Genomic DNA, 72,089 nt, shown 5'->3' with positions numbered 1-72,089 from the left:
CTTTGGATAAATAAAAGTGCGGTGGCGACTCGATTCCTTGTATGCTTTGCTTTTGGTTTAATCAATAAATCATAAAGTGACGAATACACCGCTACAGAAAAGTCGCGACTCTGCTGGGGACAATTCCTTGGTGGTATTGCCTACTTTTCACCCTTGTTGTGTGATATTGTTTATTTGTTATATGACATATTTTTGTACAATTTGGGATTACTGTATTGATTGTAATGCTTGAATTGCTTGATATACAATTGTTGTTTGCTTGGTGATCTCTGTGAGATGAGTTCTATACCCGAACTCGAGTGCACCTTAGGATAGGAGAATGGCATAGTCTTGTCGAATTGTGTGGAGTATTCCTTAGCAAGTTGACTTGCGTGTCCATTCACTTGGTGGAGGTCATGTTGGACTAATAATGTCACACAAGTTATTTGTGGTTAGGCATTATTCTTTCAATCACGTGCCTTAGAAGCCAAGGACCTTAGTTTACCAAGCCCATCTTGGCCTATTTTAGGACGTAGTGCGGAGGTCGTTCAGATGTCAGATCTGATGCGATTGTTACGCGATACTACACTCATAAGAGTCTCTCTTGAGAATATTTTTGGAATACGAGTATTCGTTTCTCCGATAATATCCCAAAGATGGGATGATGACTATGGGAACCTCTGGTAGAACATGTTCGGTAGGTTTAAACCCTAGTACACTCCCTTTGGGTGGTTCTTAACCGAGACTCCATGCTCGTGACTCTCAGCAAACCCGTGATTCATGGTTGAGTCGTTCAGACAACCTTAATATCAATGGAACCTGGGTGTCGATAAGGTGTAAATCCTAATCCACCAAAACGGATGATTGATATTAAGGATGATTGAGCCGGTTCATGTACCGTTAATATCAATGGAACTTGGGTGTTGATAAGGTGAAAACCACAATCCACCAAAATGGATGATTGATATTAAGGATACTATGAGCTTTCCCATGACCTTTGTCTGGTGTGATTTGCTTGATCCTTGAGTGTGATTGCTACATTCATGCATTCATGCATTCATCTGCATTCATGTCATCAGAATCAGAAAATTTTCAAGGAACTTAAAGGGTTTACTTGCAAAATTTTCAGACATGGAAAGACCAAAAAGGCATACAAAGAAGTACATCTTTAGACAGCCCGATGTGAAAGAGTTAAGGAATCTGACATCTTATGTATTAGATCCCTTGGGTTTCAAAGCTCGTTATGGGAAGCTTTTGCCTTTGTTGACTACTCAAGTTGATGAAGGGTTGATGAGTACTTTGGCGCAGTTCTATGATCCTCTGTATCACTACTTCTCTTTCCCGGATTTCCAGTTGTTGCCTACCTTGGAGGAGTATGCTCATCTTGTGGGTATTCCTATTCTGGATCAGGTGTCGTTCAGTGGCTTAGAGAGTATTCCAACTGCTCGAGAGATCGCAAACTTGTTGCACATAGACGAATCCCTGATTAAAGCTCATATGACTACCAAAGGTGGAATTCAGGGTCTTCCTTCTGAGTTCCTCATCGCTCAAGCTACCATGTATGGGAAGGCCAAGAGTGAGGATACCTTTGAGGCTTTATTTGTGCTGCTCATCTATGGGTTGGTATTGTTCCCCATCGACAAATTTGTGGATGTGAACGCCATTAGGATATTCTCTGTTCTTAATCTCGTTCCGACTCTGTTGGGTGATGCCTATGTCTCTTTGCATCTGAGGAACGCAAAGGGTGGAGGAGTTATTGTGTGCTGTTTGCCTCTGTTGTATAAGTGGTTTATTTCTCACTTACCGCAGACGGTCACTTTCAAGGAGAACAAGGGATGTCTACGGTGGTCCACGAGGCTCATGTCTCTCACTAATGATGATATCTCTTGGTATGATCGCGTGTATGATACCGTTCAGATCATCGATTATTGTGGTGAATTCCCTAATGTGCCTCTTCTTGGTACATGTGGTGGGATCAGCTACAATCCTATCTTAGCATGTCGTCAGCTTGGGTTCCCCCTAAAGGATAAACCTCATAACATTCTGTTAGAAGGTGTGTTCTTTCAGGAGGGTAAAGATCCCCAAGGCTTGAAAGCCAGGATGGTCCGCGCTTGGCGCAATATTCACAAGAAGGGTAGAAATGAGTTGGGTCCGAAGAATTGCATTGCTTTGGAGCCGTATACTTCTTGGGTCAGACAGAGAGCATCTGAGTATCTTATGCCATATGATTATCCGAGACCTACACCGTTGGATGTGGCTGGGCCTTCAGCCCTCCTTAACCAAGGCGTAGAGGAGTTGAGAGAAGAAGACCTTTCACGTGCCTGGATCCGTGAAAGAGAAGAGTTGCTTCATCAGCTTAAGGAGAAGGACGCTCTGATTGAGTTTCTCGAGCATCAAGTGATAGATGATCCGAATGATACTTGGAATTCTCTACTTCCTCAGTCTTCTAAATTCTGGAAGAGGAAGTATGATTGACTTGCTAAAGAGAAAGCGGATATGGAGGCAGCATATGAGAGAGAAATCAAGAGGCTTTGTACATCTCGTCTTCCAGCATCCTGAGCTTCTAGGGATCCATAGGATGTTTATTTTCCTTTTCCCTTGTAATAATCAACAATGCTGTACTTCTTTGTTTCAAATATATTTGATGAGATATTTTCCATATGCGATCAAATGATTAAAAATTTAAAAATTGCAAATAATACCCTAAAAGTTCCTTGAAACAAAAACAAAGCATATGCACGAGCATTACATGCATCATTTTGCATAAGCATGTGTCGTTCTGGTCTTCTTGTTTGTGGCCTAACTCTGTGCTCTTCATTTATTTTGAAGACAAGCTGACTCATCGGTACTACACCAGAGCCAACTCTGCAAGAGTGATGGATCAACTTGAACAAGAGAATCACGAGCTGAAACTCCTCCCCAGAGGACTGTTATATCAGAGGTTGTGTCTTCGACTGTGCCAGCCGTCAGTGCCCATTTCATGCCAGCCATGCCAGCCGGGTTTCCGTGGGGTATGCCTCCAGGTTTCATGCCTGATATTCCAGCTCCTACCTTTGCTTCCATGCCGGCATCTAGCCCGGTCCTTGCTGCTCCTCCTCCTGTCGTGCATACCATTCCCAGGGTAGACGACACCATCTATCATTCTGAGCCGTGTGAGGGCCCAGATGTTAATGAGAAGATGGAAGCTATGAATGACCAATTCCTCGAGCTCCGAAAGGAATTGAAGACCCTCCGAGGGAAAGATCTATTCGGCAAGTCTGCTGCTGAATTATGCTTGGTTCCCGGTGTGAAGATTCCGGTCAAATTCAAGGTCCCTGACTTTGAAAAGTATAAGGGGAACACCTTCCCTCTCAGTCACCTGGTCATGTATGCCAGGAAAATGTCTACTCAGACTGATAATGATCAACTGTTGATTCATTACTTTCAGGATAGTTTGTCCGGTGCAGCTCTTCGTTGGTATATGAGCCTTGATAGTGCAAACATCCGTTCCTTCAACGATCTTGGCGAAGCCTTCGTCAAGCAGTACAATTACAATGTTGATATGGCTCCTGATCGTGATCAACTCAGAGCCATGTCTCAGAAGGATAAAGAGACACTCAAGGAATACGCCCAGAGGTGGCGAGAGCTGGAAGCTCAGATTACTCCTCCGCTGGAAGAGAAGGAGATGACTAAGATCTTTCTGAAGACTCTTAGTTCATTTTATTATGAGCGGATGGTCGCTAGTGCTCCCTCTGATTTCACTGAAATGGTGAACATGGGGATGCGATTGGAGGAAGGAGTCCAAGAAGGACGGTTATCTAAGGATGAAGGCTCTTCTAAACGATATGGGGCATTTAAGAAGAAAGATGGGGAGGCACATGCTGTGCAATCCCATGTTAAACCAAGAAGACCCTCTGCTAAGAGGAAGCCTGCGCGTCACACCGGCAATCAGCACCAGGTGGCTCATATAGCACCTATTTTCAGAGATAATTCTCAGCAATATCAGCAGCCCAATAAGCATAATCAGCAACAACCTCAGTATCAACAGCAACATCGTCCACACCAACAAGCTTACCAGCCTCGTGGCACCAGTAATCAGGCCAATTTGAATTATGATAGGATGAAGATCACTTTCGATCCTATTCCTATGTCATATGCTGAGCTATATCCCTCTTTAATAAAGCGGAAACTGATTACTCCTAGGGATCCTTCGGTTGTACCTGCTAACCCGCAGTGGTGGTACAAGCCCGATCAACATTGTGTTTATCATTCCGGTGCTCCGGGTCACAACTTTGAAAACTGCTATCCATTGAAGACCAAGGTTCAAGACCTTATGCGATGCGGCATTCTGAGCTTTGAGGACTCTGGCCCGAATGTTACAAAGAACCCATTGCCCGAGCATGGGAAGTCGGTTAACATGGTCCAGGGGTGCCCTGGTAAGTATAAAGTCAAATATGTCAGCCATATTCGACAGTCATTGGTCGAGTTGCATCGTCTGCTGTGTGAGTACAGTTATATGGAGCATGACCATGACAAATGCCGCATTTGCTCTGTCAATAGATTGGGTTGCCGCCAGGTGCGAAGAGAGTTGCAAGAGCTGTTGGATGAAGGTACCATAGAGATTCTTCAAAACAGAAATGTTGATGAAGATGAACCAGAAGTAAATGTGATTTCTTCTGTGTTCAAATTGCCCGAGCCTGTTGTCATCTGTTATGATGGTAGCAAGCCGAAAGTCTCTCCTTCTCTGGTGATCAAACCTGCAGGCCCTGTGCCCTATGCTTCAGATAGAGCAATTCCTTTCCGATATAATCCCGTTGCTGTGGAAGATGGGAAAGAAGTGTCGTTGCCTTCAACCTCTGTGGTTAATATTGCTGATGTGAGCGGGTTGACCCGTAGTGGTCGTGTGTTTTCTGCACCCCCGAAGCCTCACGTTGTTTCTGATTGTGCTGAGCGTCCGGTTGGGACTGCGGTGAATGTTCCGAATCCGGCACCTATTGCCAAACCCTCCTCCGTACAAAAGACACCTGTTTCTTCTGTTGGCCCTAGTGGCATTGTGAATGAAGATTGTGATGAGATGCTGAGGCTCATCAAGAAGAGTGAGTACAATGTTGTAGACCAGCTTCTACAAACGCCGTCCAAGATCTCCGTGTTATCTTTGCTGCTGAATTCAGAACCCCATAGGGAGGCTCTGCAGAAAGTATTGGACCTGGCCTATGTTGATCATGATGTCACTATAGAACAGTTTGACAATATCGTTGCAAACATCACTGCTTGCAACATGTTGAGTTTCTGTGACGCTGATCTCCCTGAGGAGGGAAGAGACCACAACATGGCTTTACATATTTCTATGAAGTGCAAGAATGACGCCATGTCCAACGTGCTGGTGGACATTGGGTCATCTCTAAATGTACTGCCAAAGACCATTCTTTCGAGATTGTCATATCAGGGGCCTCCCATGAGGCAGAGTGGTGTTGTTGTGAATGCTTTTGATGGGTCACGTAAGACTGTGATTGGGGAAGTTGATCTCCCAATCAAGATTGGACCAAGTGATTTCCAGATTACCTTCCAGGTTATGGATATCCACCCATCTTATAGCTGTCTCCTTGGTAGACCATGGATTCACGAGGCTGGCGCCGTGACATCCACCCTACACCAGAAGCTGAAATTCGTCAAGAATAAGAAACTGGTTGTGGTAGGGGGAGAAAAGGCTCTCCTGGTTAGCCACTTGTCTTCTTTCTCATATATTGATGCTGAGGATGAAGTTGGAACTCCTTTCCAAGCTTTGTCTATTGATGAGCCGATTGAGAAGAAGTCTCATTCATTTGCTTCCTATCGTGATGCGAAACTGGCCATTGAATATGGTGCAGTTGCTGGTTTAGGGAAGATGATTGAGCTTGAAGACAATAAATCCCGGGCTGGCATTGGCTATTCTTTTGGGGCATTCAACGAGAAAGGACTGTTCAAGAGTGGAGGTTTCATCCATGCTGATTAAGCTGAAGAAGTTGCTGCTATTCTGGAAGAGGATGCAGAGGACTTTAGCAACTTTGTCGTACCTGGTGGTGTCTGCCATAATTGGATCGCTGTGGATGTTCCTACGGTCATTCATAAGTCAGCGTAATATGTTCACTTTGTTCAAAACCCTTCTCCCATGCCAAAAGGAGAAGTGATGACATTGTTGGCAGCATTTATACAATGATATTTCATTCAATTAATGCATTGTTAAACATTTGTTTTCACTTTTTGCTTTTTTTGCATGAAATCAGTGATCACAAAAAACCCGAAAAACAAGAATAAAAGCAACCTTTTTCATCTGCATAATGGTTTGCTTGTTTAAATTCTAAAGTTTTATTATCCAAAATCATTATGCAGGTTGATTCTAAAACCCATTGAACATAATGATCCAACGCCATCTACCAATTTTGAATTCCCTGTATTCGAGGCAGAGGAAGATGATGTTGAAGAGATTCCTGATGAGATTACCCGTCTCCTTGAGCACGAGAAGAAGATCATTCAGTCGCATCTCGAAGATTTGGAAATAGTCAACTTGGGGTCTGAAGATTATGTTCGTATGGTGAAGATTGGGGCACACCTTGAAGAGTCTGTTAAGAAGGGGTTGATCAGTCTGCTACGAGAATATTCAGATATCTTTGCTTGGTCGTATGAAGACATGCCAGGTCTAGATACAGATATTGTGCAACATTTCCTGGCTTTGAAGCCTGAGTGCGTGCCTGTGAAGCAGAAGCTCAGAAGAACTCATCCAGATATGGCAGTGAAGAACAAAGAGGAAGTTCATAAGCAAATTGATGCGGGGTTTCTGGTGACTTCTACATATCCTCAATGGGTGGCCAATATTGTGCCTGTGCCTAAGAAAGACGGAAAAGTCCGTATGTGTGTTGATTACAGAGATTTGAATAAAGCTAGTCTGAAAGATGATTTCCCTCTACCACACATTGATATGTTGGTAGACAATACAGCTAAATTCAAAGTCTTTTTGTTTATGGACGGATTTTCCGGATATAATCAAATCAAGATGGCACCCGAAGATATGGAGAAGACAACATTCATCACACCTTGGGGAACATTCTGTTATCGAGTGATGCCCTTCGTTTTGAAGAACGCCGGAGCCACGTATCAACGAGCTATGACTACCTTGTTTCATGATATGATGCACAAGGAGATAGAGGTCTATGTTGATGATATGATTGCTAAGTCCCGAACAGAGGTTGAACATGTTGAGCATTTGTTGAAGCTTTTTCAGCGTTTGAGGAAGTTTAGACTTCGCCTGAATCCGAACAAATGTACATTTGGAGTCCGTTCCGGCAAGTTATTGGGTTTCATTGTCAGCGAGAGAGGTATTGAGGTTGATCCTGCAAAGGTCAAAGCAATACAAGAGATGCCTGCACCCAAAACTGAGAAGCAAGTTTAAGGTTTTCTTGGCCGCTTGAACTACATTTCCAGATTTATATCCCATATGACTGCCACATGTGCGCCGATATTCAAGCTCCTCTGGAAAGATCAGTCTCATGATTGGACCGAGGATTGCCAGAAAGCTTTCAACAGTATTAAAGAGTATCTGTCTGAACCTCCGATCTTGTCTCCGCCTGTAGAAGGAAGACCTCTGATCATGTATTTGACTGTTCTTGAAGACTCGATGGGTTGTGTACTCGGTCAACAAGATGAATCAGGGAAGAAAGAATCTTCTATCTACTACCTCAGTAAGAAGTTTACTGATTGTGAGTCTCGGTACTCTATGCTTGAGAAGACGTGTTGTGCTTTGGCTTGGGCTGCTAAGCGTTTGTGCCAGTACATGATAAATCATACAACTTGGTTGATATCCAGAATGGATCCAATCAAGTATATCTTTGAGAAGCCTGCTTTAACTGGGAGGATTGCCCGTTGGCAGATGTTGTTGTCTGAGTATGATATCGAGTATCGAGCTCAGAAAGCTATCAAAGGTAGTATCTTGGCTGACCATTTAGCGCACCAGCCGATTGAAGATCATCAGTCTGTTCAGTACGACTTCCTAGATGAGGAGATTCTGTATTTGAAAATGAAAGATTGTGATGAGCCTACACTTGATGAGGGTCCGGAACCTAGTTCCAGATGGACGGTGGTGTTTGATGGCGCTGTGAATCAGTATGGAAATGGAATTGGGGCAGTAATCATTACTCCTCATGGCACTCATATTCCGTTTACAGCAAGGCTAACTTTCAAATGCACGAATAATATGGCTGAGTACGAAGCCTGTATTATGGGATTGGAAGAATGTATTGATTTGAGAATCAAGCATCTTGATGTGTATGGTGATTCAGCCCTAGTTGTTAATCAGATCAAGGGTTAATGGGAGACAAATCAGCCAGGTCTCATTCCGTATAGAGATTATGCGAGAAGGATTTCAACGTTCTTTATAGAAGTTGACTTTCATCATATTCCTCGAGAGGATAATCGGATGGCAGATGCTCTTGCTACGCTTGCTTCCATGATTATGGTCAAATATTGGAATGAAGTCCCCAATATTACCGTGATGCGCTTGGATAGACCAGCTCACGTATTTGCAGTTGAAGAAGTGAAAGATGACAAGCCTTGGTACTTTGATATCAAGAATTTCCTCCAGAACCAGGTCAACCCGCCTGGGGCATCTGTGAAAGATAGGAAAACTTTGAGAAGGTTGTCAGGCAGTTTCTACCTCAGTGGTGAAGTGTTGTATAAGAGAAATTTTGATATGGTTTTGCTCAGATGCGTGGATAGACACGAAGCAAACCTGTTGATGACTGAGGTCCATGATGGTTCATTTGGTACTCATTCCAATGGACATGCCATGGCTAGAAAGATGTTGGGAGCAGGCTACTATTGGCTGACAATGGAGTCTGACTGCTGCAAATATGTGAAGAAATGCCACAAGTGTCAGATTTACGCGGATAAGATTCATATTCCGCCGACACTCCTGAATGTGATTTCATCACCATGGCCTTTTTCCATGTGGGGAATTGACATGATTGGCATGATTGAGCCAAAAGCGTCGAACGGACACAGGTTTATTCTCGTAGCAATTGATTACTTCACCAAATGGGTTGAAGCCGCATCGTATGCGAATGTGACCAGGCAGGTGGTTGTGAAGTTTATCAAGAATCAGCTAATTTGCCGTTATGGTGTGCCAGATAAGATCATTACTGATAATGGATCTAATCTGAATAATAAGATGATGGATGAGTTGTGCGTTGAGTTCAGGATTGCACACCATAATTCCTCTCCCTACAGACCTAAGATGAATGTGGTTGTTGAAGCTGCTAATAAGAATATCAAGAAGATTATCCAGAAGATGACAGTCACGTACAAAGATTGGCATGAGATGCTGCCATTTTCTTTGCATGGATATCGTACATCTGTACGCACTTCAACACGGGCAACCCCTTTTCCTCTTGTTTACGGCATGGAGGCTATTCTCCCAGTAGAGGTGGAGATCCCATCAATGAGAGTCTTGATGGAAGCCAAGTTGACTGATGCTGAATGGATTCAGAGTCGTTACGACCAGTTGAATTTGATTGAGGAGAAGCGATTGACGGCCATGTGTCATGGGCAGTTATATCAGCAGAGAATGAAGAAAGCATTCGATAAGAAGGTCAAACCTCGTGTGTTCCGAGAGGGTGACCTCGTGCTCAAGAAAGTCTTGTCTTTCGCACCCGATTCCAGGGGCAAGTGGACTCCAAACTACGAGGGTCCATATGTTGTTAAGAGAGCCTTTTCAGGCGGTGCTTTGATGCTTACAACAATGGATGGGGAGGATTTCACTCGTCCTGTGAATTCAGATGCAGTCAAGAAATACTTTGCCTAAAAAAAAGTATATAAAATAAAAACAGAATAGCTCGCTAAGTTGAAAACCCGAAAGGGCGGCTTAGGCAAAAATGAGCGTCTCGGTGGAGAACCCGAAAGGGCGATCCAGGCAAAAGTTAGAGACATGAAAAAAAAAGTATATTTGCATCCCGCTAGATTGAGTACCTCACCCTGGGGCAATCTAGGCAAAAATTAGGGATTTGGCAAGTAACTGCATCCTGACAAGACTTCCTGTTCCGCAGCTGTCATTTCGTCAGAGGATTCTTGATTCGTCGTCAACTGAAGCTTCGAATACATCAAGATTCAAATTGGTAGAGAAAGGATCATTATGTTCAATGTAGCCCTCTTCCAATATATATCACTGATTTCAAATTTGTACAGATCTATGGAGTCTTGCCATTTGCAGGCTACCATTCCATCAAATAAATTTGAGCTTTTATCCAATTATTTACACTCTTATTTGTTTCAATTCAACAAATGTTTTGCATGTTTTAATTGATAAAATGTCATTGTTTTAAACAATAAAAATCTTTTTCAAATTGTTGTTTTAAACAAAGTGAACATTCACAATGATGAAAGGATACTCAAAGAATTTCTCAGTGCTCTCCCAAGGGTGGCATGATTTCCAACAGGGTAAGACATTTGTCCATATTCCTGGCATGGTTGTATCCTCTTTCTCCAGATTTTGTTGTTGGGGTTGTTCCCCAAGCAGAGCTTCTGTTGAGATTTTGTTCTGTAAGCAGAGTATTTGTTGAAGACTTCATGGTCCCCTTCAACAGTATTCTATCCTCAGCATGGGTGCTTTCCCTTGGAAGATTCAGTGGTTGGTGGGTTGACATCCCGTACTTTATCACTTTCCTCAGCACAGTCGTTAGCAGAGTTATTGATATGATATACTGCATTTATGCTATATCTCCCCATCAGAGTGCTTGTTGAGGCTTTCACCTCTTATTCCTTCAGCAGAGCAGTGACTATTTCCAGCATTTGTTGGTTTCCTCTTGGAAGGTTCAGTATTTGGTGGTTGATCCCCAGTCTCCTTCTCTTCCTCAGATTCATCCCCCGCCAGAGTTGGTATCCTCAGTAGAGTTGGTTTGGGTTGACTTCCTGATACTTTTGATCCCTAGTAGAGTGGCTTGTGGCAGAATCTACCTGTGTGATCTATTTTCCCTCAGTAGGTTTATCCCCAATGGAGTGGCTGACAGTTTTCCCAGTGGAGTTGCTTGTGCGGCTAGATTCTACTTGTGTGTTCGGTTCTCTTCAGCAGTTCTTGCTTGTGCAGGGAATTTTTGTTTCCCAGTTGATACTGAGGATTCCCCTGCAGAAATCTCGGGATTTTTCCATTTCCCCAACAGATTTGTCTTTGTGGCAGTTCTTGCCTGTTGAGATATTCTGTTCCCCAGTTGGGTTGATTGATGATCCATCACTCAGAGATTTTGTGTTGTCTTTGATATCTCAGATCTTTGCTTTTTAGCATGTAGATCTTCAGCAGATTGACTCTCCAGTTGGATTTCTTTGGTTTTTTCCTCTGGAAGTGTAGTACCGGGTGTTTGATTCCTAGGCCTGTTTGTGTTAGAAATGTCTGTTTTGTCAGCATTCATCAAACATAAATTACACATAATCATGCATACTCATAAACATTCAGATATTCATGTTGCATTTTTGCCATATATCTTTTGTTTGTTGTCTCCTGCTAATGGTGGTATAGATCTCTCCAGTAGATCTCCCCCAAGCAGATGTCGGGTGTCTCATCTCAATATAGAGTCAGCCCCGAAAGCAGAAAGTGTATGTCTTTCCTTCTGCAATTCCCCACTGAGATATATCCTCGTGGATGACGGTTGTTTCCGTTTCCTCCCAACATATATATTGGGATGGATCTTCCTATTGAGTTATATCCTCATTAGGATGAGTCTTGATTCAGTCTGTCTTTTCGGTTCGATCCTGAATTGGCTATTTGTCAACTGTTTCTTGTGCTTCCCTGTGGAATAAATGAATGAATTGCCCAGTAACCGGCAATAATTCTTTTTATCCCTAGTGGAGTTTAGGCCTCTACCCAGTAACCGGTAGTTGTAAGTCCTATGTTCCTTTTCCTCTTGGCTGAATTTGTGGTTATATACCTTTTATTCCTCAACAAGAGTCGTTGGTTGTCTACCCAGTATTCGGTAGTCGTAAATCCTAGTTTTTCTTGCTCCTCAGCAGTTGGTGGTTTGTTATAAACCCTATGTTGTTTCCCGGGAGGATTTGTGATTCTTCCATTCCCCATGCAGAGAGGTTTTTTTTGGTTTTCTACCCTGTATTCGGTAGTTGTAATCCCTAATTCTTTTATCCTCATCAGAGTTGTGGCTACTACCCGATATTCGGTAGTTGTAAGTCCTATCTCTTTTATCCCCTAGCAGAGGTAACCTTTATGGTTCATTCTGGTTGATGGTGGATTTTGTGGTCTTCTACCCAGTATTCGGTAGTTGTAAATCCTATGTTGTTGTTGTATCCCTAGCGGAGTCTTTGCTTTCTTGTGGATAATTGCCGTATGTTAGCAATTTTATCCTTAGCCAGAGTTTTGTGGTTTTCTACCCCGTATTCGGTAGTTGTAAACCCTAATTTTTCCCTTTTGCAGAGTTAACCTTGTTGTTCATCCTAACCGATGATGGTTACTCTTTATGGTTATCTCCATCCAGTATTCGATGTTGATATTCCCTCCTTGCTTCTGGGTAATTGCTCTGAGTAAGCAATTGTATCCCCAGCAAGTCTTGTGGATAATTGTCGGATGCTAGCAATTCTGTCCTCAGTGGGTCCTTTCACCGTTTGCCAGTGATTTGTTCCCAGGATCATTGATGTTTATCAATGCATCTCTTGTGAGTCTTCTTTCATTTACCCTTTTGTTGGTAATGTTGTTGCTCCCTTTGATCGGTCATCTTTATATACCTAGTTTGGTATCCCGATGCCTTTCTTTTCGGTTGATTTATCCTTTATTAACCCAGTAACCGGTTGTGGATAATCTTCCATACGAGTATGTTATCCATGTTCTGACGGTAATGGATAATATATCTCATGCACTCTTCAGTTGAATCCTGTTGTGTTTCCCCAGTCAAGTAAGATTCGTGTTCCTTTTGCGGAATCGAATATTCCTTGTTTCTTGGATAATTGTCGGATGCTTGCAATTTATCCCTTGTGAGTTATCTTTCGTTTACCCTGTTGTTGGTAACGATTGTCTCTCCTTTCGGTAGGTCACCTATTATATACCCAGTAACCGGTATCCCTGGTGTTTCCTTCCATGCGAGTATATTGTCTACGTTCTGACGGTAATAGATAATATATCTCATGCGAGTATACTATCCACGTTCTGACGGTAATGGATATTATATCTCATGCGCTCTTTGGGTTTGTTTTCCCAGGTGAGTAAGATTCGTTTTCCTGTTGTGGAGTCGAATGTCCATCCTGTAAGTCGATTTGCTTTTTCAAGCCCTCCTTTCGGATGATGAGTGTTTTGGCATATATACCAATTCACGTTTTGGTCGATCACCTATTATATACCCAGTAATCGGTATCCCTGGTGTTCCTTCCTTTTTGCTCCCTATTATGACCTTGGTCCCCTGTGGAGTCAGATTTTCCTGAGTTGATGTACCTTTTTCAGGTCTTCCTCAGATGTTTGGTTGATTGATATCTCTCACCCTTATACCGATCTTAGATATTCATTCTTCCTGAGCTTGTTACCCTTATACCGGTAACACCTCATTTCTTTGTTGCTTCCCCAAGAGAGTCTCTTTGTTAGACATTCCCTAGTGGAATTTTTCCGTTGTGATTTTACCCTTTTGCTGTATTGGTGTTTTCCCCAATATATGCAATTTTCCCCGGTAGGGAGGTTCTGTGTGAATCTTTTCCTAGTCCGAGTCCGGATTTTTATCCGAAGTATCCTTTGTGGATAGTTTGAGTCAGCTTGAGTCTTTCCAATGGAGGTGTCTTTCTTTGGAATTCCCTTTTTCCCAGTTTGAGTCCTTCACTCCCCAGTGAGGTCTCTAGTCCGGTTGTGTCTCGCCACGTAGTGTCTAATTCTTGTTTCCCCTAGTTCAGAGTCGTGTCCTGCTCACGCTTTCTTTTCTTATCCCCATGAGAGTCCTGTTAGAGTCTTTGTTCCTGGTGAGTGTATTACTCCGATGGATCGTCTTTTCTTTCTTTGTGGACCCGTATTCCCCACAGAGTTTGTTTTTCTTTTGCATGCATACATTTGCATCATGAGGTCTCTTAGGGACCAAAATTTGTCTCATTACTGTTATTTAAGCCCATTCTACCGCGTCGAGCTGAAGATTTTAACCTTCACTTCTCCGGCTAGAATGACCTTAAATAGGGGCATCTGTAAGACCCCAATTTTGTCCCTAAGATCCCTCATGGCATCATATCATATCATTGCATTGCCTCAAGGATCGTTGTGCACCTTGCCTCCTTCCCTATGGTTGGGGATCTTTTTTGAGAGTGTTTCTTGATCACCAAGCATGTTTTGCATTTGTATATCATTGCTAATCTTTTTAATCACTAACCAAAAGTACAAAAATATGTCATCTAACCTTTGTCTTGCAGATGAAGCAATCACATGTCAAAGCCGTTAAAAGCAGTCATTGAGCAATAGATGGTGGTCATTCTTGAGATTTGGACCCCACAATCATTCACAAGAGCTTATATGAGCTATGATGTCATTTTGAAGCAAAATCACAAGTGGTAGAGGCTTGAATTTCATCAGAACATTCTCAAATCATCTGAAGACCTAGAAAGTCAACTACAAAGTCAACTGTGGATTTGGAGGTGGGAAGTGACTAGAAATACTTCATTCATGTTCAAACAAGTCTCATTTGACATTTCAAACATCAACATTGAAGAATTTAAAGTCAGGTCAAAACTTTCCAAAAATAGAAAGTGACCTATAATTTGAATTTGCCAAAAATGGAAAGATTTTGAACCAACTTCAACTTCATCTTACATCATCAAGAAAGCTTCAAATGAAATTTTGTTGAACATGAACGTTGTAGATCTTTCTCTCCCATTTCCAAAAAGTCCAAGATCAAGAATTTCTCATGTGTGGTTAAGGAGATATGATCAAATCATGGCAAAGTATGCATGGGACTTCAAATGGACATAACTTTTCAACCAAAGCTCCAAAATGAGTGGTTCTTTTTGCAATATTCTCCTCTTGACCTCTAATTTCCAAATCATGCATCACATTACATGAATTGTCATCACATGATCACTTGGTAATCCATGATATTTTTGGAGGGAAATTATAAAATTCAAATTTGGTGCATGGTTTGAACTTTTGGCCATCACCATTGGTTTTAAAATGTGATTTTAAGTGAAAATGAAGGGAATTTGTGTACTGTTCACACATGCATTCCATGCATAGAGGTGAAAAACTAATTTGTGCATACACTCCCAAACTTAATTAATCTCATTAGCATTTGGCTTAAGCTTGATTAAAGAGTGATTAGTAGGAGGTATATAAGCATAATCATAATTGTTTTCAGAGGAAGAACACTCATTTTTCAGATCTAGATCCAAATTCTTCAAACTTTTCTCTCAAACTTTTTTGCAATTTCTTCAAACAAAAGCATATTCCATTGCTTGATTCATGATCCTGGAGTGTTCTTGAGAAGAATTGGACGTGGAATAGAGAGAAACCGTGCCATATTGAAGCATACACAAAGCTTGAAGCATCCATGGAATTTTCAAGATCTGTTGGATTCGTGTGCAATTAAGCTTCAATTTCTCCTTCAATCATCTATACAAGCATCATAAAGGAACATTGGAGCTATCACAAGCCTTGAATCAAGTCAAATCCAAATCTGCACTTCAAGAGGTCACAATTCGATTCTCTCAATTTTAAAATCTATTATGATGTTGTTGTAGATCTTGATGTGCTGGTTATTCTGAGCTTTGAATCATGAATTTTCATGCAATATTGACTGAGTTAGGTTGAATTAAAGTTTCATGAATGATTTTTCCATTGCTCGATTCTCTTTGATTTGGTTGATTCGTGCTTAGTTGTTGTATGATCCATAATCTATGATGAAAATGCTGCAAAATGATGTGCGTAATTGTGAATTCTGGAACATTTTTTCTGGAAATGGTATGAACATGCTACTGTTCATCTTCTTCCCGAGGAAGAAGATGAAGATCCACATATGGCAACGTTTTTCTGGATAGGCCACGCTTTTCTGTTCTTGCCACGCTAGACTAGGGTTTGATTGTTACTGGTCCACGTTTTGCTTCGCTTGCACTTCCATTGGTTCACGTTTGTTTGACTGGCACACTCAGCGCTTTGACCTGCCACATCACTTTAATGAAACGCCGCGTTTCATTACTTGGCGCCACACATTTGAATTCGTCCCTGGTTCGAATCCAGGCGACAGCGCTTTTTCAAATGCTTCCATATTTTCTCCTTTTCCCTCCTTTGCCATATGCCATGCTTCTCATGTTTTTTTTGTTTTTTTTCTCAACTTGCAAAATTCATATCAATTTGAATATTAATCCAAAAATTACCAGGTTTTTTGCATTATGATCCTTGTTCTCTCTAGTTTTTTATCATCATAGTTTCCAAAGTTGTGCTTGCCTGGATATTATTTTGTGCTAGAATTATTGAAAATGTGTCCATATTTGACCTTGCCTTGTTTATCATGTGTGAAATGCTTATCTTTGATCCAATGATTCTGAAATTTTGCATGATGAAACTAGACACATTGCTTGACATTTTGGTGTTGGTTTGGCATTTTTCTCAATTATCAATTATGTTTTATGATCGTGCTAATTTGGTGTGACAATTGGTGTCACACCTTTTGATGTTCAATTTGTATGATGTGTTTGCCATGTCAAATGATGTCCAATGCTTCTGATTTTTTATGTGATGCATGTTATGAATGTTGTGATTGCTCATGAATTTTCTCAGAATTATTTGAACTATTTCTGATTTGATTTGCATTTCTCATTCTGGTTGATCACATTTGAGCTTTGAAATTGCCTTGAAATTCAATTGATCATGAAATGCTTTTGGTTAATGATATTGATATGAGACCTTTTGGAATGTGTCAAGAAGTGTTTGAAGTTGATTCATGTTAAATTTCAGCTTCTGTTTTGAATTTTTTCTTCATCTTTGACCCTAGGCTTTGACCTAGTGGTTTGTTGCTTACATTTGAGCTTTGATTTCAGGTTGAACATCCAAGTTCCATGGTTAATGATGCTTCATCATTTGTGCATTGATGTTTGCCTTTGATTACTAACCTTTGTATGTTTTGTAGGTTGATGTTAACTCATTTGAGTTTGACTTTTGGCTTACACATTTTGTACATTGGGATTGTTTGTTGCTTATTGACTGTTTGTCTATTTGTCTGAGTATTGTACTGATTTGTTAGTTGTTTCCACAGGTACATAAGTTGCTTTAAGTTCATTTTGAACTTTGCTTTGCTTGGTTGCTTAACCACTTAGGTATAATCTCTAATCTTCATGTAGTCTGGAAGACCTGTCCTGTTATGTGGGCAGGCACCTGTCTGAAGTCCTCCTTAAGAGGCAATGTTTGTGCTTGTTTAATATTTGTGCCAAGCAGGAAAAGTCCTCTTATGAGGCAATTGGCAGATAAAAGAGATGTGTAATCCATCTCCTGCTATTCAGTTGTGTCATTCACTTTGCTCACACCATGTGTTGATGCATTGTGAATAATAACCCAAGATCTTATAGAGTCAATCATTTGTGGAGAAGAGTTCCAACTTTCTGAACTCCCACACTTTCTATTGCTTAAAGCTCTCCCAGGCTAGGGATAAGAGCTATGAGGCACACCCCTCATCTCCATTTCATCTGCTTCACCCTAACTCTCAATGTTAGGGTTAAGAGCTCAAAATACCCCATTCCAGTTGGCTGTAAAGCCTAACCTTGCTTGAGCCTCATTGATTGTATATAGTGTGTGCTAATTGACTTGGTTGTTGCTTACTTGATTCATCTGTGCATATCTGCTTATGTGTGCCTTTGTGCATTTACCATCATTAATTGTACATCACTTCATGATCATTATTCATATCTTTGTGACATCTTTGTTTGTCCATTGAGGAGTCAATTGTAAGTCCATTTATTGGCAGTTGTTTCCTATGATCTGGAAGGAGTTGGGACTAAGACCATTGATTGGCATCCTATTTCCTTGGAGTCAATTGTAAGTCCATTTATTGGTAGTTGTTTCCTATGATCTGGAGGGAGTTGGGACTAAGACCATTGATTGACATCCTATTTCCTTGGAGTCGAGTGTAAGACCATTTATTGGCAACTTGTTTCCTCTTGCTTATTGCATTTGTTTTGTTTGTTGTATGTGAGGAGTCAATTGTAAGTCCATTTATTGGCAATTGTTTCCTATGATCATTCTTTGGAGATTGGAGTAAGTCCATAGATTGACATTTGGTATCCTTGTTTGTTTTTGTTTTAGGAGATTAGTGTAAGTCCATTGATTGGCATCTGATATCCATGTTTTGTTTTGCTTTAGGAGATTGGTGTGAATCCATTGATTGGTATCCGGTATCCATCTTTGTTTTGTGATATTGGTGTAAGTCCATTGATTGGCATCCGGTATCCATTTATGTTGCTTATTTGTTATTTGCTTGGTGCCTATTCCAAAGGAATCACTTGGATCATCTACATATGATCTCAAGATGTGAACATCTAAGAAGTTTTACTTCCTGACCCTCCATTCTTTTGTTCTTTAAAATCTCCATTTGCATGCTAACCCAAACTTGAACTATTGTGCAAACATTTTCATTTCTTTTCAAATTAGAAACCTAGGCCTTAAGCCTTTGATTTTCAAACTTCTTTTTCATAATACTTCTTCTGAATTGAATTCTAATCATACTTTGACCATCTTTTGTGAATAAATTCTAATTGATTAATTCCACTCATTCAATTGTTTTGTGGCTTTGTCCATTCTTGATAAGTTTTCATACATTAGCCATAGGTTTGATTTATCCTAGTTGGTTGATGTTAATCTCACCTTTTGTCCTTAGTGATTGAATTGTAAGACTTCCTTGCTTAATATATGGGTTAACCCCTTACTAGCAAGTTGAAGCTTTTCTCACATGGTGGACTTATGGTTGTATAGGTTGAGTTTTCTCTCGTGGATAACGAAAGACCTTAGTGATTTTGTTTAAAATGAATTCACCCATATTTTTGGAAATCTTTTAGCCAAACTACGGCGTTTTGATCCTTACCTTCCATGGAAAGGTACGTAGGCAACGGGTTCATCCGTTCAAACACAAAAATAATAACTTGTATATTCTTTTCTCATCCCTTCAATCCATGTTTGCACAATAAATATTTCATAAACAAATAACATTTCATACAACAAGTTGTGAAAAGGGTTCCCTAGGAGTACCTAGGATGTTTTGGGTGCCTAACACCTTCCCATTGCGTAATTTACCCCTTACCCCGATCTCTGATCTTTTCATTAGTTTTCTATGTGTAAAACTTCTTAGGCTTTTGTTCGCTTTTTAGTCATTCCTTTGGATAAATAAAAGTGCGGTGGCGACTCGATTCCTTGTATGCTTTGCTTTTGGTTTAATCAATAAATCATAAAGTGACGAATACACCGCTACACCACCCAATAGAGAAACAGATACACAGCCAACACAATGGTAATATGATGCATGCAAACACATAATGCACATATATACAATCACAACATAATAATAAATGCAATAAATAAAGCAGTAAAAGCAACCAACATTATCCTAAAGAGCGCTAGGATTGACTCGCTTAGGGAAGATGGACCAGCCAGAGGTGAACTTCTCTTTTATCCCCAGCAGAGTCGCCAGCTGTCCCATACGCGAAAAACAACCGGCGGGAAAAGACACAGAGCCGCCACCGTGCGTTATTTATCCCAAAGGAGGGAAAGGAAACGCTCGAAGTAAACCTGGAAAGAAAATGGTCTTACGACCAGAGATTGCTAGGATCGGGAGTCGGTTATGCGAAGGGAAGGTAATAGCACCCCTACACATCCGTCGTACTCGACGGGATCCACGCTAAAAAAGAATAGAAGAAAGGTTGCTAAAAAGAAAATGCTTAAAACTGCACGCACTGGAAGGAAACACAGATGAAGGACGTAGGAAACGGAACTCGGCAGGATATCGCACCCTGGGCCTACGTAGTTTGTCAGACACAAACATCAGAGTCGACGTAGTTCGGGGAAATGGGAACGTGCTCGCTAGGATATCGCATCCTATGCATACGTATCTTCTCTAACAAGAGTAAGAATCAAAGCACTCGTAGCTCGGCTAACGCACGCCAAACAAAACGCTAAACAGAGACGCTGAGACGTCAAAGCAAACTGGAAATGGAATGCCAATCGCTGGTCTTACATCCAACTCCAGACAAACAAACACAAACGGGAAACCGAATGCCAATCGTTGGACTTACATCAGACTCCGAACAAACAACAAACCAACGGGAAACCGAATGCCAATCGCTGGACTTACATCAGACTCCAAACACACAAGAGGGTTGAAAAAGAAAAAAGGGCGCCCGGAGAGATCAGCTCAATCTCCTGCCTACGTACCTCATCTGGTATTAGGATCAGGGCGACGTAGTTCCCCTTAACAGGGAAAGAACTGTCCTAACCAGAGACTAGGGGGATAACAACTAAAAGGGAGACTACGACTCGAGCCTAGAAGTTGTCATGCAAACGATCCCTATGTTGAGGTCTCTAATCAGAACCTAACTCGCACAGGAAGCAAGCTAGCCTAAACAGCGAATAAGCAATCACAGGAGAGCAAGTATCACACGCTATATGCAAACAAGTGGCTCATACAAGGTTGGGCTTTAGTCAAGGGGTCATATCAACCTCGACAAACAAGCCAACTGGAAGGGTATCTGAGGGCTCTTAACCTCTGACATTGACCGTCAGGGTGAGCAGATGAAAAGGTAATAAGGATAAGACCTCATAGCTCTTAACCCGGGCCTGGGTGAGCTTTGAATCAATATAAACGTGGGAGTCCAGAATGGGGGACTCTACTCCACTTGACTGACTCTATATACAAGGATCTTGGGTGTTTATTGAAAATGCATCAGCACGTAGTGCGAGCAAGATGAAAGACTCAACTGAATAGCAGGGGATTGATTGCAAATCCCTTCTATCTGCCAATTGCCTCTTCACTTAGGAGGACTTGAAGTACATGGCACAAAAGTAAACAAACACATTCATTGCCTCTTAAGGAGGACTTCAGCCAAATGCCTGCCAAACATAAACGACAGGGCTTCCAGACTACATGGAGAACAAGAATGTTTACCTAGGTGGTATGCCAACCACAAGCAAAGCAACTCAAGCAATGAGTTAGAGCGACTAAAGTACCTATAAGAAAGTCAAAACAATCAGTACTATGTTCACACAAACAACCAACAGTCAACAGCGTTACAACTCAATATGCACACAAGTCAAGCTTTATGACTCAAGAATTCAAGTGATTCCACCACACTCCATGAACCTACAACATAAAGGATTAGTGCACAAAGTATTTTGCATCTCATGAAGTGAGATTACATCAATCATTAGGATTAGAAGCTTGAACCTGAAATACAAAGCTTAAAAAGTGAGTACAAACCACTAGCACCAAGGCTAGGGTCAAAGGTAAGGCAAAAAGTCAAAACATCAAAGGTAAGGCAAAAAGTCAAAACAGCAACCAATATTCAACATGTAGCACTTTTAATCTATCATGAAATTGTCCTAAAAAGGACCAAGTCAAAAGCATTAAGCAAGGTCATCACATGAGCAAAGTATGGCAAAGGCAATTTCAAGGCACACAATTGGTCATCAAGAATCAAAATTCCATATTAAAACAGAAATGACTCAAATAATTATGAAAATTTTTATGAGCATACAACATGTCAAGCACAATCATCATGCCAAAAATTATAATTAGAGAAGCTCAATTGGCAAGGCAATGAAAATGAATAAGATCAACATCAAATTGTGTGACACACATTGTCACACCATACATCCATGTGTATAAAACAGTGAGGAAAATGCTAAAAATGCACAACCAAGCCTCAAAAATCATGCAACATGTTGGGAATCAGCATACCAAATTTCAAATCAATTGGCCAATGTATGAGCATTTCACAATAGAATTAATGAAGCATGTCACATTTTGCACTAAGATCAAATAAGCCCTCACCATTAAAATTCCAGAAATGACAAAATTAGAAAATCCATACCACAAAATACTAGACATCTCAAGGATCATGTAGAAAAAAATTAGAATTGATTTGGATTTGTTTTCAACTTTTTAGGATTTTTTGAATTGGAAGAAAATATGATGAATAACATGAAAAATAAATGTGAAGATATTTTAATGTAAAAAAAGGAATGGAATTGGAAATAGCAATCTGCCAGACTCGAACCTATGACATGAGGCATGTGAGAAGCGCTGGAAAATGAAACAAATGGAAATGTTAAGCATGAGGATCGAACACAGTCCAGCACGGTTGCAAGCGCTCCATTCAAAACACAGTCGTTTTGGCTTATGGAGAGAAATTAAAATGAATTTCAAAGTGCTTCCAGCAGGGATCGAACCCGTGCCTGGCATGTTCAAAGGCGTGCCTAGCAAACCCTAGCCTCATCAATTGCAGACGGCGGAGGGGACTATTCCCAGCGGTGGTTTCCACCGTCTTCTTCATGAAGACGGTGGCTGAACAGTAGCTCCATTATTTTTTTTCCAGAATTTAGTCAATCGTACATGGTTCGAAAGCTCATTCAACAAGGAACACGGATCAAGCATTAGTTAAGCCTAATTCATCATGTATCAAGAGAAACGAACGAAAACATTTTTCACCAACAAACTTTAAATCGACATAACTCCATGAATATTGCACCATTTTTCAAGATCTTTATATCAGGAGAATCAGCATTCAAAGATCTACAACTCTATGTGCAAAAAAAGGTGAATTAAGAGGTTCGAAATTCACACCTCTTGAAGAGCAGAATGAGGAAACAAGCGATTCAAGCTTCTACAACGTCCAGTTCCACTCCTGAGATGATAACTTGAAGTTTGATGCAATAATTGGAGCTTGAGATGGCTTGGATCTAGCTCAAATTTCAGTTTCCATCTTCATGTTCTTGAGCTTGCACACCTTGATTCTAGCTCAAATTTGGAAATTTGGAGGGAAATTTGGAAATTCAAATTTGGTGCATCATATGAATAAAATACCATTGCCATTATGCTTATGAATTGATTTTGAGTGAAAATACACCTCCACATGCTACTGTTCACATCCAAATTTGCATTGCACCTCACATTTTCCAATTTTGGTCATGCACCTCATTTTCACTAATCATAATTAACTCATGCCTAATTCTGATTTGGATGTGATTAAGAGACCATATATAAATCAAATCATAACAAAATTTCAGAGTTTTGAACATTCTAGATCTAAAATTTCTTTTCCCTCCAAATTTTTCTCTCAATTGAAAACTTCAAATTTTTCCACATAGCACAAGAATTTGATGGCATAATCGTGTTCAGCAAGCATTGTTGATGAAGGATCAAGCTCTGGATTGAAGGTTTTGGTGAAGAATCAAGCAAATCGTGCATGAACACATGAACATGGAGTTTTGAGTTTCAGCTAGATCCAGACCAATTCAAGCATCAATTCGTGTACCAGACTTCATAGCAAGGTTGAGGAAGGAAATCTGCAGCTGGAGAGCACTTGAATCCATTGAATCAGTTCACTGTTCTTTAAAGAGGTTGGATTTCGCATCTCTTAATTCTTTGATTCCTTGCCATGTTTAGATAGATCTCTTCATGCTGATAATCCTGATGCTTTTAGAATTTGAAATGGTTGAGTATTGATTGAGTTATGCTGAGTAGAAGTTTTGAATGCATTTATGTTTCTCTTTGATTTGCACTGGTTATGAGGAATTAATGTGAATTGAGCCTGGATTCGTGTTGTACATGGAATAATCTTTCGAATGATATAATTTTTGCACGTTTCTGGAAAATTTTGTGATGAAGCTACTGTAGCGCCACCGTCTCCATGAAGAAGACGGTGGAAACCACCGCGCCTGCACAGTGTTAGGGTTTCTCTGGTTCAGCTTTTCAATGGTACTGTGCGCGCGCTATTAACCAATGCTTCGCCTGTTCGATCCCGTGTGAATTCATTTGATTTTCCAATTGTGATTTACTTCAGTTAAATGAAACGACTGTGTTTTGGTATGCCAGGCCTGGGACTTGATGAACCTCTGTTCGAGTCTGGCTGATTGTTGTTTCCATTTCCAATTCATATTTTCATTTTATTTCATGATTCATATTATTTCCTTTCATTTTCATTCAAATTCAAAAAATCATAAAAAACTAGAATATGCATCCAAATAATTCCAAATTTTTTCCTACATAATCATGTGAGTGTCTATTATTTTGTGGTATTGATTTTCTGATTTTATCATTTCTGGATTTTCAATTGTGTTGGATTATTTGAACATGTATGCAAATGTACCATGCTCCATTCAATCTTTTGTGAAATGCTCAATAATTGTCCAATTGCCATGAAATTTAATATGCTGTTCCCAACATGTTGCATGATTTGTGACATTTTGTTTGACATTTTTAGCATTTTCCATCTCTGTTTTGGATACATGGAAGTATGGTGTGACAATGTGTGTCACACAAATTGATGTTGATCTTGTTCATTTTCTTATACATGTCAATTGAGCTTTTCTGTTTCCAATTTTTTGCACGATGCTTGTGTTTGACATGTTGTATGCACATAAAAAATTTCATGATAGTTTGATTCATTTCTGTTTTAATATGGAATTTTGATTCTTGATGTCCAATTGTGTGCTTTGAAATTGCCTTTGCCATATCTTGCTCATATGATGACTTTGCTTAATGCTTTAGACTTGGTCCTTTTTAGGACATGTTCTTGCTTGATTAAAGATGCTTCATATTGAGTATTAGCTTTTGTTTTGACTTTTTTATTGACCTTTGACCCTAGGCTTTGCACTAGGGGTTTGTTCTCACAATTTGAGCTTTGTATTTCAGGTTCAAGCATTTAGCTCTATGGTTGATGTGGCCTCATCATTTGAATTTGCCATTTGCTTTGTTTGCTAACTTTGGTTATGTTGTAGGTCCTTTGGTGGATAATTCACTTGAGTGTTTGCCTTTTATGGCTTACATGTTGTACATATTGGGAATATCTGACTGTTATAAACTGTTGGTTGTTTGTCTGAATACTATACTGATTATTTAGCTTTTCATACAGGTACCTTAGCTGCTTTAAGCTCATTATTTAAGCTTTGCTTTGCTTGTGGTTGGTATACCACTTAGGTAACCTCTCTTTTCTCCATGTAGTCTGGAAGCCCTGTCGTTTCTTTTGGCAGACATTTGGCTGAAGTCCTCCTTAAGAGGCAATGTCTGTGATTGTCTATATTTGTGCAATATACTTCAAGTCCTCCTAAGTGAATAGGCAATTGGCAGATAGAAGGGATTTGCAATCAATCCCATGCTAATCGTTTGAGTCGTTCACTATGCTCGCACTACGTGCTGAAGCTCTTGAACCTAACCCAAGATCTTTGTATATAGAGTCAGTCATGTGGAGTAGAGTTCCCCTTTCTGGACTCTCACACATTCTTTGATTCAAGCTCACCCAGGCAAGGGTTAAGAGCTATGAGGTCTAATCCTCATTTCCCATTTCATCTGCTTCACCCTAACTCTCAATGTTAGGGTTAAGAGCTCAAAAACACCCATACATTTGGCTTGTTTGTCGAGGTTGATATGACCCCTTGACTAAAGCCCGACTTGTTTGTCGAGGTTGATATGACCCCTTGACTAAAGCCCAACCTTGTCTGAGCCTCTTGATTGTGTATAGAGTGTGCTAATTGATTGATGTGATTGCTTGTGTTTGCTTTTGCAGATTGTTTTTGCATATTGCTTTTGCATTTGTTATTTGCTTTGTTTGAGGAGTCAGATGTAAGACCATTGATTGGCTATTTGTTTCATGTTCCTTTTGGGGAGCTGGATATAAGACCATTTATTGGCACTCCATTTCCTTTCCTGTTTTCTTTTGTGGAGTCAGATGTAAGACCATTGATTGGCTATCTGTTTCCTATTTTGTTTCTTTTTGTGGAGCTAGATGTAAGACCATTAATTGGCTATCTGTTTCCCATTTTGCTTTGTGGAGTTGGACGTAAGACCATTTATTGGCACTCCGTTTCCCGTTCCGTTTTCAGAGTTGGATGTAAGACCATTTATTGGCAATCCGTTTCCAGCTTTTATTCTTTTTTGAACCCTGTTTATTTGCTTATTGCTTTGTGTTTCCCAATTCCAAAGGATGGTACTTGCTTGGATCATCTACATATGATCTCAAGAGAGGAACTCCTATGAAGTTTTGTTCCTCATCCTCCCACCTTTTTGTTCTTTAAACCTCCATTTGCATGTTAACCCAAACCAGAAAACTATTGTGCAAACATTTTCACTTGTTTTCAAAACTAGAAACCTAGGCCTTAGGCCTTTGATTTTCAAAACTTGCTTTCATAATACTCATTGTGAATTGAACTCTTAATCATACTTTGACTTCATTTTGTGAATACTTCTAATTGGTTAATTCAACCCACTCAATTGTTTTTGTGGCCCTTGTCCACTTCTTAATCAAGTTTTCATGCATTAGCCATAGATCTCAATTATCTTAGTGGTTGATGTGAATCTCACCTTTTGTCCTTAGTGATTGAATGGTAAGACTTCCATGCTTATTATAGGGCATAGTCCCTCACTAGCATGTCGAAGTTGTTCTCACATGGTGGACTTGTGGTTGTTCAGGTTGAGTTTTCTCCCGTGGATAATGAAAGACCTTAAGGCTTTTGTTTAAAATCAATCCACTCATTTTTTTGAAATCTTTTAGGCGAACTACGAGGTTTTGATCCTGTAAAGGTACGTAGGCAATGGGTTCATCCATCCAAACACAAAAATAACTAACTTGTACATTCTTTTCTCATCCCTTCAATCATGTTTGCACAATAAATATTTCATAAACAATAACTTTTTGCAACAAGTTGTGAAAAGGGTTCCCTAGGAGTACCTAGGATGTTGTGGGTGCCTAACACCTTCCCATAGCATAATTACCCCCTTACCCAGATCTCTGTTTCTTTTATTAGTTTTCTCTTGCAAAACTTCTTAGGCTTTTGTTCGCTTTCTAGTCATTCCTTTGGATAAATAGAAGTGTCGTGGCGACTCTATCTTTGTATGATTTACCTTGGATCTAACTAATATTTCCAATGGTGACGATTACACCGCTACATGCACCATAAGGATACGTAGGCAGGAGATTGCTGTATCTTCGCGAGCACACTAATAAAAAACCTCCCATTTCCCCCTCCTGAGGTCTTCATCCATATCTATCATCAATTCTAATCACTCGAAGCAAGCAAATAACAGTCAATTAACAATCAAATAGCAAAATCAGACTTATAGGTTCCCGTTGAGTACAACGGACGTGAGGGGTGCTAATACCTTCCCCTTGCGTAATTGACTCCCGAACCCGAATATGGTTGCGACGACCATTATTCTTTTTTTTTAGAGGTTTTCTCGATATTTTCCTATTCCTTCATATGAATGAATAAAGTTCGGTGGCGAATCTGTTTCGAACAACATTTTTTCCCCGTTCCATCACGAGGGATCGCATTATCATTTTTGAGGTGCGACAGGCAGCCATGAATGACTCCATCAGGGCAGTCAATCTGGCTACTTCTTCCTTAAGCTCACGATTCTCTTGTTCCAAATGATCCATCAGTCTTGATGCGTTGGCTCAGGTGTAGTACCAGTGAGTCAACTTGTCTTCAAAATAAATGAAGAACACAGAGTTAGACCATAGAACAAGCCTGGAGAAAAACCTGCTGATGCATGCAATGCTTCTGCTTATGATTTGTTTTTATTTATCAAAAGAACTTTTAGAGTTTTATTTGCAAATATTGGAACATTTATCACATATGGAAATACTATATCAATAACATTTGGAAATATTTTTACACCAAAGAAGTACAATATTGGTAACCAAATACAATACAAGAGAAAAGGAAAATGAATATCCTATGGATCCCTAGAAGCAATCATCTAAAGCTCTGGAGACTGGAAGATAAGATGCACAAAGCCTCTTCACCTCCCTCTCGTAGGCTACCTCCATGTCCGCCTTCTCTTTGGCGAATCGATCATACATCCTCTTCCAAAACTTGGAAGACTGAGGAAGTAGATAAGTCCATGCATCATCAGGATCATCAATAACCTGGTGTTCAAGGAACTTTATCAAAGCATCCTTCTCTTTGATTTGTTGAAGCAACTCCTCTCATTCACGGATCCAAGCACGCGAACGGTCTTCGTCTCTCAACTCCTCTACTCCTTGGTCAGGGAGGGTTGAAGGCCCAACCTCAACCAAAGGTGTAGGTCTTGGGTACTCATAAGGCATGAGGTACTCGGAAGCTCTCCTCCTAACCCAAGAAGTATAAGGCTCCAAAGCGATACAATTCTTCGGACCTAGCTCCTTCCTTCCTTTCCTATGGATCTTGCGCCAAGCGCGAACCATCCTGCCCTTCAAGTCTTGGGGATCTTTACCCTCCTGGAAGAATACTCCCTCTAACAGAATGTTATTGGGTTTATCCTTTAAGGGGAACCCAAGCTGACGACGTGCCAAAACAAGGTTGTAGTTAATCCCACCACATGTAACAAGAAGAGGCACATTGGAGAATTCACCACAAGAGTCAATAATCTGCACACCATCACATACACGGTTGTACCAAGAGATATCATCATTGGTGAGAGACATAAGTCTCGTGGACCACCGTAGACATCCTTTGTTCTCCTTGAAGGAGACCGTCTGTGGCAAGTGCAAAATAAACCACTTGTACAACAGAGGAAAACAACACACAATGGTACCACCACCCTTTGCATTCCTCGTATGCAAAGAAAAGTAAGTGTCACCCAACAGAGTCGGAACGAGATTAAGAGTAGCGGAAATCCTAATAGCATTTACATCCATAAACTTGTCGATATTGGGGAATAACACTAGCCCATAGATGAGAAGTACAAATATGGCCTCAAAGGCGTCCTCACTCATGGCCTTCCCATACATAGTAGCTTGAGGAATGAGGAACTCATAAGGGAGACATTGAATCCACCTTTGGTAGTCATATGAGCACCAACCAGAGATTCATCTATATGCAACATATCAGTTATCTCTTGAGAAGTAGGAACACTCTCTAAGCCACTGAACGGCAACTGGTCTAGAATAGGTATACCCACAAGGTAGGCATACTCCTCAAGCGTGGGCAAAAGCTGAAAATCCGGAAATGTGAAGCAACGGTACAAGGGATCATAAAACTGCACCAATACACTCATCAATCTTTCGTCCACTTAAGTAGTCAGAACAGATAGAAGCTTCCCAAAACGAGCCTTGAAACCCAAGGGATCTAATACATAGGATGTCAAATTCCTTAGCTCTTTTAAGTCGGGTTGTCTGAAACTGTACTTATTTGTATCCGTTCTTTGTCTTTCCATGTCTGAAAATTTACAAATAGACCTCTTAAGTTCCTTGAAGATTTTCATTGTTGTTGATGATATGGATGCAAATGGGTGCATGAATGCAACAATCACACTCAAGGATCAAGCAAATCACACCAAACAACGGTCATGGGATGGATCATGTCATCCTTAATATCAATCATCCATTTTGGTGGATTATGGTTTACACCTTATCAACACCCAAGTTCCATTGATATTAAGGATACATGAACGGATCAACCATGAATCAAGGGTTTGTTGCAAGTCACGAGCATGGAGTCTCGGTTAAGAACCACCCAAAGGGAGTGTACTAGGGTTTAAACCTGCCAAACATGTTCTACAAGAGGTTCCCATAGTCATCATCCCATCTTTCGGATATTATCGGATAAACGACTACTCGTATTCCAAAAATATTCTCAAGAGAGACTCTTATGAGCGTAGTATCGTGTAACAATTGTATAAAATCTTACACTTGAACGACCTTCGCACTACATCCTAAGAATAGGCCAAGATGGGCTTGGTAAACTAAGGTCCTTGGCTTCTAAGGTCTATATTATAAAGAGTAATGTCTAACCACAACTACTTGTGTGACATTATTGATCCCAACATGACCTCCACCAAGTGAATGGGCTTGCAAGTTAACTTGCTAAGGAATAACTCCACACAAGTCAACAAGACTATGCCATTCTCCTATCATAAGTGCACTCGTGTTCGGGTATAAAACTCATCTCACAATGATCACCAAGCATACAAGAAATTAATATTCAAGCAATTCAATCATTACATACAATACAGTAATCCCAAATTACACAAAAATATGTCACAAAATAATATACACAACAATACAACAAATATGAAAAGTAGGTAAAACCCACTAGGCAAATTTCCCCAGCAGAGTCGCCACTTTTCTGTAGCGGGGTATTCGTTACCATTAGAGATATTGACTAAATCTAAGGTAAACCATACAAGTCGAGTCGCCACCGCACTTCTATTTATCCAAAGGAATGGTTAGAAAGCGAACAAAAACCTAAAAGTTTTATCGAATCAAAAACTAGTAAAAATGTCAGAGATCGGGGTAAGGGGGTTGGTTATGCAATGGGAAGGTTTTAAGCACCCAAAACATCCTAGGTACTCCTAAGGGAGCCCTTTTCACATTTGTTGTAAGGTTGGTATTTTGTGAAAATTTGTTTGTGCAAACATGATTGAAGAGATGAGAAGAGAATATACAAGTTATTTACATTTTGTGTTTGGATGGATAAACCCATTGCCTACGTACCATCTTAAAAAAGATTAGGATCTAAACCTCGTAGTTCGGGGTATAAATCTCAAAATGAGTTGGTGAATTGATTGGTCCAAAAGCCTTAAGGTCTTTTGTTATCCAAGGGAGAAAACTCAACCTAAAACCACAAATCCACCATGTGAGGATAGCTTCAACATGCTAGTGAGGGGTTAACCCTATAATAAGTATGGAAGACTTATTGTCCATCACTAAGGATATAGGTGAGTATTACATCTACCTCAAGGATAATTCAAACCTAATAGCTAAAGGTTATGAAAAGTTTTTAATAAGAAGTGGCCATTGAAACCACAAAAGTATTTGAATGAGTTATATTTACCAATGAAAAGTATGTACAAAATATGGTCAAAGTTGACTTAAAGGTTCAATTCAAAATAAGTGTTATGAAAAGAAAGATTGAAAATCAAAAGCATAAGGCTTAGGTTTCTAATGTTTGAAAACAAGTGTTAAATGTTTGCACAAAAGTTTTGGCTTGGGTTAGAGTGGAGGGAAGAAGAAGAATGGCTAAAGTCCTAATCATACAAAAGATAAGGGATAAGAAACAAGACCATAAATGGAGTTCCTCTCTTGAGATCATATTGATGATCCAAGTAGCTCCCATCCTTTGGAATATGCAAGCAAAATAAGTGTAAGCTCAAGCAATCAACATAATCAAACAAGCTCTTGGGAGATCCCCAATGTATCTTGTATCTTTCACTTTGGATGAACATGGCAATGGTTCTTCAATTTGAGCTCTCATAGGATTCCCTAGCACAAAAACACACACATCAAAGAGTTTTATGAAGCAAATCAATAATGGACAAGAGTGAGTTTAGAGGTTTGGTCCTTCTAATCCATCTTCAACATTAAGGTCCTTTTACTCCAATTTGCATAGGAAATGTCCTAGAAACTAAGTCCATTTTGTCCATTTCTTTGCATTTGGTCCACAACAATCAAAACAACACATAAGCACAATAGTATATACACAATTATGTGCTCAAGTGAGCAAAAGGCAAATTGCATTAACATAAACATGTGCTCAAATGAGCAAAGGGAAAAGCAAATGAATAATATGTACAAGAATAGTAAATTGCATAAATGTAAAGTGCAAGAAATAAATGTTAATGGTTAATGGTTAATGTTAGTAGTTAGTGTGCCATAAGGCAAATTTAGCGTTATGTTAAGCAATCGTAATTGGACTTATGTAGAAGTCACAACTATCTGAGACCGGTCAATAATAATGTAGGCAACAACACAAGTTAGAGGTCTTGATTAGTGAATCAAACTCCAACAACTTGCCATGCCAAAAAGAAGATGAGAAATGATCTTGTATTGATTTGGGTTCTTTGCATGATTTAGAAAGCAATCTATCCTTAATGCAAAGCCATTCACTTGATCTATGATCAAGATGAATTAGATTTGAATCAAGGAAGATTAAACCTCCCTAATCATGGTAACCACCAATCTTTAACTCATTGATCAAAAAAGAAAAAAAAAGAAGAAGAAGAAGATGAAGAAAATTAAAGTGCATTAAATGAAATGGAATGAGATAATCAACAAGCTATGACCAAAGATAGAGAAGATCAAGGTCAAATAATAGAAAACAGAAGCAAAATGAGAATTGGAAGTCAAGAAACAAATAAAATATTTTAGGTATTTTTGATATTTAAAATAAAACTTGAATTAAAATAATAAAAGAAAGGTCAAACTTCAAAATCACTTCAAATCAACTTTGAAAAGTCCAAGTGAATTATCCCAAGTTCAACAAGGTCAAACAAAGTTTGGCAAAAAATTTCAGCATTTTTAAAAATCCGAAACTATTTTTAATCAATTAAAAATGCATAAAAATAACCTAATTGAACTAAAATCTCAAATAAATCTCAAATCAATTAATAAATTGATGAGAATATTTTTCATAGATCTATCATCATTCAAAGAGGTTGGGAAAATATTTTTGTATTTTTTGAATATCAAAAACTATTTAAAATGAATTAAAAATAACCAGAAAAGAGAAAATTACTAAAAAATAGCAAATGGTAAAATAAAAAATATTAAAAATCTTTTTTAGAAACTAGAAATTAAAAGAGAAATAATGCAATTGGTCCCGTAATTTTTGGACCAATAATGAAGGAGATATGAGTTTTAGAAATAAAATGGAATTAAAAGAAATAAAAGAAATTAAAATCAGAAAAATGGAAAATAGAAAAAGCGTGAGCCGTCTTATGGTGATTCATTAATTGACATGAATCATCACACGACTCAGAAGCGCGTGTTCACCATACACGCGGGTCAAACGTATCACACCATGCCAAATGAAAAGTCATAACAATGAACACACGTGATTGCATCTGGAAAAATGAATGAACGATCCAAATTAAATCTGGAGACCAGACGGTGGCCAGCGCCACCGTCTTCTCCGGCCAGCTTCGGTGAAGGTCAAAAATTACAGACAAATAAATGTGCATGAAAAGCCACGATCCAGGTACCAAATTAAAGTTGGGGTGATCTACATCACCCCAATACCAACCAATTCAGCTCTAGGCTTCCATAGCAAGAGGAATCAGAGCTTGAATTTTGGGTGTCCAACTGGAACTTGATGGATTTCAACAACTCAGAGCTCAAAATGATTGCCTCTATTAAGAGGACTTCAGACAACACAGCAATAACAAGAAACAAGCAATGTACAAAGAGATTCGAAGAAATCAAAATCTGAAGTAAACCTCTGAAATGGAGAGTTTCGATTCACAATTCCTTTGTGTTAAAGCTTGTAGTTCACTCCATGGATGAAGGAGAAGAAGGCTAAGGAGCTTTAGATCTGAAATTTCAATCGAGGAAATCAAAATTCAAATCTAAAATTTGAGAGAAAAGTGAGATAGTTCCTTTGGTGTGAGTGTGGGATTTCAGTTGCACAGCATGTAGGGCGCCTTCAGTTTGAAGAAATGAGAGGCCAAGGCATTGTATTTATAGATGAAGGAAGCTGCAAGCATGATCAAAATCGCGTGCATGGGAGAAAAGGGCCTTCATGCATGGGCCTGTACAGGCGCATGGAGGGCCCAATTCTGATTGGAATTGCAAGTTATTACCAAATTAAGATGAAATGGACATGCAGAAATGAGGTCATAAGCTTATGCAATGTATTTTCAATGAGTTTCCAAAAATGCACTAAAACTTTCTCCTTTTTGAAAATGACATGTCAAAAATCAAAATGCAACCTTATGAGTAATGGTTGGAAAGCTTGTTGCATAAGGAACAAATGTCATGTTGATCAAAACTCCATTTGGGCCTTGGAAATTAATTAAAATTGAGCTTGAAGTGTAGGGTGCAAAACATGCATATGTGAAATTTCCAAATTTGGCCAATGTTCAAGCCCTTCTGTTTCAATAATGCAAGCTCCAAATGACAAAATCTTCAGCATGAACATTGTAGATCTTTTCAAGGCAATCAATTTGGAATTAAAGTTTGCATCATTTGGATTTTTGATGAAGAAGTTATGGGCACTTGAAGTTGGACTTTTTCACATTTCAATGCATTTGGTCCAAAGTGACCTATAATATTTTGCATTATCACATGTATTTCTTTTGAGATTTTGTAATTTTTCTCAACATAACATTTGAATTAGACACAATACGCTTTCCAATGCATTAAGTCTCACCTCAAAACCATGAAAAATAAAGGAGTTATGTCCTTGGGAAGTTGACCCAAAATTAGGGTTTCAGTCAAAATGACCTATAATGTCTTGGAATGGATGATGATCTTCCAAGATTCAAATCAAATTTTTATAAACATGAAAGTTTTTCATATTGTCCTTAAGAACAATTTTTCTCTTGGGGTCATCTCCATTAGACCAACACATAAAAAGTTAGGTCTCAGTGTATTTCAAAATAGTCAGATGAATTGACTGATCAACTTCTCAAGTCCACACCTCATATCTTGATGAATTCATGATTGAGGGTACTCAAATAAGTTCAAATATGCATGATATGATGAATTAAAGAACTTCCCTTGATTGCATTTGATCATGGGTTGAGGTTGCTTCATGAGCAAGGCACTGTTGATGAATAGATGAATTAGGGTTTCCTTTGGAAACAAACCTCAAACCCTTTGATTTGCTTTGATCAAAATGATGAATTGAGATACTTGGGAGGCATATTTGATGGATGAGAGCTTTGGGAACCATTGCCATGCTTGCTTTCATCTTCTCTTGACCATATCAATGCACATAGGATCTCCTAGAAGCTTTAGACCTTGTGACTGCTCAAGCTACAAACAAGAAATGTTAGTGACATATTTTTGTGCTTTTGGTTAGAAAATAAAAATGAGAAAAGCAATAATATACAATTCAAGCATGCTTGGTGATCTCAAACCAAATCTCAAGAGATCCCACCCAAAGGCAAAGAACCAAGATGCTTATGATCCTTGAGGCAATGTAAATGCAATGAAATGATGCCATGAGGGATCTTAGGGTCAAAATTGGGGTCTTACAGATGCCCCTATTTAAGGTCATTCTAGCCAGAGAAGTGAAGGTTAAAATCTTCGTCTCGACGAGGTAGAATGGGCTTAAATAATATCAAAGAGACAAATTTTGGTCCCTAAGAGACCTCATGATGCAAATGTATGTATGAAAAAAGGTAATACTCTGTGGAGATATGTGTCCACAAAGAAGAAAAGAAATTGGGAGAAACTGACAATCCATATGAGTAATTCACTCCATGGGACAGAGACTCTGGGACTCTTATGGGGATAAGAAAGGAGATAAATTGCGTGAGCAGGTCACGACTTAGAACTTGCTAAGACACGAGAGGGATTCCATGAAAATAAATCAATGGAAGGACTCGAGCTGACTCGAAGAGGCATGTATTGGGGAATATGCCAATACAGCAAAAATTATCCACAAAGGATACTTCGGATGAAAATCCGGACTCAGATGGGGAAAATCCACTAAGGGACTCCACCGAGGAATGTCCAAACAGAACTCCTCTGGGGAAACACCAGGATGAAGTATTACCGATTACTGGGTAATAAGCTCAAGGAGACATGTGATCAAAACACCGGTATGAGGGTGAAAGAACAACATGCTCGGGGAGAATGAATATCTAAGACCGGTATAAGGGTGAGAGATATCAATCATCCAAAATCATCTGAGGAAAACCTAAAAAAGGTATATTTCAACTCAGGAAGTCTGACTCCACAGGGGACAAAAGTCATAATAGGGAGCAGAAGGAAGGAACACCGGGGATACCGATTATTGGGCATATAATAGGTGACCGACCAAGCGTGAATTAGGGAATATTTCCAAGACACTCATCATCTAAAAGAGGGCTAAAAAGAAGACTCGATTACGGGATGGGCATTCGATTCCACAAAAGGGGAATACAAATCTTTCTCGACTAGGGAAGAACAAAAGACTTCGACCAAAGAGTGCCTGAGATATATTATCTATTACCGTCAGAACGTAGATAATACACTCGCATGGAAGATTATCCATAACCTGTTACTGGGTTAATGAAGGATAAATCGACCGAAAGAAAAGACATTAGGATACCAAATACCAGGTATACAATGATGACCAAATCAAAGGGAGAAACAATCATTACCGACAATCGATAAATGAAAGACGACCTGCTGGGGATACATTAACAAAGGAAATGATCCGGGAGATATATCACCGGTTACTGGGAGATGTACTCAAAAAAAGGGTGAAGGACTATAAATACCGAATATTGGATAAAGATAACCGTCAAGGAGGGGATTACATCTACCGGTTACTGGGTAGAATACCGCAGAAGAGTAACCATCATCGGTTAGGATGAACAAAAACAAGGTTACCTCTGCAAAGGGATAAAATAGGGTTTACAACTACTGGTATGGGGGTAGAAAACCACAAACTCCACCGGGGAAAAGATGGATAACTACATGGTTACTGAGCAATCATTCATTTAAACTACGGGGAAGTGCAAGGAAAATCGCAAAAAGCCAATCTAGGAACAAACTAGAGAGGCACGATGAAACAAGACTCATCCCTATGAGGATATAAATCAGGGGGAACTCCATCCCAGTATATGTGTTGGGAGGAAACAGAAACAACCATCATCCACGAGGACATAACTCAGTGGGGAATATGGAAGGAAGGATGGACACTTTCTACTTATGGGGCCGACTCTTCATGGGGAGATCAGACACAAACATCTGCTTGGGAAATATATTACCAATTAGCATGGGATAACAATCAAAGATATATGACAAATAATGCAACATGAATATCTGAATGTTAAAATTATGCATATATGCATGGTTTATGTATGATGAATGCTAACAAAATAGACATATCTAACACAAACAGGTCCACTGATCGATGAACAAACATCCGGTACTACATCTCAAGAGAGAAATCCAGGCCCGGTGGAGAACATCCAATCTGATGGGGATCAGAGATACCAGGAAACAAAGATCTCTGCAGGGGAATGAACATCAGTCATTCTAGCTGGGGACAGGATCATCGCACAGATAAAATCCGCCGTAGAAGAAACTCTACTGGGGAAATTATCAGAGGGGATAATGGAACTCTGTGGGGAACAACCACCAATCAGAAGCTTCCAAGGTCACCACTAAATACTACACTAGATCACATCTTCCGAGGAGGAAGGATCACTACTCTGCTGAAGGAAAGAGGGATGAATATCTTTACCAAACGACTCTGCTCGGGAGAAAAACCACAAAAGGCTCCGGAGGAAGAGGATACAAGCAATGTTGGGAATATGAACAAATGTCTTACCCTGTTAGGAATCATACCATCTTTTGGAGAGCACTGAAAACATCCCAAGTATCCTTTCATCATTGTGAATGTTCACTTTGTTTAAAACAAATTATGGAAAATTTATTTATTTAAACAATGATATTTCTCAATTAAAACATGCGAAACATTTGTTGAATGAAAACAAATAAGAGTGCAAATAATTGGATAAAGGCTCAAATTTATTTGATGGAATGGTAGTCTGCAAATGGCGAGACTCCATAGATTTTTACAAATTTGAAATTGGTGATATATATTGGAAAAGGGCTACATTGAACATAATGACCATTTCTCCACCAACTCTGAATCTGATGTATCTGAAGCTTTAGTTGACGATGACTGAGCGAAAATCTCTGACAGAAGACAGCTTGTAGAACAAAGTCTTGTCAGGATGCAGTTACTTCCCAAATCCCTAATTTTTGCCTAGATTTCCCCAGGGTGAGGTACTCAATCTAGCGGAATCAACATTTATTTTTTATGTCTCTAACTTTTTCCTGGATTGCCCTTTGGGGTTTTCAATCCACCGAGACGCTCATTTTTGCCTAAGCCGCCCTTTCGGGTTTTCAACTTAGTGAGCTATTCTGTTTTTATTTTTAGGCGAAGTATTTCTTGACTGCATCTGAATTCACAGGACGAGTGAAATCCTCCCCATCCATAGTTGTAAGTATCAAAGCACCGCCTGAAAAGGCTCTCTTAACAACATATGGACCTTCATAGTTTGGAGTCCACTTGCCCCTGGAGTCGGGCGCGAAAGACAACACTTTCTTGAGCACGGGGTCACCTTCTCGGAACACACGAGGCTTGACCCTCTTATCAAAGGCTTTCTTCATCCTTTGCTGATATAAATGACCATGGCACATGGCAGTCAATCTCTTTTCTTCTATCAAATTCAGCTGGTCATAACGACTCTGAACCTATTCAACATCAGTCAACTTGGCTTCCATCAAGACTCTCATTGATGGGATCTCCACCTCTACTGGGAGTACAGCCTCCATGCTGTAAACAAGAGAAAAAGGGGTTGCCCCTATTGAAGTGCGGACAAATGTACGATAACCATGCAAAGCAAATGGCAACATCTCATGCCAATCCTTGTACGTAACAACCATCTTCTGGATAATCTTCTTGATATTCTTATTATCAGCTTCAACAACCCCATTCATCTTGGGTCTGTAAGGAGAAGAATTATGATGTGCTATCTTGAACTCGCTACACAGCTCTTTCATCATCTTGTTGTTCAAGTTAGATCCATGATCTTATCTGGCACACCATAATGACATATGAGTTGATTCTTAATAAATTCACGACCACCTGCCTGGTTACGTTTGCATATGATGCCGCTTCAACCCACTTGGTGAAGTAATCAATTGCTACGAGAATAAATCTGTGACCATTAGACGCTTTCGGTTCTATCATGCCAATCATGTCAATTCCCCACATGGAGAAAAGCCATGGTGATGAAATCACATTTGTAACACCTCAAAATTTGCCATCCTCTTCTTGGGACTAGTTTTGATACATTGCATTTCATTTTTAGGACATCAGGCATTTGCATTTTGCATCTCATTTGAAATAAAGAAGATCATCCTCCAAAGTCTTTTCCAGAAGATGAGAAGGTACATGATTCAAGCCTGAGGGTCTCTCCACAAATTGATCACCAACCATCTAAGGGTTTGTGCTTCAATTAGGGTTTTCTTGGTCCTTCAAGGAGGTTGAGCATTATCTAGTTTGCAAGGATATGTCACCATTATCATGGTTATGTCATCTGCCAGGGCTTCATTGTGCATGGTCCAGTTCCTTTGGATTAGGGTTTTGACCTCTGGTCAACCCTAATCAATGTCAGTCTGCCAGTCAGGGTTTCTCAAAGAGATGAGGTTATTTCTTGGGTTGAGGATCATATGGTTATCTCAAGGAGCTTACAAGAGCTAGGATTTCATTTCTGAGCCATTTCCTCAAGTGGTTGAGGCTCAAGCTGATCAGAGCATGTCAAGGTCATCTAGGGACCTATACGATCAACTATGCAAGAGCTAAGGGCTATGAGGTGGAGAAATGAGTTTCAACACTTCATTCATGATCAAAAGAAGTTCATTTGTCATTTCAAACATATATCTTGAAGAATTTGTGGCCATGGCAAAAGTTTCCAAAAATGGAAAGTGACCTGTAATTTCAAGTTTCCAAAAGTGGAAAGATTTTGGTCCAAATTCAACTTGATTTTACATCATCAAATAAGCTTCAAATGAATTTTGGTTGAACATTAAAGTTGAAGTTCTCTCCTCTTTCCAAAAAGTCCTATTTCATGAATTTATGATTAATGGTTGAGAAGCTATGGCCAAATGATCATGAAGTATGCATGGAAGTTCAACATGGCATAACTTTTGACTCAAAACTCCAAATGAAGCCACTCTTTTTGCAAAATGCTCCTCATGACCTATATTTTCCAAATCAAGCATTGCATTGCATGAAAAAAAGCTCATGTGACCATGTGTTTATTCAAGTGCATTTTTGGAGGGAAATTCAAGAATTTAAATTTGGTGAATCACATGAGTGAAATTCCAATCCCATTGTGCTTATTAGGTGATTTTGAGTGAATGTGAAGCATTGCATGCTACTGTTCACGTGTGAATTAGGCCATGCACCTTCATTTTTCATTTTTTGCAAAACACCTCTAATCTCCTTAATTATGATTAGCACATGTCTAATTGTGATTACAATGTCATTAGCACATGGTATATAAGACAAACCCTAACAGAATTGGCCATAATCACAATTCTAGATCTCAAAATTCTTTTTCCCTCCAAATTTTCTCTCAATTGAAACTTCAAAATTCTTCACAAAACACGTCAATTTGCTTGCATATTCTGGTTTATTGAGCATTGTTGATGAAGAATCAAGGCTTGGATTGAAGGTTTTGACCAAGATTCGTGCACATCAAGCATATGAACATGAACATGGAAACTTCCATTTGAGCTAGATCCAGTGCAACTCAAGTGCCAATTTCTACATCAAGCTTCATAACAAGAGTAAAGGAGAAGATCTGGACACTTTTGAGAGCTTGAATCCACGATTTCACTTCACTGCTCTTCAAAGAGGTTAAAATTTGATCATCACCTTTCTTCATTTTATTGTCATGTTTAGATAGATCCTTTGATGCTGATAATCCTGATGCTTTTAGATTTTGAAATGGATGAGTATTGAGTGAGTTATGCTGAGTTGAAGTTTTGATATGCATTATGTTTCTGTTCGATTCGCTCGATTCAGTGAGAATTAGGCTTAGATATTGTTAGATTCGTACTCCTCGTTAGACAAGCTTTCGATTGATGTATAATATGCTGGATTCTGGAAAAAAAATTGATGAAGGTTACTGTAGCGTCGCCGATCTCATTGAGGAAGACGGTGGAAACCACCGTCCTCCTCCGCACATGAATAGTAACTTAGGGTTTCTGGTTCAGCGCTTGCGTTTCACTGTTTGAGTGTGTCGCATCCGCGAAAAACAACCGGCGGGCTAAAACAAAACAACACAGAGCCGCCACCGTGCGTTATTTATCCCAAAAGAGGGAAAGGAAACGCTCGAAGTAAACCTGGAAAAGACATGGTCTCGCGACCAAAGAGAGATGGGATCGGGAGTCGGTTATGCGAAGGGAAGGTATTAGCACCCCTACGCATCCGTCGTACTCGACGGGATCCACGCTCAAAAAGATAGGATAAGGTTGCTAAAAGGAACTGCTCAAAGAATGCACACACACACGCTGAAACAAAACAGGCGGAAGACGGAGGAAGGTAACTCTGTAGGATATCGCATCCTGGTCCTACGTAGTTTGTCAGAAACAAACATCAGAGCCAACGTAGTTCGGGACAAGGGGAGACGTGCTCGATAGGATATCGCATCCTATGCCTACGTATCTCATTTGGAATGAGAATCAGAGCTACCGTAGTTCGGCTCACGCACGCCGAAACAGAACACACACAAACAAGCAAACATGGAAACCGAACGCCAATCGCTGGACTTACATCAGACTCCGAACCAACAAACCCACACTGGAAACCAAACGCCACTTGCTGGACTTATATCGGACTCCAAGCACACAACAATAGAATACGGAATGCCAATCGCTGGTCTTACATCCATCTCCTAACACACACAAAGGTTAACACACAACAAGTTACTAAGGAGTCTGGCACTCGAGCCTAGTAACTGCCAAGCAAACACACACAAAAAGAAAAAGGAGTGCCCGGAGAGATCTCGCATGATCTCCTGCCTACGTACCTCGTCTGGTATTAGGATCAGGGCAACGTAGTTCCCCTGAACAGGGGAGAAACTTTCTCCTAACTAGAGACTGGGAAATGACAAACTAGAAGGGAGACTGACTCGAGCCTAATAGTTATCATGTATTCCACAATGGTCCTAGGTTGAGTTTTCTATCTATCTTGCACAGGAAGCAAGCTATCTTAAACAGGCAAAGCAAAGCATACAAGCACAATAAACAATCATACACACAATTAGCACACACTATATACAAACAAAGTGGGCTCACACAAGGGTTAGGCTGTGAAACACAAGCCAACTGTATCAGGGTGATGTTAGCTCTTAACCCTAACATTGAGAGTTAGGGTGAAGCAGATGAAATGGGAAGTGAGGGGTGTGCCTCACAGCTCTTATCCCTGGCCTGGGAGAGCTTTATATGATAGAAGGTGTGGGAGTTCAGAAAGTTGGAACTCTCTCCACAAGTTAATGACTCTATAGATCTTAGGTTAATATCCACAATGCATCAACATGTTATGTGAGCAAAGGAATGACACACAGACTAACAGGAGATGGGTTACACATCTCTTTTATCTGTCAATTGCCTTATCAAAGGTCTTTTCCTGCTTGGCACAAACATAAACAATCACAAGCATTGCCTCTTAAGGAGGACTTCAGACAGGTGCCTGACCACATAACAGGCCAGGTCTTCCAGACTACATGGAGAAGAGATATTATACCTAGGTTAAGCAACCCGTAAGCAAATGCAAGTTCACAATAAACTATAGCAACTAATGTACCTGAAAACAATCCAACTCAATCAGTATACAATTAACAAAGGTCAAACAGATAGTTAATAGTCAACAGCTGTACACAGTCAAATAACAAGCATCAAGCACCAATGTGCAAAGCACAAGCTCAACTCAAATGAGCTACAAGCCACCTACAAAACAAGTCAAGATTAGCTAAACATAAACCAAATAAGTCAACTCAAGCCAATGAACCAATTCCTCAAGGCCATATGCTTCTTGTCCTGAAAACACAACTCAAACATGAGCACAAACCACTAGGACAAGGCCTAGGGTCAAAGTGGGAGAAATAATTCAAAACAGAACATGAAAATTGACAAGAATCAAGCTCAATCAATTAAGAACAATATCCAAGTGGTCTCATGTCAATAGCATCAACCAAGTTCATTTCACAAAGCATCTAAGGCAAAGCATGCAAGTTGAAAGCTCATTGAAGCAAACAGAATGATTCAATCAATATCAACTCCAAAATGACTCAATAAATCTCAAAAAAAATCATGGCTAAACAGAACTCATCAAATGATCATCACACCAAAATTCAAGGCATTTGGACAAGTGTAAGCATGGCAATTAAATTCCCTAAGGCAAGGCAAGGCAAAACAAACTCAAATGAGGCACAAATTCATACGTCAACTTCACACAAGCCTCAAACAGAATCCAAACATGATAAATGTCCCAAACCAAAGCCACAATAAACTTCAAAGTGTCTAGGATCAAAGTGAAAAATTTCAAGTTCATATGATAAACATCAAGCATTTCACAAATCATTGAAGTTCATGACTATTCAAAAGTCCACAAATGATCAACCAGCAAAGAAAATACCAAACAAATCAGAAATGAATCTAAAAATTCCACAAAAATGCATGAGCAACCCTAACAATCAGAAATAGCATCATGCAAAAATTCACATCATTTGGCATTTATTTGGCATGGAAAAAAAAATCTACACGTTGAGCAAGCAAAGGTGTGACACACATTGTCACACCTACATTAATCAGATCATAACTCATCAACCAGAAATGAGAAAAATGCAAACTCTATACCAAAATGTCCATTAAGGTGTCTATTTTAAGCATGCAAAATTTCACAATCATTGGATCAATATCCATCATTTCACAAAGCAAATGGCATGGAAGGTACAAGCTAGCACACATATGAACAAACCCTAGGCAAGTTTAAAATTCATCCAGGCACAATTTGTGAAAAAATAGTCATAAAATTCTAGAGATCATGAGGAACACAGTGCAAAAAATCTCAAACCAATTGGATCAATATTCATGAACTTATGAATTTTTGAAGTAAGTGAAAAAATTAAAATCAATGAAGCAAGGCATAACATGGATATGGATGGAAAATGCAAAGGCAATTTGGCAAATGTTAACACGGGGAATCGAACTGTGTATAGATTCAAACTGAGCGTGCTCTAACGTGAAACGCTGCGTTTCACTTAAGGTCCAGGTACACGTGGTCCAGTGCATGGCGAAAAACATGAAAACGCATGCAGATTACGCGCGATGAAGATCAAACAATTTCTGGAGTTGAAAACCCTAGGTGTTCATCCATGTTCTTCGCAAATTTCCAGGTCAAGAACATTTGTACCAGAATTTGACAAAACTTATACCATTGGAATCATCCTTCAACAAGCAACATGGATCAATGATTGGTTTAACCTAATTCGTCTTAGGTTCAAAGATTCGAATGGATTAAGCTTTTCACATCAAACTTCTAATCACTATAACTACTTCATTTCTCCACGAAATTCAATGAAACAAAGTGCAGATTAATCACCAATGGAAGATCTACCATAAGCATATCATGATTTCAAGAATTGTGAGATTCGATTTCTGACCTTAATTGAAGTGCAGAAGTGAAACACGTGGATTCAAGCTTTGCCAAGTCCAAACAGTCCTTCTTTAGCTCTTGTATGATGATTTGGATGAAGGTTTAAGTGTTAATCGTGCTTGATATGGCTGGAAAATCAAACTGCCATGGATGGAGGTAGCTTGCAACAGTCCTTGAATCTTGAAGAATTCCTTTGAATCTTGCTTCCAATAGGCTCAATTATGCTTGTGGATGAAGGATTAACCAAGAACAATGCAAGGTTTATGGAGAAAATTGAAGAAAAGTGAGAGAGAAAAATTGTGAAGATTTTAGAACTAGATCTAGATCTGAGAATTCTGTTATGTTAATCACATTTTCTGTTATGATTTGCAATATATATGGTCTGTTAATGATGTTGCTAATTACAATTAGGCAATGCAATTAGAATTAGCTAAAACCAAGTGTTATGCAAATTTGTCAATTCACCCTATATGCATGAAGACCAATGCTACAGTGCTCGTTTTTACTTCCAAATCACCTCAAAATGACATGTAGAAGCCAAATGCAATGCTAGGAAGTGCATACCATGCATAATTTTTGAATTAGACTCTTCCCTCCAAAATTCAAATGCAAAATGCCAAAAATTTTGTAATGGAAATGCATGGTTTTTGATGTGTGTTTTGGGTAGCTCCGGTCAAAATAGGAATGTTGCAAAAAGAACCACTTCAATTGGCCTTTTGGTTCAAAAGTTATGCACTTGTGAAGTTCAAATTTCTTTGACCATGATTGATCCATATCTTGCCAACCACACAGGGGAAATTCATGTTCTTGGACTTTTTGGAAAGGTGAGAGCAAGATCTACAACTTTCATGTTGGACAAAATTTCATTTGAAGCATTTTTGATCATGTAATCTTGAGGAGAAAACCTTTCCATTTTTGGCAATTTTGAATTACAAGTCACTTTCTATTTTTGGAAAGTTTTGTCCTGACTTTATTTTCTTCAATGTTGATGTTTGAAATGTCAAATGAAACCTGTTTGAACATGAATGAAGTGTTTCTAACCATCTCCCACCTCCAAATCCAACAGTTGACCTTTGGTTGACTTCTGTTGACTTTTTAGGGTTTCTGATGACTTTGGCCATGCACAGATGAATTTGAGCCTTAATCTCTTGATGAAATGGCTCCAAAATGAAACCCTAGCTTGTACAAGCTCAATAAAACCATAGAATTATCCCCATCTTAATGAAGACCTCATCTCCTTGCAAAACCCTGATTGGCACAATTCAACTGATTAGGGTTGCCCAGAGGTCAAAACCCTAATCTCAAGGAATCTGAGCCTGAACAATGAATCTCTTGGTGATGATAAGACCATGATGATGGTGATGTACCATTTCAACCAAGATAACAATCAACCTCCTTGAGGAGCCAAGAAACCTTAATTGAAGCACAAACCCTCAGATGGCTAGTGATCAATTCATGAGACCCTCAGGCTTGAATCTTTTGACCTCTCTATCTTCTGAACAAGACTTGGGAGGATGACTTGCTTATTTCCACATGATATGCAAATATGCAATGACTAATGACCTAAAAATGAAATGCAATATGCTAAGCTAGTCCCAAGAGAGGAGGGCAAATTTTGAGGTGTTACAGAGCGCATTTCACTTTCCAATCCTCTGTTCGAGTCCGTGCGCTAGCATTTTGTTTTTCCACTTATTCCCTTCCATTAGCCAAACGCAGCGTTTTGCTTCAAACGCTCTTGCAACCTTACCGTCCTCTGTTCGAAACCTGGCAATGTTACTTTTGATTTTATTTTCCATGCGCCTCATTTGACCTACAGGACCTGAGTTCAATTCCTACTGCCAGCATATTTTCAAATTTTATTCGTCATTTCATTTTCCCTCCACATTATTTCATGCATTATTTCATATATTTTCTTCAAATTCCAAAAATCACTAAAAATAGTATATGCATCCAATTAAATCCAAATTTTTTCTCATATGTTCATTTGAATGTCTTTTATTTTGTGATGTGAATTTATGGATTTGTGCCTTGCTGGAATTTTGAATATGCTTGGTTATTTGAACATGTATGCAAAATTACCATGCTTCATTCAATTGATTGTGAAATGCTCATTGTTTGTCCAATGGATTTGAAATTTAACATGCGTGATCCTAACATGTTGCCTGATTTTTGAGAATTGGTTTGGCATTTTTAGCATTTTTCGTTTCTGTTTTGGACACATGAATGTATGGTGTGACAATGTGTGTCACACATTTTGATGTTGATCTTGTTCATTTTCATTCACATGTCATTTAAGCTTTTCTGATTCCAATTTTTTGCATGGTGCTTGTGTTTAACATGTTATGTTCACATAAAAAGTTTCATGATCATTGGGAACATTTCTGTTTTAATGTGTATTTTCTATGTTGAATGTCCAATTGTGTCCAACCTTGCTTGCCTTCGCCTTATCTTATTCATGTGAGGACCTTGCCTTATGATTTGACTTTGGTCCTTTTTAGGACATGTTCTTGCTTGATTAAATGTGCTTCATGTTGAAAATCAACTTCTGTTTTGACTTTTTGCTTTGCCTTTGACCCTAGTCTTGGTACTAGTGGTTTGTACTCACCATTTGAGCTTTGTATTTCAGGTTCAAGCATCCAATACTAATGGTTGATGTAATCTCATGACTTGAGATGCCAATTACATTGTACATTAATCCTTGTTGTGTTGTAGGTTCATTGGTGTTGAACTCACTTGAGTTGTTGACTTGCATTGTGAACATATTGGTTGTAACACTGTTGTTGTCTGTTTGATTTGTCTGAATAGGATATTGACTTGTTTGACTTTTGCACAGGTACATTAGTCGCTTTTAGCTCTTGCTTGAGCTTTGCTTTGGTTGTGGTTGGTATACCACCTAGGTAATCATTCTCTAACTCCATGTAGTCTGGAAGCCCTGTCGTTTCTTTTGGCTGGCATTTGGCTGAAGTCCTCCTTAAGAGGCAATGACTGTGTTTGTTTACATTTGTGCTAAAGACCTCCTTGTTGAAGCATGGTTACGTGTTAAGTCCTCCTAAGTGAAGAGGCAATTGACAGACAGAAGGGACTAGCAATCAGTCCCCTGTTAATCGTTGAGTCGTCCGTTATGCTCGCATTTCGTGCTGATGCTCTTGGACACGTCCCCCAGATCTTGTATAGAGTCAGTCAAGTGGAGTAGGGTCCCTCATTCTGGACCCCCATGTTTTCATTGATTTGAAGCTCACCCAGGCCAGGGTTAAGAGCTATAAGGTCTAACCCTCATTACCTTTCATCTGCTCACCCTGACGGTCAATGTTAGTGGTTAAGAGCCCAGTTGACACCCTACAGTATTGGCTTGGTTGTCGAGGTTGATATGACCCCTTGACTAAAGCACAACCATGTTATATGAGCCTCCTTGTTTGCATATAGCGTGTGATGCCTGTACATTTGTGTTTATTTGCTGTTTGAATTGACTTGCTGCCTGTGTGAGTTAGGTTCTGATTAGATACCTCAACCTAGGGCTATTGTGGATTGCATGACAACTATTAGGCTCGAGTCAGTCTCCCTTTTAGTTTGTTATTTCCCCGGTCTCTGGTTAGGAGAGAGTTTCTCCCCTGTTAAGGGGAACTACGTCGCCCTGATTCTCATACCAGATGAGATACGTAGGCAGGAGATCGTGCGAGATCTCTCCGGGCAACCTCTTTCCTTTTTGTGTGTGTTTGCCTGATAACTTTTAGGCTCGAGTTCCAGACTCCCTATTAGTTTGTTTTCATTCAACCATTTTGGTTTCTTTTGACGTCTCAGCGTCTCTCTTTGTGTTTGTGTGACAGTTATTATGCTCGAGTTCCAGACTCCCTATTAGCTTGTCAATTTGATAACCTTTTTTGTGTGTTGGTCGGAGTCGGATGTAAGACCAGCCATTGGCATTCCGTTTCCTTGTTCGTGTGTGTTAGGAGTCGGATGTAAGACCAGCCATTGGCATTACGTTTCCTTGTTTGTGTTTGTTGTTCGGAGTTGGATGTCAGCCTATTTATTGGCAATCCGTTTCCGTTTGTGTGCTTTGTTTGACGTCTCAGCGTCTCTTTTCGGTGTTTTGTTTGGCGTGCATTAGCCGAGCTACGAGTGCTCTGATTCTTACTCTGGATAGAGAAGATACGTAGGCATAGGATGCAATGTCCTAGCGAGCATGTTTCCCATTTCCCCGAACTACGTTGACTCTGATGTTTGTTTCTGACAAACTACGTAGGCCTAGGATGCGACATCCTACCGAGTCATCTTTCTCCGTCTTCTGTCATCTGTGTTTTATTCAAGTTTGTGCAGTTTTGTTAGAAACCTTATTCTATTCTTTTGAGCGTGGATCCCGTCGAGTACGACGGACGTGAGGGGTGCTAATACCTTCCCCTTGCGTAACCGACTCCCGTACCTTGCAATCTCTGGTCGTAAGACCATTCCTTTCCCTTTCTTAGGTTTACTTCGAGCGTTTCCTTTCCCTCCTTTGGGATAAATAACGCACGGTGGCGGCTCTGTGTCTTTTCCCGCCGGTTGTTTTTCGCGTTGCGACAACTGGCGACTCTGCTGGGGACGGAAGTTGACCTATCGCTGGTCCAACTTCCCTAAGCGAGTCAATCCTAGCGCTCTCTAGGATAGTTTAGGTTGATTTTATTGCTTTATATATTGCATTTATGATTATTATACTGTGTATATATTTGCATATATGTTTGCATGCATCATATTATCATTATGCTTGATTCTGTACAGGTTGGTTCCTCTGATTTGGGGTGGGTGTTCTGAGTGGGGCTAAAACCCAAGCCCGAGTATACACCTAGGATTAGTGTGGTCTCACGTTTCCTCACATGTTGGATCAGCATGTTGTTGCGACGTGACATACCACAAGCCGGACGAGGTTCTTCTGAGTGAGCTCTTCCGGGTGGAGTATTCCATTTTGGTTGAGTTGTCTCATTAGAGCTGTTGACTTCGGTGACCGTTCTTTGCCGGATCTTTGGTTTAGACGATCTTATGAGAGCTACAACGGCACACCCGAAAGGGCAAACCCGTTGAGTATCTTGCCCGATTATCGAGACCACTATCCGCCTTAGAATGACCTGATTAGAGTTCACCTGTGAGGGGAGGGTTGATTCTTACAGATGCATGTTCCGATGGTGACTTTCTGATGGTGACTAATGGTTCAGTTCTTGATCGAGGTCCTATTTATGAGTTGGATTTATGGATATTTATTTCTGAGACGCTGGAGTTCTGTCCGTGGTATTTATCAGTGGGGATCCGTTTATTTCAGGATTCCCTGGTTGACTTCTGTTGACTTTTTAGGGTTTCTGATGACTTTGGCCATGCACAAATGAATTTGAGCCTTAATCTCTTGATGAAATGGCTCCAAAATGAAACCCTAGCTTGTACAAGCTCAATAAAACCATAGAATTATCCCCATCTCAATAAAGACCTCATCTCCTTGCAAAACCCTGATTGGCATAATTCAACTGATTAGGGTTGCCCAGAGGTCAAAACCCTAATCTCAAGGAATCTGAGCCTGAACAATGAATCTCTTGGTGATGATAAGACCATGATGATGGTGATGTACCATTTCAACCAAGATAACAATTAACCTCCTTGAGGAGCCAAGAAACCCTAATTGAAGCACAAACCCTCAGATGGCTAGTGATCAATTCATGAGACCCTCAGGCTTGAATCTTTTGACCTCTCTATCTTCTGAACAAGACTTGGGAGGATGACTTGCTTATTTCCACATGATATGCAAATATGCAATGACTAATGACCTAAAAATGAAATGCAATATGCTAAGCTAGTCCCAAGAGAGGAGGGCAAATTTTGAGGTGTTACAGCTGCCCCTATTCAATCCACTGTGAACCTGTCGATATGAATAGCCTCGGCTTTCAGATGATCAGGGTGAAGAGTGATTGAATACCAAGAACAGACGAACAATTTGCACTCTGATGAGAAAATAATTAACAACGCCTGTCAGAATTGGCGAAGAAGCAATCTTGAAAGAAAAACCCGTCTGGTACGGAGAAAGTCGGCCTGAATACCGGAACAGAAATGTGTCTGGACAAACGGTAACACAGGAATAACCATGGCCTGCATGCCGCTCGACAGTCTGCATACTGAGCATCAAAATATGAGAGTATTGATATCGGTCTGAACACCGAGAGATTGGCCTGAACGCCGGAAAACTGGCCTGAACGCCACTTTGGTCTGGATACCACTTTGGTCTGGATACCATTTCGGTCTGGATACCATTTCGGTCTGGATACCATTTCGGTCTGGATACCATTTCGGTCTGTATACCATTTCGGTCTGGATACCATTTCGGTCTGGATACCATTTCGGTCTGTATACCGGGAAGCTGGCCTGACCGCCGCAAGCTGCATCGATCTGAACTTCGGAAGCTTCTTCGATTTGAAAATTGGTAACTGGCCTGAACGCCACAAGTACTTCAACCTGATTGTTGGAAACTTCTTCGATCTGGAAATCGGAAACTGGCCTGAATGCCCACCTCGGTCTGAACACCGGAAAATTGGCCTGAATGCCGCAAGTTCTTCAACCTGATCGTTGGAAACTCCTTCGATCTGAAAATCGGAACTGGCCTGAATGCCACAAGTTTTTCGACCTGATCGTAGGAAACTTCTTCAATCTGAAAATCGGAAAACTGGTCTGAATACCCACCTCGGTCTGATCACCGGAAAACTCTTCATGCCTATCAGCATCGGCAAAGATAAAAACAGTGATAAATGAGTCGGCACGCGTGCCAACGACCCATGCTGGGGATAACAAGCCATGAACCGGCTATTCTCTTATTCAACCCTAGCCAACGAACAATTTGCTCCGCTGGGGATTATTCTCTTTTTTGTTTTGCTTTTTTGAACCCCGGAACTTCTTTGATTATCATTTCTATCTCCGCCCGACAGAAACTTTCCTCCAATATCACACTACTAGGGAATTACTGCTGATTCACAATCATGATGCTAAACTCCTCGGAGTACATCTTCACCTTCGGGCGAAACCACCTCTCAAACGATAACCACGCTTTGAGACTAGCTTATGCTTGCAATAATGATGCATGACCTTTTTTTTTTCAGCGTAATGCTCCATAATCATGGAAATGCTACGCGATTTATGCAATATGTTGTGCTTATCTATATGATGAATGCATCAAAAAAAAGTATCCCCCTCAAGGGACTCTTCTGGGGAGCTGGAGGCCTTCTGCTGAGGAACTCGCCAACATTCCGATCTCCACCCTGCTGGGGAACAGCACTACTGCTGGGAAATAGGCCACCCTTGCTGGGGAAAACCTCCTCTGCACCCGATCCGCTTGGGGAATTCGATGGGGAAGGAACCACCAACGCACTCTGTGGGGATAACAACAGTCTCTGACTTGCTAGGGATATAACAATCCCGACCCTGCTCGGGAAAACCACCACCCACAGATACCTCCGCTGGGAAACAGCAACCTTCGGGCCTGGCTGCTGTGGGAACATCGATCTCAAACCTGCTGGGGAGATAACCATACTGACCCTGCTAGGGAAGCCACAGACCTTGAATCTGCTGGGGAATCAGTCATCCCGACTCTGCTTGGGGAGATGAGGAAAGTCTGGTATTGACACCCGTCGACTCGTCGAACCCTGGCATTCACCTTCCTAATCCAAGGTCAGCTTTCCAATTTTGAGAACTCCCAGACTCGTCTGGACTTTTCTGATTCATCACCTGTATTCCCAACTGCTCCGTACTTGACGGAGAGCGAGCTCCTGGGATTGGTACGAACTTTCTAATCTTCAGACTTTGAAGAGTCTTCTTGATTAATTCTCAAGGGTCGTCGTACGTCCTTTCGCCGTCTTTTCATCATTCTCCAATCCTTTCGTCCCCGATTGGACTCCACGGGGATTCTTTTGTCAAACGCTTCCACATCACAACCTGCAAGTGAGTGAAAGATATCTAACAGCACCTGCAAAAGAAATCGTTAGATAAAACCGTGCCCCAGGCGTGTCAAGATTTCAACACTCGGGTCACTCAACCTTCCGAATAAGATTTCAAATTTTCAATCTTATAAACATGCATTTTAAGGGACCTGTATGTCTTAAAATGCAAAGATTCTTTATCACAAATAACTGGATGTTCTTGTAATCAAAGCGGTAATGAAAACAAAAACAAAATTATTTGACTGAATATGCATTTTATTGATTGAAAAAGTGTGGCTCATATTGAGCAATACAAAGGAAGCAATTCCTGAAAAGAGGTAATTGCGCACAAAAGGAAAAATCTATCCTAATGGCAATGCGAAACCGCGATCTCTCTCCGTGCTTTCTGCCTTCTGAACAAGACGCTTCCGATTGATCCCTACCGGGTATTATCCATGTCATATCCAACGTACAAACGATCATGCCAGACGCAGTTGTTTGTTTCAATCCCTCTTTTGCCTGGACCGCCCTTTCGGGTTTTCAGTCCACCGGGATACCCTTTTTTGCCCAAGCCGCCTTTTCAGGTTTTCGACTTGCCGGGTGTACATTTTTCTTTTTATCCCTAATTTTTGCCCGAATCTTTTCTTTCTGTTTTTTGGTTCGCCGGGATGCCTATTTTTTCCTGGACTATTTTATTCTTTTCGTCCAGCGGGTCTCTTTATACGAAGTATTTTTTAACTGTGTCCGCATTCACAGGGGATGGAAAATCCTCGCCATCCATGGTCGTTAACAACAAGGCTCCGCCAGAGAAAACCTTCTTGACCACGAATGGACCTTCATAATTGGGTGACCATTTGCCCCTACGATCGTTTTGAGGAGGAAGGATCCTTTTCAGCACCATATCACCCACATGATACACACGAGGTCTCACCTTTCGGTCAAAAGCACGCTTCATCCGCTGCTGGTACAACTGCCCATGACAGATGGCTGCCAGCCTCTTTTCCTCAATCAGGCTCAACCCTTCATACCGGGTCCTTACCCATTCAGCCTCTTGCAACTTCACGTTCATCAGGACTCTCAAAGAGGGAATTTGCACCTCAACCGGTAGCACCGCTTCCATTCCATATACCAACGAGAAAGGCGTTGCCCCAGTAGAAGTGCACACCGAAGTTCGATACCCATGCAATGCAAATGGCAACATCTCATGCCAGTCCTTATAGGTCACAACCATCTTCTGCACAATCTTCTTTATGTTCTTATTGGCTGCCTCAACCGCCCCATTCATCTTCGGACGATAAGGAGAAGAATTGTGATGCTCAATCTTGAATTCCCGGCACAGTTCTGCCATCATCTTGTTGTTCAAATTAGAACCATTATCAGTAATGATTCTCTCGGGAACCCCATATCTGCAAATGATGTCTCTCTTGAGAAATCTGGCAACCACCTGCTTTGTCATGTTCGTATAAGAGGCCGCTTCCACCCACTTGGTGAAGTAATCAATAGCCACTAATATGAACCGATGCCCATTCGAAGTCGTAGGCTCAATCTTCCCAATCATATCAATGCCCCACATAGCAAACGGCCACGGAGACGACATCAAACTCAATGGATTAGGAGGCACGTGCACCTTGTCAGCATAAATCTGGCATTTATGACACTTCCGCACGAAATTGAAACATTGGGCCTCCATTGTCATCCAATAATAACCTGCTCTCAGCAGCGTTTTTACCATTGCATTCCCACTGGCATGGGTACCGAACGATCCTTCGTGAACCTCTTTCATCAATTGGCTTGCTTCTTTATCATCAACACATCTGAGCAAGACCCAATCGAAATTCCTTTTGTACAAAACCCCATCCTTATTGAGGTAGAACACCATGGCCAACCTCCGCAGAGTCTTTCGGTCCTTCTTGGATGCTCCCTCGGGATACTCTTGGGTTTCCAGATAGCGCTTGATATCGTAATACCACGGCTTCTCATCATCAGGCGCCGTGTCGACAGCAAACACATAAGCCGGTCTATCCAGACGTCCTACCTCAACACCGGGGAACTGATTCCACCACTGCACCTTAATCAAGGCAGCCAGAGTAGCCAAAGCATCTGCCAAAGGGTTCTCTTCTCTGGGCACATGATGCATTTTCACCTTGGTGAAAAACGTCAACAATCTCCTCGTATAATCCCGATATGGAACTAAATGAGACTGATGCGTATACCATTTTCCGTTAACTTGATTTACAACCAGAGCTGAATCTCCATATATGATAAGGCTTTTGATCCGCAAATCAATCGCCTCTTCAATCCCCAGGATACAAGCTTCATATTCAACCACGTTGTTGGTGCACTCAAATGTTAGCTGGGCAGCAAAAGGAATGTGGGATCCCTTCGGCGTAACCAAAACAGCACCAACACCGCTACCGTTCACGTTAACGACCCCATCAAACATCAGAATCCATTCGGATTCAGGGTCAGGCCCCTCCTCCGGGATTGGTTCCTCGCAATCTTTCGATTTGAGAAACATGATGTCCTCATCAGGGAATTCAAACTTCATCGGTTGATAATCCTCAATGGATTGCTGGGCGAGATAATCAGACAATACACTCCCCTTGATCGCCTTCTGAGAGGTATACTGTATATCATATTCTTTCAAAATCATTTGCCACCTCGCAACCCGTCCGGTCAATGCTGGCTTCTCAAAAATGTACTTGATTGGATCCATGTTGGAAATCAATAAAGTGGTATGTACCAGCATATACTGCCTCAGTCGGCGAGCAGCCCAGGCCAAAGCACAGCAAGTTTTCTTGAGCAGTGAATATCTTGTTTCACAATCGGTAAACTTTTTGCTAAGGTAGTATATGGCATGCTCTATTCGACCAGACTCGTCATGCTGCCCCAATACACACCCCATAGACCCCTCGAGGACTGTCAGGTACAGAATTAACGGTCGTCCCTCCACAGGAGGCATCAGAATCGAAGGCTCCAGCAAATATTCTTTTATCTTTTCAAATGCCGCTTGGCAATCATTATTCCACCTGACCATTTGATCTTTTCTCAACAACTTGAATATTGGTTCACACGTGGCTGTTAGATGAGATATGAACCGTGAAATGTAGTTCAATCTACCTAAGAAACCACGAACCTCCTTCTCCGTTCTCGGTTCCGGCATTTCTCTTATTGCTTTTACTTTAGCAGGATCAACCTCGATTCCTTTCTCACTTACAATGAACCCCAGTAATTTACCGGACCGCACTCCGAAAGTGCACTTATTCGGATTCAACCTCAGTCTGAATTGTCTCAGCCGGTCGAACAACTTGGCCAGATCTACCAAATGCCCCTCTTCTGTCTGAGACTTTGCTATCATGTCATCAACATAGCATTCGATTTCATGATGAATCATATCATGAAACAAAGTCACCATGGCTCTCTGATAAGTAGCACCGGCGTTCTTGAGACCGAATGGCATCACCTTATAACAAAAAGTGCCCCACGGTGTAATGAACGTTGTTTTCTCCATATCATCTGGCGACATTTTGATTTGATTATAGCCAGAAAAGCCATCCATGAAGGAAAACACCGAGAATTGAGCTGTATTATCTACCAACACATCAATGTGAGGTAACGGAAAATCATCCTTCGGGCTAGCTCTGTTCAGATCCCGGTAGTCCACACACATTCTTACTTTCCCATCTTTCTTCGGCACTGGCATAATGTTCGCGACCCAAGGCGGATAATTAGTGACAGCAAGGAAACCAGCATCCCACTGCTTCTGCACTTCCTCTTTAATTTTCATTGCCATCTCAGGTCGAGTTCTGCGCAACTTCTGCTTCACTGGAGGACAATCTGCTCTTAACGGTAGCTTGTGCACAACAATATCGGTATCCAACCCTGGCATATCTTGATAAGACCAGGCAAAGATGTCAACATACTCTTTCAGCAATGCTACCATTCTGCTCTTGACACTCGCCTCCAAAGCAGCCCCAACTTTCACTTCTTTTTTGACCTCGTCGGCACCCAGTTTCACAATTTCAACTTGCTCCTCGTGCGGCTGAATCACCTTCTCCTCTTATTTCAACAACCTGGCTAATTCCTCCGGCAGTTCACAATCTTCTTCGCCTTCTTCTTCGGCATGATAGATCGGATTGTCGGAGTCATATGAGGGTGTAACAGGATTGTTATCAATGAGATCCGGAGAGAAATCGCATCTGCATGAATGTTGATTCATGCATTGCTTTAGAACCGGAGCGAGACAAATTGAAAAGAAAAATGAAGACATTGCCATTTTTATTATTGTTTTTATTTTTAAACTGTAAAAATAAATGAAAAACAGGGAACACCGCTTTTAATTGAAAAACATCCTTTTATTTATAATGCAAAATTTGCAAAAATTAAACATGAGGTGGCCCTTACAATGAACCATTACGTGTCGGGCAACACGCATGGCTTTCATGCAAATAAAATCAAAAACAGAAATTATTACTCTTCAAGTAGAGTGACGGTGATAATCTTTTCAGCCTTCCAGTTCTGGACTCCCATCCCTGGCGTGCACGGCTTTATCCACCGATCCATCTCGCAGTCACTATCAGCTTCATCACCCACCATACAGATGTGATATGGATCCAGCATTCCAGCACTGGTGAATGTGACTGACGGGCGGCGTCCTCCCCCTTGTCCAAATGAGCCTCGGCCCGGCTGATACCCTACTCCAAAGCGGTCTTTCTTGGCGGAGATATCCATCATCTTCCCCCAACCAGGAGTTTCCCCACTCTTCACCACCTCAGTGGCCTGCTTATACGAAGATATGGACGGTTTCTCTTCCTCTTTGGAAAAAAGAGCATTCTCCACCTTAACGGTTTCGAATGCTTGACTCGGGGTCTCCCATATCTCACCGTCCATTTCAACGTACTTGAAAGATGAAAGGTGGCTGACAAAGATGTCTTCTTCTCCACAAACGATGACGACCTGCCCTTCCCAGATATATTTCAGCTTCTGGTGCAAAGTCGAAGTCACTGCCCCAGCAGCATGAATCCATGGGCGACCCAACAGGCAACTGTATGCCGGCTGAATATCCATGACATAGAAAGCAGACTTAAACACCTCAGGGCCAATCTTCACCGGGAGCTTAACCTCTCCGAACACAGCCCGCTTAGAACCATCAAACGCCCTCACTATCAAGTCCGTGGGCGTCAGGATTAACCCTTCACAGTTCAGCTTTGCCAGGGCTTTCTTTGGCAACACATTCAATGAGGAGCCGGTATCAACCAGCACATGCGAAAGCACTGCTCCTTTACATTCCATTGCAATGTGTAAAGCCCGGTTGTGATTCCTCCCATCTACAGTCAGATCCATATCGGTGAACCCCAACCCATGGCTGGCATGCACATTAGACACCACCGTCTCCAACTGATTAATTGTGATCTCTTGAGGAACATAGGCTCTCTTCAAAATCTTTAACAAAGCCTCTATATGCCCCTCAGAGCTCAGCAACAAGGATAGAATTGAGATCTTGGATGGAGTCTGCTGCAGATGGTCAACAAGCTTGTACTCAGACTTCTTGATGATTCTAAGGAATTCTTCTGCTTCATCATCAAGTTCTTTCTCCGACCCACCAGGCGCCGGTGTCACCATAGGAGTACCTTCATTAATCACTGCTTGTTTTCCTTTTGCCCTGGCTAAAGCCTCGGCCTTTTCTTTCTTTTCTTTTTCTCCCTCTCCTCCCCTCAAAGCATCAGGAGCAAACAGCCTTCCACTACGAGTGAAACCACTGGGTCCGGCATTATCCACCTTTGAAACGGTGGTTTCACCAACAGCTTGATCCTCCACTTTCTCTCCATTACAATATACCTCTCCACCATAATGCCACGGCACGGCATCATCTTTGTCATAAGGAATTGGCCCAGGTACCGTGATAGTAATTGGAGCCGCCTCAGCCAGAGTTGACAAATCAACCGGGTCGAAGTAAATAGTTATGGTGGAGACATCCTCCTTCCCCAAACCAGCCTTCTCAAACCGGAGACTTCCTTCGTCCATCAGCCTCTGGATAGTTTCCCTCAACAGTACGCACCCATTCAGAGCTACAATGCACGCAGCACAGCAATCACCACAGCCCGGAAAGACCCCATTCAACAACAACTGCCGTTTAACCTCAGCCAATGGAGTCTTCAACTGGTCTATACTCAACAGCCCAATTCTGCTCTCCTCGGAGATTGCATTCACCCCCCTTTGACCATGCGCGGGCATGGGATTAGCATTCACGTTCGGAGATGTTGCAAAGTTGATAGCTTTTGAATCCACCAAATCCTGGACCACATGCTTAAAAGCTTTGTAGTCTTCTACATTATGCCCAGGAGCACCTGAATGAAATTCACACTTAGCATTCTCATCAAAACTGGCTGGCCTTTGATCAGGTCTCAAAGGTGCCAGAGTTCTCAGTTGTACCAACCCCAGATCTTTCAGCTTCTTCAACAGGAAAGAATAGGTCACAGGTGGCCTATCGAATTGCCGATCATTCATCCGTCCTCTGACTTGATACCCAGCCCTCTGCGGTCTCTGCTAAAATGGTTGTCTTTGTTGTTGCGGTTGTTGCTGTTGTTGTTGCTGTTGTGCAGGCTGATTATCAGCAGGAATGGTTACCGCAACATTGTGCTGGTAGTAACGATCCCTACTCGGTCCTCTTTGGGTGTACACAACACTTGTATCACCCTCTTTCTTCCTCTGGCCATTTCCGAAGGACTTCTTCGAACCAGATGACGAAGCATTACCACCCTGGATTTTTCCCAGCTTCAACCAACTCTTAATCCTTTCCCCGGCCACGACAATGTCTGCAAAGTTGGTAACTGGACATCTGACCATCCTCTCAGCAAATGCCCCCTGCAGGGTACCCATGAACAGATCTGACATCTCCCGGTCCACCAATGGAGGTTGCACCCTGGCAGCCAACTCCCTCCACCTTTGAGCATATTCTTTAAACCCCTCGCTTGACTTCTGAGACATACCCTGCAGCTGGGTACGACTAGGAGCCATGTCAGCGTTAAACTGGTACTGTTTAAAGAACGCGTCACCAAGATCCTGCCAGCTCTTGATATCAGAAGACTTCAGCTTGGTGTACCACTCCGAGGATCCTCCAGACAGACTGTCCTGGAAGAAGTACATCCACAGCTTCTGATCCATTGTGTATGCAGAAATCTTGCGGACAAAAGCTTGAAGGTGAGTTTCCGGGCAGGAACTCCCATTATACTTATCAAATGCGGGCGCCTTGAACTTTTACGGGATCACAATCCCCTCAACCAGCCCCATATTCGACATATTCACAACCCCGGGAGTGGCATAGCTTTCGAGAGCCCTGATTTTTTCTGCCAGCAACTGGATCTCTTTATTCGGTGGTTGGACACTGTACTGGCCAAACGGCTCATTATGCATGGAGAATTGATCAGCTTCTCTGTCTTCCTCTCTATCATCATCAGCCCCAAAGAATGGAGGAAACAGACTGTCTTTCATATTATGGCCCATCTGATCGGGTTGACCCCCTGTGGTAGCACCAAAACCACCAACATTGTTATTAACTACACCCACAGTCGTCCTTTTTCCACCTTCCCTAGAACCACCCAGCCCCTGGTTGGAGACACCATCCAGGTTAACACCACTGTTGGCAGCTGAAGCCCGCTCGAGCTTCTCAACTTTATCAGCCAGTGCTTTCTGGCCCACAGCAAACCCTTGCATAATGTTGATCAGCTCATTCATTTTATCCTTCAGCTCGAGAACATCTGCATTAGGTAGATCCGTCAGCCTTGGAGTGTTGCGTCTGGTGAAATATTTGTGTGGACGTGTTGAGTGCAAAGGTACAACTCTACGAGCACGAGCAATGACTCCTGAAACAATCAAGCACGTTAGAAACGGATACCTGCAAAATAAAAAACAAGTTATTATGATTATGCATGAATGCAATGTCTATCCACATGAGGAACACTCTGTCTTTCGATCATGGCTTCATCGAGACAAATAATAATCCGGCAGCAATATTCTGCCATTCATCATTTGATTCACCATGCAGATCAGAGATATATAATTTAGCAAAATACCACCCAACCATGTGTGTGCTGTGTGAGTGCATACAGGAAAGCAAATAAAGCTTGAAGATTGATCACTGAATGAAAATAACCATTGCATACCAAAATGCACAAGAAGTGCCATAGTCATACATCACACTGATACAAATCAAATACAATTCTCCAGAATCAGGAAGGAAATACAAGCAAATGAATTCCGTCAACAGGCCTGACGGTAATCCACACAAATGAGAAAGGTCTAGCCTGACGAAGGTCCCACGGAAGGCCCTACATCATCAACCATCTTCGCAAACTCTGTAGCGAACCTGAGCTCGGTGTTCTCCTGCTGTAATCTCCCTACCTCCTTCTGGTGAATCTTCATCTGTCTGAAGTAATGATCTCTCTCAGCAATGTAGTGATCTCTCTCAGCAATGATCTTCGCTTTCTCCGCTTCCCATTCTGCAGCAAGGACTCTGGCTCTGGTATCTCTCTGATCTCTCACGAGGATTTGCCTCCTCTTCTCATCTTCAATGACCTTTGAAGCTCTAGCCAATCTCTCTTTGGTGATGTCGTGCTCCTTTGTCGACGACTCCAATGCTTGGCTGATCTTCCCATAATAAGTAGTATCCATCTCAAAGCGCTTCACTGCAAGAGCATGTCGCTTATCCTGATCTTCCATCCTTACTCTGATCTCTTGATTAGCCATCTGAATCCGAGCAACACTCATCTCTAATTCAGTCTTCTCCGCTTGCAACTGATCTCTGGCTCTCTTCATCTCGAGGAATTCTTCCATACTGACAGAAGAACGCGGACCCTCAATCAAAGGACACCAAGGATCACCTCCAGGAAACGGCAGATGTGTGATCTCGATCCTCTTCCTAAGCCAATCATCAAATGGGGGAAAGGACATGCTATTAACTTTGCCAAAAGGAACCTTGCCCTTTCTCTGAATGTCACGCCACTCATCCAACACTTGCCTCAACTTGGCCTGATTGCCCTCAATCGGGAAGTAAAAGAACTCCTGGATCTCTCGTCCGAGAGGAGGACCCTCCACGGCAAACCCCATCTGTCTCCTAAGAAGCACCGGGTTGTAATTAATGCAACCTTGAACTCCTATAAGAGGTACATTGGGAAGACTCCCACAACTATATATGAAATCCCGTCCGGCCATACCGTTGTGAGTCCAAGCTATGTCCTTGGCCCGCAAACCCATCAATCTGAATGACCACTTGACAGTAGGATCGAGAAAGACAAAAGCACCTCGGGAAGGCAAATACCCCATAAACCACTTGTACAGTAGCTGAGCACAACACCGGATCAATCCACCACGCCGCTTCTCATTCCTGTTATGAACTGAGTAGTAGACATCTCCAACCAGAGTAGGAATAGGGTTCCTCTGTATGAACAACCTGATAGCATTAATGTCCACAAAGCTCTTCTAATTAGGAAACAGGATGGTCCCATAAATGCTCACAGCGATCAAGGCACAGACCGTCTTCCAACTACCCACAACACCATATTCCTTGGTCTTAGCCTCCAAGAAACTCAAATGAAAACCAGCCTACTTCCCCTTCTCTTTCAAACCCCCCTTGGTCACCTCCGGACTCAAATAAAGAGCACGAGAAATCTCAGCGACGTCGGGCTCCCCCTTAGTGGCATAAAAAGGAATCTGATCTCGGATCGGAATACCCAGGATGCTAGCATAGTCCTCCATCAGAGGTCCCAACAAATAATCCGGGAACACGAAACATCTCAAACCCGGGTCATAGAACTGGAGAAGTGTATGGATGGAACTTTTGTCACTGTCTGTGAGCCTGAAGACCAATTTCAGAATACCACCGTATGCCTCCCTGAACATCCCCACATGGTCGGGCATAATCAATGTTATCATCTCCTTTAGCACACCGATCTCTGGGTCGAAGAAACTATAGACCACATCATCCTTCAAACCGGTCCTCATGTCTGAGCAAAGAAGTCTCTCAACTAGGATCTCAATCAAAAATGTCCCTGCATATGGATAAACATGTGTTAGATGCAGGTAAATGCAAAATGTGATGATGCTGATGAATGAATGCAATGCATTGTGCCATCCTCCCAATCATCTGAACATCTGTTGCACTGAGGCCTGATCTCTGAACTGATCCCAACCATCTGAGGTACTGATTAACCATAAGTCCAACTCAAGGGTTCCGAAATAAACGGAACTGAAAGATACATCACCATCATCATCACGGAGATCCACTGGCCTGATAACCAACCCTCTGAACCAGCCCGGGGAATCCTGAAATAAACGGATCCCCACTGATAAATAACACGGACAACACTCCGGCGTCTCAGAAATAAATGTCCATAAATCCGACTTATAAATATGACTCTGATCAACTGTTGAACCAATAGTCACCATCAAAGTCACCATCAGAACATGCACCAGTAAGAATCAACCCTCCCCTCACAGGTAAATTCTAATCAGGTTATCCTAAGGCGGATAATAGTCTCGACAATCGGGCAAAAGATACTCAACGGGTTTGCCCTTTCGGGTGTGCCGTTGCAGCTCTCTTGAGATTGTCTAAACCAAAGATCCGGGAAAGATCGGTCACCGAAGTCAATAGTTCAAATGAGGTAACTCAACCAAAGTGGATACTCCACAAAGGAAAAGCTCCCTCAAAAGAACCTCGTCCGGCTTGTGGTATGTCAGGTCGCCAAGATCATGTTTACCTAACATGAGAGGCAACCTGAGACCACACTAATCCTAGGTGTATACTCGGGCCTGGGTTTTAGCCCCACTCAGAACACCCACTCCAAAACAGAGGAACCACCTGTACAGAGGACAGCAACATGATAGTATGATGCATGCAAATATTTATGCAAATATATACACAACATAATAATCAATGCAATAAATAGAGCAGCACAAGCAACCTAAACTATCCTAGAACGCTAGGAGAGACTCGCTTAGGGAAGATGGACCAGCAATAGGTCAACTTCTATTTGATCCCCAGCAGAGTCGCCAGCTGTCGCATCCGCAAAAAATAACCGGCGGGCTAAAACAAAACAACACAGAGCCGCCACCGTGCGTTATTTATCCCAAAAGAGGGAAAGGAAACGCTCGAAGTAAACCTGGAAAAGACATGGTCTCGCGACCAAAGAGAGATGGGATCGGGAGTTGGTTATGCGAAAGGAAGGTATTAGCACCCCTACGCATCCGTCGTACACGACGGGATCCACGCTCAAAAAGATAGGATAAGGTTGCTAAAAGGAACTGCTCAAAGAATGCACACACACACGCTGAAACAAAACAGGCGGAAGACGGAGGAAGGTAACTCGGCAGGATATCGCATCCTGGTCCTACGTAGTTTGTCAGAAACAAACATCAGAGCCAACGTAGTTCGGGACAAGGGGAGACGTGCTCGATAGGATATCGCATCCTATGCCTACGTATCTCATCTGGAATGAGAATCAGAGCTACCGTAGTTCGGCTCACGCACGCCGAAACAGAACACGCACAAACAGGCAAACATGGAAACCGAACGCCAATCGCTGGACTTACATCAGACTCCGAACCAACAAACCCACACTGGAAACCAAACGCCACTTGCTGGACTTATATCGGACTCCAAGCACACAACAATAGGATACGGAATACCAATCGCTGGTCTTACATCTATCTCCTAACACACACAAAGGTTAACACACAACAAGTTACTAAGGAGTCTAGCACTCGAGCCTAGTAACTGCCAAGCAAACACACACAAAAAGAAAAAGGAGTGCCCAGAGAGATCTCGCACGATCTCCTGACTACGTACCTCATCTGGTATGAGGATCAGGGCAACGTAGTTCCCCTGAACAGGGGAGAAACTTTCTCCTAACCAGAGACTGGGAAATGACAAACTAGAAGGGAGACTAACTCGAGCCTAATAGTTATCATGTATTCCACAATGGTCCTAGGTTGAGTTTTCTATCTATCTTGCACAGGCAGCAAGCTATCTTAAACAGGCAAAGCAAAGCATACAAGCACAATAAACAATCATACACACAATTAGCACACACTATATACAAACAAAGTGGGCTCACACAAGGGTTAGGCTGTGAAACACAAGCCAACTGCATCAGGGTGATGTTAGCTCTTAACCCTAACATTGAGAGTTAGGGTGAAGCAGATGAAATGGGAAGTGAGGGGTGTGCCTCACAGCTCTTATCCCTGGCCTGGGAGAGCTTTATATGATAGAAGGTGTGGGAGTTCAGAAAGTTGGAACTCTCTCCACAAGTTAATGACTCTATAGATCTTAGGTTAATATCCACAATGCGTCAACATGTTATGTGAGCAAAGGAATGACACACAGACTAACAGGAGATGGGTTACACATCTCTTTTATCTGTCAATTGCCTTATCAAAGGTCTTTTCCTGCTTGGCACAAACATAAACAATCACAAGCATTGCCTCTTAAGGAGGACTTCAGACAGGTGCCTGACCACATAACAGACCATGTCTTCCAGACTACATGGAGAAGAGATATTATACCTAGGTTAAGCAACCCACAAGCAAATGCAAGTTCACAATGAACTATAGCAACTAATGTACCTGAAAACAATCCAACTCAATCAGTATACAATCAACAAAGGTCAAACAGATAGTTAATAGTCAACAGCTGTACACAGTCAAATAACAAGCATCAAGCACCAATGTGCAAAGCACAAGCTCAACTCAAATGAGCTACAATCCACCTACAAAACAAGTCAAGATTAGCTAAACATCAACCAAATAAGTCAACTCAAGCCAATGAACCAATTCCTCAAGGCCATATGCTTCTTGTCCTGAAAACACAACTCAAACATGAGCACAAACCACTAGGACAAGGCCTAGGGTCAAAGTGGGAGAAATAATTCAAAACAGAATATGAAAATTGACAAGAATCAAGCTCAATCAATTAAGAACAATATCCAAGTGGTCTCATGTCAATAGCATCAACCAAGTTCATTTCACAAAGCATGCAAGTTGAAAGCTCATTGAAGCAAACAGAATGATTCAATCCATATCAACTCCAAAATGACTCAATAAATCTCAAGAAAAATCATGGCTAAACAGCACTCATCAAATGATCATCACACCAAAATTTAAGGCATTTGGACAAGTGTAAGCATGGCAATTAAATTCCCTAAGGCAAGGCAAGGCAAAACAAACTCAAATGAGGCACAATTTCATGCATCAACTTCACACAAGCCTAAAACAGAATCCAAACAGGATAAATGTCCCAAACCAAAGCCAAAATAAACTTCAAAGTGTCTATAATTAAAGTGCAAAATTTCAAGTTCATATGATAAACATCAAGCATTTCACAAATCATTGAAGTTCATGACTATTCAAAAGTCCACAAATGATCAACCAGAAAAGAAAATATCAAACAAATCAGAAATGAATCTAAAAATTCCACAAAAATTCATGAGCAACCCTAACATCCAGAAGTAGCATCATGCAAAAATTCACATCATTTAGCATTTATTTGGCATGGCAAACAAAATCCACAAGTTGAGCAAGCAAAGGTGTGACACACATTGTCACACCTACATTAATCAGATCATAACTCATCAACCAGAAATGAGAAAAATGCAAACTCTATACCAAAATGTCCAATAAGGTGTCTATTTTAAGCATGCAAAATTTCACAATCATTGGATCAATATCCATCATTTCACAAAGCAAATGGCATGGAAGGTACAAGCTAGCACACATATGAACAAACCCTAGGCAAGTTTAAAATTCATCCAGGCACAATTTGTGAAGAAATAGTCATAAAATTCTAGAGATCATGAGGAACACAGTGCAAAATATCCCAAACCAATTGGATCAATATTCATGAACTTATGAATTTTTGAAGTAAGTGAAAAAATTAAAATCAATGAAGCAAGGCATAACATGGATATGGATGGAAAATGCAAAGGCAATTTGGCAAATGTTAACACGGGGAATCGAACTGTGTATAGATTCAAACTGAGCGCGCTCTAACGTGAAACGCTGCGTTTCACTTAAGGTCCAGGTACACGTGGTCCAATGCATGGCGAAAAACATGAAAACGCATGCAGATTACGCGCGATGAAGATCAAACAATTTCTGGAGTTGAAAACCCTAGGTGTTCATCCATGTTCTTCGCAAATTTCCAGGTCAAGAACATTTGTACCAGAATTTGACAAAACTTATACCATTGGAATCATCCTTCAACAAGCAACATGGATCAATGATTGGTTTAACCTAATTCGTCCTAGGTTCAAAGATTCGAATGGATTAAGCTTTGCACATCAAACTTCTAATCACTATAACTACTTCATTTCTCCACGAAATTCAATGAAACAAAGTGCAGATTAATCACCAATGGAAGATCTACCATAAGCATATCATGATTTCAAGAATTGTGAGATTCGATTTCTGACCTTAATTGAAGTGCAGAAGTGAAACACGTGGATTCAAGCTTTGCCAAGTCCAAACAGTCCTTCTTTAGCTCTTGTATGATGATTTCGATGAAGGTTTAAGTGTTAATCGTGCTTGATATGGCTGGAAAATCAAACTGCCATGGATGGAGGTAGCTTGCAACAGTCCTTGAATCTTGAAGAATTCCTTTGAATCTTGCTTCCAATAGGCTCAATTATGCTTGTGGATGAAGGATTAACCAAGAACAATGCAAGGTTTATGGAGAAAATTGAAGAAAAGTGAGAGAGAGAGAGAGAGAGAGAGAAATTGTGAAGATTTTGGAACTAGATCTAGATCTGAGAATTCTGTTATGTTAATCACATTTTCTGTTATGTTGCAATATATATGGTCTGTTAATGATGTTGCTAATTACAATTAGGCAATGCAATTAGAATTAGCTAAAACCAAGTGTTATGCAAATTTGTCAATTCACCCTATATGCATGAAGACCAATGCTACAGTGCTCGTTTTTACTTCCAAATCACCTCAAAATGACATGTAGAAGCCAAATGCAATGCTAGGAAGTGCATACCATGCATAATTTTTGAATTAGACTTTTCCCTCCAAAATTCAAATGCAAAATGCCAAAAAATTTGTAATGGAAATGCATGGTTTTTGATGTATGTTTTGGGTATCTCAGGTCAAAATAGGAATGTTGCAAAAAGAACCACTTCAATTGGCCTTTTGGTTCAAAAGTTATGCACTTGTGAAGTTCAAATTTCTTTGACCATGATTGATCCATATCTTGCCAACCACACAGGGGAAATTCATGTTCTTGGACTTTTTGGAAAGGTGAGAGCAAGATATACAACTTTCATGTTGGACAAAATTTCATTTGAAGTATTTTTGATCATGTAATCTTGAGGAGAAAACCTTTCCATTTTTGGCAATTTTGAATTACAAGTCACTTTCTATTTTTGGAAAGTTTTGTCCTGACTTTATTTTCTTCAATGTTGATGTTTGAAATGTCAAATGAAACCTGTTTGAACATGAATGAAGTGTTTCTAACCATCTCCCACCTCCAAATCCAACAGTTGACCTTTGGTTGACTTCTGTTGACTTTTTAGGGTTTCTGATGACTTTGGCCATGCACAGATGAATTTGAGCCTTAATCTCTTGATGAAATGGCTCCAAAATGAAACCCTAGCTTGTACAAGCTCAATAAAACCATAGAATTATCCCCATCTCAATGAAGACCTCATCTCCTTGCAAAACCCTGATTGGCACAATTCAACTGATTAGGGTTGCCCAGAGGTCAAAACCCTAATCTCAAGGAATCTGAGCCTGAACAATGAATCTCTTGGTGATGATAAGACCATGATGATGGTGATGTACCATTTCAACCAAGATAACAATCAACCTCCTTGAGGAGCCAAGAAACCCTAATTGAAGCACAAACCCTCAGATGGCTAGTGATCAATTCATGAGACCCTCAGGCTTGAATCTTTTGACCTCTCTATCTTCTGAACAAGACTTGGGAGGATGACTTGCTTATTTCCACATGATATGCAAATATGCAATGACTAATGACCTAAAAATGAAATGCAATATGCTAAGCTAGTCCCAAGAGAGGAGGGCAAATTTTGAGGTGTTACAGAGCGCATTTCACTTTCCAATCCTCTGTTCGAGTCCGTGCGCTAGCATTTTGTTTTTCCACTTATTCCCTTCCATTAGCCAAACGCAGCGTTTTGCTTCAAACGCTCTTGCAACCTTACCGTCCTCTGTTTGAAACCTGGCAATGTTACTTTTGATTTTATTTTCCATGCGCCTCATTTGACCTACAGGACCTGAGTTCAATTCCTACTGCCAGCATATTTTCAAATTTTATTCATCATTTCATTTTCCCTCCACATTATTTCATGCATTATTTCATATATTTTCTTCAAATTCCAAAAATCACTAAAAATAGTATATGCATCCAATTAAATCCAAATTTTTTCTCATATGTTCATTTGAATGTCTTTTATTTTGTGATGTGAATTTATGGATTTGTGCCTTGCTGGAATTTTGAATATGCTTGGTTATTTGAACATGTATGCAAAATTACCATGCTTCATTCAATTGATTGTGAAATGCTCATTGTTTGTCCAATGGATTTGAAATTTAACATGCGTGATCCTAACATGTTGCCTGATTTTTGAGAATTGGTTTGGCATTTTTAGCATTTTTCGTTTCTGTTTTGGACACATGAATGTATGGTGTGACAATGTGTGTCACACATTTTGATGTTGATCTTGTTCATTTTCATTCACATGTCATTTAAGCTTTTCTGATTCCAATTTTTTGCATGGTGCTTGTGTTTAACATGTTATGTTCACATAAAAAGTTTCATGATCATTGGGAACATTTCTGTTTTAATGTGTATTTTCTATGTTGAATGTCCAATTGTGTCCAACCTTGCTTGCCTTCGCCTTATCTTATTCATGTGAGGACCTTGCCTTATGATTTGACTTTGGTCCTTTTTAGGACATGTTCTTGCTTGATTAAATGTGCTTCATGTTGAAAATCAACTTCTGTTTTGACTTTTTGCTTTGCCTTTGACCCTAGTCTTGGTACTAGTGGTTTGTACTCACCATTTGAGCTTTGTATTTCAGGTTCAAGCATCCAATACTAATGGTTGATGTAATCTCATGACTTGAGATGCCAATTACATTGTACACTAATCCTTGTTGTGTTGTAGGTTCATTGGTGTTGAACTCACTTGAGTTGTTGACTTGCATTGTGAACATATTGGTTGTAACACTGTTGTTGTCTGTTTGATTTGTCTGAATAGGATATTGACTTGTTTGACTTTTGCACAGGTACATTAGTCGCTTTTAGCTCTTGCTTGAGCTTTGCTTTGGTTGTGGTTGGTATACCACCTAGGTAATCATTCTCTAACTCCATGTAGTCTGGAAGCCCTGTCGTTTCTTTTGGCTGGCATTTGGCTGAAGTCCTCCTTAAGAGGCAATGACTGTGTTTGTTTACATTTGTGCTAAAGACCTCCTTGTTGAAGCATGGTTACGTGTTAAGTCCTCCTAAGTGAAGAGGCAATTGACAGACAGAAGGGACTAGCAATCAGTCCCCTGTTAATCGTTGAGTCGTCCGTTATGCTCGCATTTCGTGCTGATGCTCTTGGACACGTCCCCCAGATCTTGTATAGAGTCAGTCAAGTGGAGTAGGGTCCCTCATTCTGGACCCCCATGTTTTCATTGATTTGAAGCTCACCCAGGCCAGGGTTAAGAGCTATAAGGTCTAACCCTCATTACCTTTCATCTGCTCACCCTGACGGTCAATGTTAGTGGTTAAGAGCCCAGTTGACACCCTACAGTATTGGCTTGGTTGTCGAGGTTGATATGACCCCTTGACTAAAGCCCAACCATGTTATATGAGCCTCCTTGTTTGCATATAGCGTGTGATGCCTGTACATTTGTGTTTATTTGCTGTTTGAATTGACTTGCTGCCTGTGCGAGTTAGGTTCTGATTAGATACCTCAACCTAGGGCTATTGTGGATTGCATGACAACTATTAGGCTCGAGTCAGTCTCCCTTTTAGTTTGTTATTTCCCCGGTCTCTGGTTAGGAGAGAGTTTCTCCCCTGTTAAGGGGAACTACGTCGCCCTGATTCTCATACCAGATGAGATACGTAGGCAGGAGATCGTGCGAGATCTCTCCGGGCAACCTCTTTCCTTTTTGTGTGTGTTTGCCTGATAACTTTTAGGCTCGAGTTCCAGACTCCCTATTAGTTTGTTTTCATTCAACCATTTTGGTTTCTTTTGACGTCTCAGCGTCTCTCTTTGTGTTTGTGTGACAGTTATTATGCTCGAGTTCCAGACTCCCTATTAGCTTGTCAATTTGATAACCTTTTTTGTGTGTTGGTCGGAGTCGGATGTAAGACCAGCCATTGGCATTCCGTTTCCTTGTTCGTGTGTGTTAGGAGTCGGATGTAAGACCAGCCATTGGCATTACGTTTCCTTGTTTGTGTTTGTTGTTCGGAGTTGGATGTCAGCCTATTTATTGGCAATCCGTTTCCGTTTGTGTGCTTTGTTTGACGTCTCAGCGTCTCTTTTCGGTGTCTTGTTTGGCGTGCATTAGTCGAGCTACGAGTGCTCTGATTCTTACTCTGGATAGAGAAGATACGTAGGCATAGGATGCAATGTCCTAGCGAGCATGTTTCCCATTTCCCCGAACTACGTTGACTCTGATGTTTGTTTCTGACAAACTACGTAGGCCTAGGATGCGACATCCTGTCGAGTCATCTTTCTCCGTCTTCTGTCATCTGTGTTTTATTCAGGTTTGTGCAGGTTTGAGCAGTTTTGTTAGAAACCTTATTCTATTCTTTTGAGCGTGGATCCCGTCGAGTACGACGGACGTGAGGGGTGCTAATACCTTCCCCTTGCGTAACCAACTCCCGTACCTTGCAATCTCTGGTCGTAAGACCATTCCTTTCCCTTTCTTAGGTTTACTTCGAGCGTTTCCTTTCCCTCCTTTGGGATAAATAACGCACGGTGGCGGCTCTGTGTCTTTTCCCGCCGGTTGTTTTTCGCGTTGCGACAGCTGGCGACTCTGCTGGGGACGGAAGTTGACCTATCGCTGGTCCAACTTCCCTAAGCGAGTCAATCCTAGCGCTCTCTAGGATAGTTTAGGTTGATTTTATTGCTTTATATATTGCATTTATGATTATTATACTGTGTATATATTTGCATATATGTTTGCATGCATCATATTATCATTATGCTTGATTCTGTACAGGTTGGTTCCTCTGATTTGGGGTGGGTGTTCTGAGTGGGGCTAAAACCCAGGCCCGAGTATACACCTAGGATTAGTGTGGTCTCACGTTTCCTCACATGTTGGATCAGCATGTTGTTGTGACGTGACATACCACAAGCCGGATGAGGTTCTTCTGAGTGAGCTCTTCCGGGTGGAGTATTCCACTTTGGTTGAGTTGTCTCATTAGAGCTGTTGACTTCGATGACCGTTCTTTCCCGGATCTTTGGTTTAGACGATCTTATGAGAGCTACAACGGCACACCCGAAAGGGCAAACCCGTTGAGTATCTTGCCTGATTGTCGAGACCATTATCCGCCTTAGGATGACCTGATTAGAGTTCACCTGTGAGGGGAGGGTTGATTCTTACAGATGCATGTTCCGATGGTGACTTTCTGATGGTGACTAATGGTTCAGTTCTTGATCGAGGTCCTATTTATGAGTTGGATTTATGGATATTTATTTCTGAGACGCTGGAGTTCTGTCCGTGGTATTTATCAGTGGGGATCCGTTTATTTCAGGATTCCCTGGGTTGGTACAGATGATTTTGTTGCTATCAGATCAGTGGTTTTCCAGTGATGATGGTGGTACATCCTTCGGTCCCGTTTATTTCGGAACCCCGAGCTGGATTTATGGTTACTTA

Source organism: Lathyrus oleraceus, chromosome 5 (genome assembly GCF_024323335.1).
Source record: "Lathyrus oleraceus cultivar Zhongwan6 chromosome 5, CAAS_Psat_ZW6_1.0, whole genome shotgun sequence".
NCBI lineage: Eukaryota > Viridiplantae > Streptophyta > Magnoliopsida > Fabales > Fabaceae > Lathyrus > Lathyrus oleraceus.
The sequence above is the reverse complement of the archived record's forward strand: the minus strand, read 5'-3'. Positions refer to the sequence as shown.